Source organism: Molothrus aeneus, chromosome 2 (genome assembly GCF_037042795.1).
Source record: "Molothrus aeneus isolate 106 chromosome 2, BPBGC_Maene_1.0, whole genome shotgun sequence".
NCBI classification, from domain to species: Eukaryota; Metazoa; Chordata; class Aves; order Passeriformes; family Icteridae; genus Molothrus; species Molothrus aeneus.
In genome coordinates, this window is record NC_089647.1 from 40,487,797 (window position 1) to 40,559,428 (window position 71,632).

The 71,632-nt window shown below is 40.4% G+C and overlaps 3 protein-coding genes across 3 annotated transcripts; 1 reads left to right on the forward strand and 2 right to left on the reverse strand.

Moving 5' to 3' along the window:
- Positions 1-3,469: 3,469 nt before the first annotated feature.
- LOC136553317 (inhibitor of apoptosis protein-like) lies at positions 3,470-13,556 on the forward strand. Its single transcript, XM_066544739.1, has 9 exons — positions 3,470-3,577; positions 4,901-6,981; positions 7,092-7,191; positions 8,407-8,485; positions 9,039-9,087; positions 10,030-10,272; positions 11,382-11,636; positions 11,790-11,831; positions 12,658-13,556. Exons 2-9 carry the CDS (start codon positions 6,108-6,110, stop codon positions 12,849-12,851), a joined length of 1,836 nt encoding a protein of 611 aa, XP_066400836.1. The 5' UTR covers positions 3,470-3,577; positions 4,901-6,107; the 3' UTR covers positions 12,852-13,556.
- A 3,289-nt stretch (positions 13,557-16,845) lies between these two features.
- Positions 16,846-33,360, reverse strand: TMEM123 (transmembrane protein 123). The gene is made up of 6 exons (XM_066570732.1): positions 33,253-33,360; positions 28,299-28,367; positions 26,196-26,258; positions 21,327-21,521; positions 19,772-19,925; positions 16,846-18,683 (listed from the first exon to the last, which is right to left on the reverse strand). The coding sequence occupies exons 1-6, from the start codon at positions 33,314-33,316 to the stop codon at positions 18,659-18,661; spliced, it is 570 nt and encodes a 189-aa protein (XP_066426829.1). The 5' UTR covers positions 33,317-33,360; the 3' UTR covers positions 16,846-18,658.
- Positions 33,361-45,245: 11,885 nt separating this feature from the next.
- MMP7 (matrix metallopeptidase 7) lies at positions 45,246-49,787 on the reverse strand. The gene is made up of 6 exons (XM_066570745.1): positions 49,680-49,787; positions 48,930-49,153; positions 48,675-48,823; positions 46,884-47,009; positions 45,805-45,966; positions 45,246-45,268 (listed from the first exon to the last, which is right to left on the reverse strand). Exons 1-6 carry the CDS (start codon positions 49,785-49,787, stop codon positions 45,246-45,248), a joined length of 792 nt encoding a protein of 263 aa, XP_066426842.1.
- Positions 49,788-71,632: the final 21,845 nt, after the last annotated feature.

The window sequence follows — 71,632 nt, forward strand, 5'->3', positions numbered from 1 at the left end:
TCCTCATTCTTTGGTTCTCTCATCGATCTGTTCCCAGACCAGGTATCTCCAGCTACACCAGCGGTAATGTTCCTCAGTGTTCTCTTATCTCCTGTGCATCTTCTGGCTACTCCCAGTCTGTGGATGTTAAACTCATCAGGTCTCTCAGCTGAAGAGAGGTTTTGAGGAGAAACTTCAATTCCCCTCTCCCTGGGCAAAGGCGAACAAACCTGTGACTAAAGTAAAAAAACAAAAAAAAAGGTTGCTGTGTTTAGTCAAAACAAAGTGGGCAGCTGGACCCACATAGACTATCATAACATAGTTTATCTGATCTCATGTTTACAGGATGTTAGAGCTACTCTGCTCTTGGCTTCATTTGTAAATTGAATAGATAATGCAACTTTATCTACAGCTAGTATTTTTTGCCTCAAGTCGGCTTTCCCAAAGTTTTCCTTAATATATATTTTTTTCTTATTTCTCTCATCATTATCTTCCCCTCACATCCTGAAGGAGTTGAAGAATTCCTTCTAAAATTTTTATGGAACCCTAATCACCATCTTAGGTCAGTTTATAAGAGGAAACCTACTCCTTACTGCTGGAATAAGGGTTGATGGCTGCAGTGAAGCCAACACTACGGAGTTCAGAATAAGCAGGTCATGTCCCATGGTGGTATTTGATACCTTTGTAAAGCTGAAAAATGTGGGCACTACCCAGTGATAACTGGTTTTACTTTTTAATACAGGTTCTACAGGGGGTTTTAGATTTTTGGGAGAGTGGACACAGGAGTCAGTAGCAAGGGAAAGGAAAATAACAATGTGTGTTTTCTCCATCTCTCCTCTTCATAGATGTTTAGAGGTGTGTTACAGAGGCATCATTAAAGCCAGACATTTTAATGTTGTGGAAGATGACAAACTGGAGAATGCATCAGAGAAGGATGACAGCATGGGGAGACTGACACTCAGCAGGACTTTGAGAGAAGACTTCTGGACTCGCAGCAGCATCAGGTACTTCAAGGGCTGGCTGTGCTACTTGGTGTGATAATGCACTCATGCTGCCAGGTCACTGCCTTCCACCTGCAGAAATTTGCTCTCTCACTTTTGCTACTTCAGTCAACACGACCATGAGGTTTATTTTCATAAATCCTGGTAGTGTGGCAGCAGCATTTTTACTAGCACTTTGACCTCTGTGGTTTCCTTTGGTTGAGGACAGCTTTATCTGAACGATGCCTTCTTCCCCCCTCTCCAGAGCTAAGTCTGCAAAGCTGAGGGTCTTGTTTCACCCACCCACTCACTGTTTTTCAGGTCAAGACTGATCTTGGAAGGTTGCTGCAGTTGGTGAAAGGGCTGGAATAAAGAATGGTCCTAGTCATATGCCAGAGCCTGAGAGCCAAAGCCCAAATTTAGCTTGGGCAGGGCTTAAGCATCACTGCTGTCTTCTTACTCTGCCTCTGGAGAGTTACCCTGGCCCCAGGCTGAAGCCAGACACAGAACGCTAACACGATAATGCACTGTTCCCAGGACTTTCAGTCCTAAGAAGAACCCTTTGGTTACATTCTTACTTCATATCCTTTGGTAAAGGACAGTCCATCATTGCAGCTAAGTGGGGGAAGAGTTCCCTCTTAACTTCATTCTCTGAAAAGCAAAGGAATTACTGAAATTGGGGGGCTGCTACTGTACTGAATGAGGCAAAGCAAGCAGAAAGCATCTGACAGCTCAGGACAGCTGCACCTCTTTTTCTCCTATCACAAGAATTTTAGCCTTTTATTTAGCCTTTAGCTTTTTATTTTATCCCCCTCCCTTCCTCCATTGCGACATGAGGCTGCCAAGCACAAAGGGAGAACCTGAAACCGCTCCCTCAAGCCTGGGAGGGGAGGAAATAGCAGTTTCTATTGCCAGATTAGCAGGAGGCCAAGGGTACAGAGGGGCAAGGGCAGATAGTGGCTGGGTGTGGAGCAGCACAAGGGAGAGAGGGAGGAGAGTTAAGGAGGAGCACTGGGTTAACTAGTTTTGCAGAATGTACAGTAAAACGTTATAATATCTGTTATAATAGATCAGTATAACTTCATCTGGGTAGTCCTGCTTGAAGCTCCGAAACTGGGGATAATCAAAGTAAATCTTTAAGCACTTGCAATTAAAACCACACAAAAGTACAGAGCTCAGCTCCTTTTGTGACACTGAACAGTTCCCAATGTCAAACAAAACCACACCTCTGCACTCTTCACAGAAGCTATTTGATCAGCTGGCTCCATTTTTGAACCTTCTCTTCCCTGTGTCAGCAGCTTCCTTAAAACAATGTGTCAGGGATCTGACAACCATTTTAATCTTTAAAAGAAAGTTTTTAATGTTCTTTTTCTCTGCAACTGCTGCAAAGCAAATGTTTTTGTCTATGATTATATGATATTAAAGTAGGGTTACAGTAGAAGCTGTGCTGTACTAGATGTCACTGCCACCATTCAAATTTGACAGCATTGCTATATATGATAAATGTCATCACATATGGCAGGAATTTTGAAAGAGTTTTCGAAAATATATGAATGAGTTTCTTGCAAACTCATGTTACTGGAACTCTGATACAGAGAATGACCCACCAGTGTCATAATGCTGTTACACTTCCTTGTTTTAACTCTTCAGTTCTCAGTTGTGTAAACACCCTACTACCAATCTCTCATCACAAAACGGGGCTTTTTAAAATCTCTTATCTGCTGTTTGTTCATAGGAAATGCCAGATCATGACTGTGCTGGGACATTTTGAGCTTTTGGTCAGCGTTCTGAAAGGTGCTGTGGAAACTTTTCAGATTTCGATATGCAGAGATACGGTCTTAAACACCTCCAGTGGAAATTTATGGTCTTATTTTGTCTTCCTCTTGTTCTTCCCCAGTGCTTTCAAGTGACCGGTCATGTTGTTTCCCCTCTTACATGCAGCAGAGCTGCCTATATTAGGAAATGCGGCCGAGGCAGCTGTGATGTACGGCGGTGTCAGGGAGCAGGGGTGAAACCGCGGGGCTTGCGGCGAGCCAGGCCCCGGCCGCCCGCCCGGGGAGCGGCGCTGCGTGTGCGGCCCGTGCCGTGGGAGCCGCCGGCACCGACGGGCCCGTGCAGCGGGAGCCGCCGGCACCCACAGGCCCGCATGCCCCAGCACGGGCTCCGCGGGCCCGGGCCGCCGCCGCCACCGGCGCTGCCCCCCCGTTCCCGGTTGCTCGCCAGGCCCGCGCCCCTGGCCTGGAAATCCCCGTCCGGGAAGCACACTCGGGTTTCCCCCGCCTGGGAAGCACATTCGGGTTTTCCCCGCCTGAGGAAGAGGGCCGAGGAAAGTACCGAAGCTTCCCGCTGACGGCAGGGCCATCCTCCCCCGCCTAGGCGGAGCCCCGGTGCCCGGCCCCCGAGCCCTCCTGCCGCCCCATGACGGCGCCCGCGAGCCCGGGGAGAGGGCGGTGCTGTGCCCGCCCCGCCAGGCGGTGCCTGCGCCCGGGCGAGCCCCGAGGCGGAGTTTCGGGGGAGGGCGGTGCCGGCGGGGCTGGCTCCTCTCCCCCGCGCCCTGCCAGGCCCCGCATATAGGCTGGGCCTTGCTGGGGCCCGCTGTGGGGGCTTGTTCGGAGGCTGTGAGTACCGGGCGGGGGTGCTGTGGGTACGACCGGGCTGGGGCGCGGCTGCCGGGGCGGGTGGGGCACCTGTGCTCCGGGCCTGTGCCCGGTCTGGCGTCGCCGGCGGGGGCTGAGGGAGCTGTGGGGCCCCGGGCTGTGACCCCGGCGCTGGTTGGGAGCGCGGCTGCCCCCTGGAACCCACTCGGGGAGCGTGGGAGGAGAGGGAGCGGAGAGCGAGGCCCGGGAACCGGGGCGGGACGTGGAACGCGGGGCTGCCGCTGCCGGGGCTGGGGCCGCACTCAGGCCCCGCCGTGCGGGGTCTGGTGCTCAGATCTGGTGCCTTAGCGCAGGGGGATATTTCTGCAGTGCTGTGTCATCATGACTGAGTCTTTCCTGGAAAAACTGTTTGAAAACCGATCGACCAGACTGCTAAATATCTAATTTTATATTTATTCATAGCTACGTATATAAAAACCCTTTGAACTTTGTGCTTGCCCTTCCTTGAATTTTTGGGGAAGTTCAGTTTTGCCAATGTCCTCACTTCAAATATAATTGGATTTACCTAAATACGAAAATCTAGTACTCTTTACGTCAGTGTTTTAAAACTGTGTCTTCATTGTTTGGGAATCTACAAGCTTAAACCAATTTAAATGGATACAACTTCTTTAGTATGGGATCTTACCTTTAGTAATACAGCTTGTGATTAAGTAGCCTGATTAATCCATCTGCCAAAAAATTCTGCTTGTGAGTTAAACAGTTTTGCATATGCGTCAATAATAGGGAAATGAAGTGTGTGAAATCACTCCGTGTCACAGCGTGTGAAGGTGACTCCCTGAAACTTTCTAGCTGACGTTAGACTGGCAGAGGAACTTGAGGCTGTTCAGCATGGAGAAGAGAAGGTTGCATGGAGACCTCACAGCAACCTGCCAGTGTCTGAAGGTCTGCCGGGAAGCCGGAGAGGGGCTCTTGGTCAGGAACTGTAGTGACAGGATAAGCAGTAATGGGTACAAACTGAAAGAGAGGAAATTGATGCTAGATATTAGGAAGGAATTCTTTACTGTGAGAGTCATGAGACACTGGAACAGGTTGCCCAGAGAGGTTGTGGACACCCCAATAGTGGCAAAGTTCATGGCCGGGTTGGATGTGGCTCTGAGCAGCCTGGTCTACTAGAAGATGTCCCTGCCCATGGCAAGAGGGTTGGGACTAGATGATCTTTAAGCCATTAACATTCTATAATTGCAAAAAGCTTGTGCTGTTTCAGTTTGTGTAGTTGTTGTTTGCATAGACATTGCATGCACCTCATCATTGTGTATTTTAAAACACTCTTTTTTTTCCTTACAGGTCTTGTTCTGCCACAAAAATTTGAATGATTTAAACTACAGATAATTACAATTTCTTCTTGAGGACAGTCAGTACCAATATGGAGGCGTAGGCACCTTAGAAGGGACTTCAGTCTTACCTCTGGGAGGTAGTTCTGTGCAGAAATAAAGAAACTAAGGCATCAAATACTTTTTTTTTTTTAATCTGAGAGTTCTGTTTGCTTCTGTATGTCATAAACATGGCATACAGGCCAAACTTAACTCAACAGTATAAAGCATCAGAATGTCTCAACACAAGGCAATTAATTAATGTTAAATTTGATAACTCTGTTCTTGTAACTAAGGCACCAGGTTAAAACTGAAGTGCTCTGTTAATTCGGTGCTGACTTGTAGACAAACCTGTCCCAGGTTTGTTAATAAAGAGAGTTCATCCTTGTCTGAGACAGTGTGTAGGATTTGTTTCTCTAATACCTGAATATTCTATACGTGTGAAGTTGAGTATAAACTAACTTCTTTAGTCTTAAGACCTTGTTACAACAATATACAGAACTTAAGAGGTGTTTTTTTTGGAGTTCAGTAGTAGAAAATCTACTAAGATCAGTTTAGTACCATCAGTTCAGGGTCTCTATTTTTTGTGTGCCCTTTGAACTTGATAAACCCTTCTTTTCAGCCTCCCAGTGAGGTTTTACAAACTAAAATCTTTGTGTGTGTGTATAAGCTACATATTTATCAGCTGTCTAGGGTGAAGTCTTGTCCTTAAATCACCTAACATATGTTCTGGATGAGAACACTGTTCTTTTAATTGCCCCCCAATTTAGTTTCTTTATTGACAAAGGATTTTGATAAACCCACTTGTGTTTTTTCCTCTTTTGATCTGACCTCCACGACCCTGACAAATTGTTACTGGTCTCCCAGATATACAGAAGAAGTAAAGGATGTGATGCTTATATTAGTCAATGGAAATTTCTTTTCAACATGCTTTCTTCAATTGTTAAAATGGATGGGAAAGCTTTTGCACTGAAAGCAGTTGCTAAACTAAGGTACAAGAACTTGCCAAATGTTTATAGGCTGCTAAATCATGAGGTCAGTTCTATTCATATGCACATTTGAAGTTACACTTTAAAGTATTTATTGCTTTTGTACACGTGGGGGTTGTTCCAAATTGCCTTTAATGCACACAACTACCTCCCAGAGGAAGACTTGTCCCATTTTTCCCAAAACAGTCCATTATGAACATAGTGGAAGATAGCCCTTTCTTGGCTAGCATCATGAGGCAGAGTGCTCCTTGTGATGAACTGAAGTATGACCTGTCCTGTGAGCTCTACAGAATGTCAACCTTCTCCACCTTCCCCATGAACACGCCGGTGTCTGAGCGCAGCCTTGCCCGGGCTGGGTTTTATTACATGGGCGTGCAAGATAAAGTTAAGTGCTTCAGTTGTGGCTTAACACTGGATAACTGGCAGCCAGGAGATAATGCTATGGAAAAACATAAGCAGCTGTATCCTAGCTGCCCTTTTGTTCAAAGAATGCTTTCAGTTAACAATGTTGGACTGTCATCTCGTTCTGCCTTTCCACACTCAGTTGCAAACAGTCTCCCACCGTCTCTACGTTCCATAGCACTTTCTCCAAGTCTAGAACAGGTTGGGTATTTCAGTGGCTCATTTTCCAGTTTTCCTCAAGACCCAATAACTACTAGGGCAGCTGAAGACCTTCCATTCTTGAGCCCTAAGCTTCACAATCATTCTATGAGGACAGAAGATGCTAGGCTACGCACCTTTCAGTCATGGCCACTGACGTTTCTCTCACCCACTGATCTGGCAAAGGCTGGACTTTATTACCTGGGGACAGCAGACAAAGTTGCTTGTTTTACCTGTGGTGGTCAGCTGTGTAATTGGGAACCAAAAGATAATGCTGTGTCAGAGCATCGGAGACACTATCCCAACTGCCCTTTTGTGGAAAACCTTATCCGAGACCAGCAGAGTTTCAATGTTTCAAATGTGAGCATGCAGACCCATGAAGCACGTGTTAAAACATTCATAAATTGGCCAACCAGAATTCCAGTTCAGCCTGAACAGCTTGCAGATGCTGGCTTTTACTACGTAGGTAAGAAACCCAGACTTCTCCGGTTTTATTCATACTGCTATGTCAGCATTTACTTTCAAGTAAGTTGTGTCAAGGTTTGCTAGATATTTTGCCTTGTTTTTTTTTTTAAGGTCGCAATGATGATGTGAAGTGTTTTTGCTGTGATGGTGGGTTAAGGTGCTGGGAATCTGGAGATGATCCATGGATTGAGCATGCAAAGTGGTTTCCAAGGTAACTTGCAAAATCTTTATCATAATTTGTTTATATCCCTAAATGTTTTAATTTTGGCAGATATGTACTGCACTTAATAGTTTTGTTTAACTTTATTTGATGTACAGATTCACTCTTTCATTTGGATGTGTGTATTGCATGTATGTCTAAAAGCTCTGAAGTGTGTAGGTGGGTGTAATTAAAACATTTCTTCATTAACCATGGCATATAATGCTTTCCCCTTCATTATTAAAAACTGTCTGCATCCCCAGATCACTAACAGAAAGTGAGACTGCATTGTTAATGAGCACACTTTTCTCTGTAAGAGAAGCAGTCAGTAAGCTGATTGAGGGGAGCAAAGGCTGCTGAGGAATGAAGAAGAAGGAATGTTTAATTCATTGGTTCTGGTTTTGTGCCTATGCTGAATACTCTTGAACCAGTTTTTCTGCTTGTGCAGTTTCGTTTCCTACATGTGGAAGAGCTTGTGAAGAAAGTTTCAGTGGCTCTTTAGTATGTCTCTACTGGAAAAAGGACAGAAATAACTTTTTAATGTCACCTATAATTAAATGGCAATTTCATACCTAATTGCTATCTATGCCCATGGAAATCACCACCTCCATTACAGAAATAGCTGCACTTAATTTCAGGAAAGCTAATAATAGGTCTTCTCATTGTAGATCTCCAGCTAGGCTTTCATGAGCAATTTATCAGCTACTGCTGGACTATATGATGTACGTAGGGCTAAATGTCACTGTTGTTCCTTACTGTGTTAAGCCTGTCAGTAAATGTACATAAGAGATAAACCTGTGTTAGTGAAGTAGATCTGGCTTTGATAATGGTGTTATATTTTGCTAAATTCTTTCTTTTGAATGATTTCAGTAGGAGATAAGAATGGTGAGATGCAAGATAGAAACAGTTTATCACTGCACTTTGTAGTGATTCTGACACAGTGTCGCTTCTCATGACTTGCCATTTTGATCACAAGTGGCAGCAGAATGTAAAGCTGCTGCATTTATATACATAAGCCTACTGACAGCTGGATGTCATGGAAAAACTTTATCTAAGTGTCATTGGACACTAGGCTGCACCAAGCTTCCAATTAAGAGTATTCTTTCTCTTCTGAAGGAGGAGAAATGTATTTAACTAACACTGGATTTAAACTTGTTCGTTCTTCTATATTTTTTTTCCTTTGGCAGATAGGAAATATGATTTGATTCACTTTTGTCAATGTTTCAGGTGTGAGTATCTGCTTCGTGTAAAAGGAAGAGAGTTTGTAGATCAAATTCAGGCCAGATTCCCCCATCTCCTTGAACAGGTAAACTTTTACTGTCCTGTAACTTTGGTTTTCCTTTGTTGAACAGTGCTATGCTCTTTCCTTGAGTTCATTCTTGTGCCTTATTCCTGTGTATGTTTCTCCTGGGTTTCTAACTTCATAAAAGCTCTTCATGGCCACATAAAAGAAGCTAGTGCTGAACCATGGCTAATCTTGGACTTGTAGAGTTTAACCTCTACGGATTACTTATGGAGAGTCCTATGAGGCAGTGAGCTCCTTTGTGTTAGCAGAGGGAAATTCTGATTATACACTGAATAGTGCAGATCAGTAGTTGTTATTTCAGAAATCAGGCATAGACAATGTGAATTGTTTCTATTTGTAATTCTTATGGCAAGAGTAGCCAGACTCCATGGAAGTGGTCAGCACTAGCTTTGTGTTGATTATACAGTTGCACAGATTTGCACTTGTGCAACTGCAGGTGAAATATCTAATGGGTAGGAAGCTTAGCAGGATTGGTGACAAACAATATGTTAGAGAGGTACATAGAGGGAAGAGCAATACTTCAGTACCAACATACTTCTCTTGTGTTCTACAGCTCTTGTCAACTTCTGATCCGCCTGTAGATGAAAACCTTGATCCTCCAAGTATGTATATTAAAGCATGTTTTTAAACTCCCTCAGCATTTTGCAAACTTAATGATTGCTAAGTGAGTTAGCTTTGCATAGCCAATTCTTAGATTTGTTTCCTAAAAGTTTAATAATTTTGATGTTGTGTTGACAAGCTCCAAGGAAACACCTCTAAGAGATCTTGTTTTTCATTTTCCTTATTGTCATACTAGCAGCTCATATTGAAATTTTTGGGTTTGCACACTTGGTTGCTGTTTTTTTTCATTTCAGGGTTGGGTTAAGCAAAGCGAATGTTTGAGCTTGGTGGGACAGTTGCTAGAGGGTGTCATGGCTATGCAGTTATGCAATTCTGTCTCTAGGCACATAAATAGGTAAATGCTCTGAGCTGAGCAGCAGATGTTAAGGAAGAAGGTAGGACACGCTGATACAGTGAAGTCTTTCTAGGCTGGACTCTAGTTATGGTGGAAAAACCCACTCAGCCTTTGGGGGTTTATGCTGTCCTAGTCCCTGCTGACTGAGAACAATGACTCAGAATCCCATGTGTCTGGTGTTTACTAAATTGAATGCAAATTACTGATCAGGAGTTGGAATAGAGCGATTGTTTGTACTATAAACTCTGACTTCCCTCCCCCACCCCTGGCACACCCTCAGGCCATTTTTCAAGGCTGAAGTTAGAAATAACTAAATATAAAAAAAGCTGCTAGGACACAATGGAATTCTTAGTGGTTTCTCTGGATTAACATAGGTTTTAACAAAGGCCCGACATGGATTGATGTTTATCTTGGATTCAATCCATGGCTTTCATTTTTAAAACTACTTAAAAAAAATTCTTCTTAAACACTTGAAACTTTTTACTGCTCAGTGTTCATGTGTGTAGGTAATGTTGATGTGTCTGACTTCTGGGGTTGTATGGATAATTTATTCTTTATATTATACATGAGGATTTTCCTTCTTGATTAGTTATTCGTTTTGAACCTGGAGAGAGCCATTCAGAAGATGCAATCATGATGAACACACCTGTGGTTAAAGCTGCCTTGGAGATGGGATTCAGTAGAAGGCTAATTAAGCAAACAGTGCAAAGTAAAATCTTGGCCACTGGAGAAAACTACAAGACTGTTAATGATCTTGTGTCTGATCTACTCACGGCTGAAGATGAGAAGATTGAAGAAGAGAAAGAAAAGCAATTGGAAGAAGTGGCATCAGGTAGTCATCAGGCATAAATGAAAGTGAAATCTGAAGCAGTTAGTAATATATATAGTTTTTATACTTGTTTTTATGCACTAAGTGATTTAATTTAATTGCTGCTAGGATCAACTTCTCTAAAAGCATTGGTCAGGATATCTGTATGGAACCAGCAGTCTGAGAATTGTTTCATTCCCTTTTAGGAGAATGGTTCGTACCAGAAGCCTAGGGTTCAGAATCGTCTCTTCTTTCCAATGCCATTTTTTTTTCATTTGTGTGCCTTTATATTGCTGTTAATGAAACACTTGGTACACTACTATTTTTTATCCAAATTTGCCTGCTCTTTAAACTGCTAAGGATAGGCCATAAAGTTTATAAATTCAGATTTTGTAAGATGGCCAAAGATCTGCTTTTCTGTCTGACTCAGCCCATGTATGTCAGCAGTTTGTTTATTTGATGTGTCTTTAACATTTCCTGTTGTTTCAATGCCACGTAAGTTTTGAAGCCTGAAGAAATCGTTCTGATTTTGAGTCTGTGAAGCATAATGAAACTTCTCAATTATAAATGGAATTAAGGATGCTTCTTTCCTAGTTGTATTTCTCTCAAAAAAACATAGATGGATTCAGAATTATAATCCTACTGGAAATTTTCTTGTTCTTGTTTGTGGTAGAGGATTAAAATAGTCTCCAGAGTCTGGTTGTGCTATACTTCTGGTTTTCTTGTACGTAATTGTGTTGGACACTTCACAGAAGAGCTTTCTTTTATTTACAGCCTAGCACGGACAAAAGTCAACCTCTGGCATGTCAATGGGTTAGCGTTGCTGTTAGTTTTTTCTTTGCAATCGTCCAGCGAGTGTAAATCTCACTAATACAGAGTTACACAAGATCCTCTCTGATCATTTAACCTAGAGATGGGAGCAGGAAGTGGCTCAGAAGCTGCTTGTATGTGGTTTCCTTAAGCCTGTTCATTACGTGAATACCACTAAAACTTGCTGAGTGTTTTATTAATGATGTGTAACAAGCAAACATTGCAAGTCGAGTTTAAAGAATGTATCAATTATTGTTAAACAGAAGTGCAACTTGGAGTAGTGTATTTCTAATTCTCTTATCTAATTCCCCCTTATGTTCCAGATGATTTGTACTTGATCCAGAAGAATCGAATGGCTTTATTCCAGCGTTTAACATGTGTACTCCCGATCCTTGGCAGTTTACTATCAGCTAAAGTGATAACAGAACTTGAGCATGATGTTATTAAGCAGAAGACTCAGATACCATTGCAGGCAAGAGAACTGATAGATACAATTTTAGTTAAAGGAAATGAAGCAGCCAGCATCTTCAGGAACTGTCTACGAGATTGTGACCCTGTGCTTTACAAGGATTTATTTGGTATGTCTCTCTGGTTTCCTTTTGTTTTTAAAGGATATCCTTTTATAAAAGTCTTACCAGTGCTCTCACAACAGTCTAAAGAAAAAGAAACAAACAGATGCTGTTTGAACATAGATTAGTTAAATGATAAGGATTTTTTTTCTTTTATTCTAGTGGAGAAGACCATCAAGTATGTTCCCACAGAAGATGTTTCAGGTACCTTAAATTCTACCTTCTTATCTTAGACTGTTGTAGAACAAACAGCTAACATAAAAAAGAAAATTACTTTGGTTAAGAAGAAGGTTTGGTGCTTCACCCTCTTTCTAATTCTACTTTAGTAATATAGACTGAAAAAGTTAACCAAAAGTTAAGTGCATGTGCATACTTGCAAGTAAGTCTATCAGCTCTAAGCTGTATCCTGTGCCTTGCTCATGCTTTTGCACATCACAGGATGTAGAGCTTTCTGGAGCTCAACAATTCTAGAAGCACGTGCTGGACTTGGTCCTGATGGAAGCATTCAGGCATTTGGTAAAGACTGGAGAATGAATAGTTGGTTAGCATTTCAGAACAGGTATCATCTTTGCTTTTCCAGAGTGGGTATAGGTGTCCTGAGATCTAGCTTGACCAACAGGTGTGTAGATAAAAACTTGTCAGACATGAGATTGAGTTTGCTGTGGTCCTGCAGTTTAATCTGTTAATAAGCTGCAGAAAAGTATACAAGCCTGGATAGAGCCTACTTCCACCAGTCAGGCTGTGTTTGTGTCTCTGATATCCAACCAAAAAAAGTATAACATTTGCTAAAATGCAAACACTGGTTGGCCTCCAACCCCTGGGCTGTCCATCATCTCACAGAACTGGCAAGTACAGATTAGTTCTTTGCATGCCACTTTCTGAGCTCTAAAAATGCTCACTGCCATCTATATTTAGTCAATACAGGTAGGGAAATAAAAGGTGAAAAGGGGCATGGTTACACTCTAAATAAATTCACTTTGATCTATTCATATATATTCAGGCTGACAAAAATTTAACTATTTTTTTCCAGGTTTACCTATGGAAGAACAATTAAGAAGATTGCAAGAGGAAAGAACATGTAAAGTTTGCATGGACAAAGAAGTTTCTATTGTTTTTATTCCATGTGGTCACTTAGTGGTGTGCAAAGAATGTGCACCATCCCTTAGGAAATGCCCTATTTGCAGGGGGACAATAAAAGGCACAGTCCGGACATTTCTTTCGTAAAGAGGGAAATTTGCAAAGTCTTTGTTCTGTCATACTCCAGCTGTTGAAGCTTAACACAGCAGTATCTTAAGAATGGAAAATTGTGGTACAGAAGAGGATTAATCAACTACCTAGCAAAGTTTTGTGATAGTAAAGTGTATCCTCATTATGATGTGTGTATGATTATATATATAGTAGGCCTTCGGTGCCAAAGATTCATAGTTCATAAAACTAACTCAATATTAGGGTGAGGTTTTTGTGGCATTCCTTTCTGAGTAGGGAAAGTAGTTTCACTAGTGTCACTTTTATTCAAAGAAGTTTTTGGTTAAGTTCCTATAATGGAGCTTTGCATAACACTTGAGTTTCCTCCATGTGGATGCGAGGAAATGTACTAAAATTTCTATTATTAATAGTTAATGTTAATTAACTTCAGCTACTTCTGGTTTGGCTTTCTTCTCGACTTAAGGAGAAAAGAGGATAACTGTTGCAGGAACAGCAGGAGTTCTAAAAGTTTTTTCATGTCTTGATACTTGTGTAGTAACGTATATTACTAATAATTTTTATGAAGACTGAATTAAAATATTTCTATTTCTCAAACTTGTGTTTGTTTACTCTGTTGCCATTGTTAACTTTTCTCTTTAGACTGTGATGATTAGAATGCTGTCTTTTCCTGACAAAAGTTTGGGGTTGTTTGCCTGTAAAAGTACAATAAAACTTAATTCCATTTGTCTTTCTTTCATTTTTGAACAGAGAAGTGAACTTCTCTGATGTTTAGTGATTTCCTCTTTATTTAAAAACAAATAGTTGCCCCCCAAAACTGCAACAGCATCTGGTACTTCCTTCTGACTTGATTTTTCAAATGACAGAAATCCTGGTCCTCATGACCTTACGGAAGAGATCAAGAGTAGCTATACAGTCTGTGCTAGGGATTAAATGTAAAAGCTACTTTTCTGTGTTTGGAACTGTATAGGGATTGTGCAGTTAAATAATAGGATCTCCCAGGCACCTCTGAAGTCTTGGATTTTGTTTTGTAAGCTGATACTTTGGGAGCTCCTATTCCCTTACTGGTTGACTCATTACCTTTTTCAGCTTTTTATCCCTCAACTTGCATGGTGGATACCTCCAAAGAGAGGTGTTCATAAATAGTTTGCAAGGATTCATGTCAGTCACTGGAAGAATGCTGCCAGGTTAATGGCAACAGGTCCTGCAGTGGTGGAGTCAGGGTGTCTGGCTCTCATTTAAAGTCAGTCATCTTCAGTCCACAGTTGCCCACACTTAGAGCCTGACTGTGGATAACAGTGTTTGGGGATAATAAGAGTCTTCAGTCCAGACCTGGATTCTTTACCTGTAGATTGGCTTGCTGTAATTCTTTCAAATGCAGACTTTAGTTCAGCTTTATTACATGTACATATCTTCCACTTATTTTTATTACTAAAAAAGTAATTTAATGTTTCAAACCTAGCATGGAGTTTTAAACAGCTTTGATTCATGCGCTTTTCCTTTTCTAGTTTTGAAATGCCTCTAAAAGCTCTTGTCTTGTGCAACAAGTTTTCACAACCTTTGACGTTTTAAGTAAGAAAGCTCAGGATTTGAAATTTCATTAATTTTTTCCAGGTGAGAAATTAGTATTATTAGAACCAAGTCTACTTTCGACAGATTAAGATGAACCTGCAAGGGGAGCTGGGGAGGTCAGGCTCACCTGAAGAGTGTGGAGTTGCTAGAAGGCACACCTTGTTTCTGAGCAGGGAAGAGGATAGGAATAAACATACTGGCAGGCAGACTTTTTAAGCAATGCATTATTCTTTAGAACTGTGCAGGGTGAAAGTTTTTCAGACACTGCAATTAACTACATATAAATCAGATGAGAGGATATTCAGGGCTTTAAAAAGTGCTGTGTCATTTGTGATGCCTTTGTGTATCTATCTCCCTCAGGTCCTGCAACACAGCCCAATACTGAATGTTTGAATATCCATTCAAATAGCAGCTTCAAACAGCACCGGCTTCCTGCACTAGGCACCTGAATATATTTGAGAAGTGGAAGAACTTGATCTAGAAACTAATGGGTAAAACTCTGTGACCTAGTTTTGGCAGGAAGGCTGATGTAGGTTATGACTCTGCCATGCCCCGCTGTAATGACTGGGTGCCCTGATTGATAATGCTGTGCATGTGAGCACTTACGCTCTCCTTAGGACTAGTCCAAGAAAGCTCTAGCTAGGCTTCTCTGTAGCACATGGCAAACAACCCTGGCAAAAGGTTAAACCATGGGTAACAGCCTAGTGTTTCACTGGGAGAGGGTCAAGTGACTTCTGTCACTTGTGAACCAGCTGACCATGCTCGCACTTCATTCTGCATCAACTTCCTTCTTTTAAAGCTTTTTCCAGAGCTCTGTCTGGGTTAAACAATAAAAAAGCCCCTACCCCCAGCATCCTGTGCAGCTCTGCTGACTGAGCAGCTCAGGTTCTTGGACATCAGTGTTTCAGCCCCATGGCTTGTCATGAGGTGACAGCATGGGTTGCAAGGCTTAGAGGGTGTGGAGGATGTGCATTTCAGGATCGTTGGAGTTTAGTGGTCAGTCTTGCTGTGGGATACAGATAGAAGGAATATTGCATACATCCTGTGTCTGGAGCACAGCAGTATTCCCAGCTGGAGCACAACACTTTTGGAAATAACACAGCAGCTGTGAGGACCACCAGCTGGGACTCCTTCAGTGCTGTCTAGAAAATGCATTTACTTTCTCCACAGGTCCATTCTCATTCCCTCTGCTTCCATATCACAGCTAAATTCTTAACCTCTTGAGTTCTCTAGGCAATTTCCAGTCTCTGATGCCTTCCACTTCGCTTTTGGCAATACTGTCACATTGTTGTTTACATCTTTTTCAACAAAGCCTGTTAAGAATGCTACGTAACTTTTCAGGGCAAAAATGGAGTGGCATGAGTAGGTAAGAGCTCTGAACAAAGAAGAAAGGTATGAAATATTTACAAAAGGATAATGTTCAAGTTACTGAATATTATCACAGCAACATGATCTTGCTTTAACAGCATGGGCTTTTTTTTTTTTAATAAAAACACAAGTATAGCACTACATTTCCAGATTGCCTTGAAGCCTTTGATGCAGAGCCCCATTAAACCAATTAAGCTGGAAGTGCTATGATTTGGTACTGGAATACAGGCTAAAGGAGAGCTGCATGAAAAGGAAAGACCTGTGGGATGAAGGCAGAATGCTGCAGCCCTGAGATGTGATTGTAAGGTTGACCTTGATGTGTTTGAAGGGCAAAAGCAACATTTATGAAAGCTAACCTAAACTGGCCATGTTCTGTAGTCAGTGAGTGACTCCCCCAGCCTGTAGTATTAAATAAAAACACTTTAACACGAAGCATAAACCCATGAATATGAGGGGTAAAATATTTGCATAGGGGTTGTGTGAAAGAGCTGCAATAACGAATCAAATGCCGGCTTAAAACGTGATCCTGTAAATGCAATTCCTTGCTGTGTCAGCAGAGGGGCTCCTAAGGCAGTCAGAATTAGGAACTGCATTGCTCGGCCACCAGCACTGAAAGAAAACACACGCACAGTGGATGGACTAGAAACGATTGAATCATCTTTACAAGTATTAGTAAACTCAGTTAAGGAAGGGCTGAATGACCATAGCATCAGCTCCCTTTATAAATCAGTAAAAAAACTGGGATTTCACTTCCTGTTGGAAAGCAAAGATAAAGTAAAATTCATCAATTGCACTGCCCTTTGTCTAGATTCCAAACACCTGAAAGGAGGTCTGGTTTTATGTTTGCACTGACACTTCTGAAGTCTTAAGCAAATACTTTTGCTTTACTAACAGTAATAATTAGATTACAGAATAAATTAAAAATTATTGAACTAGGCAAAAATGAACTAGGTCTGGTATTCTAGCATTTAAAAGTATATATAGTGGATGCTCTTATGAAATGGTTATGACTCTGGAAAGGACTGAGGGAATTATAAAACCAGCTAATAAATTAAAAATTCAACTGAAATTAATGTTGTAACTCCAAAGATTTAATTTTATTTGTCTGTACAGCAGAGGTGAGACATCCCAGTAACTGAGTTGCACTTAACTACCTTAACTTCTACAAAGTAAGGAATTACAGTTCTATGAAAGAATTGTTTCCATAACTCTTCAAGTCAAATCCAGTAATATTCCACCAAACAATACAATTAAGAAAAAATACAAAAGTTGCTTCAAATCATTCTCTCTCCCCCAACCCTCAAACGCAGTAAAAAAATGAAACAGCCCTGTTACCCCCTTTTAGGTGAGTAGCTACTAAGATGACTCACTAGCCATGGTTTGCTAGAGTTGGCTGTGCCTTAGAAACAGTTTTACTTATTCCATGTGAAAAAGGAAAAACCCCCATATAACCACTTTAACACTGCATCTCAGAATAAACTATTGCTTAAGAAAATAATCTGTTCCAGAGTAGTTACATTTTCCCTGATGAGTTGTTCCCCAGCCCCCAACAGGCCTGTGTGCAGTTCCCACTGTGACTTTCCTCACCTGTCACCATCTCCCCTGTGCCCAGCATGAGGGACTGGTGGCAGCAGTAACCAGGACAGTCAAAACTTACATACCAACCCTCTTCAACAGGGATGGGTCTAAAGTGAAGCCTGAGCACGACTGAACAATCATTCAGTGGCTTAAAGAGATGCAGGCCTGTGTTTCCTGATCCTTGTTCTAGTTTTTCTTACAGCAGTGGAAGTCAGGAGCCTATCTGCTGAAGTCAGCAGGTTTACCTGAGTGGTGACAGATTTACCTGCAGAAGTGACATGGGAACAGCACCAGCCATCCTGCACGGGACCCCCGGATCATTTGAGCCTTCAGCGAAAGGTATGCTCAGAGATGCCCCAGTGCCTTCAGCTGGGCTTTTGACCAGACCTCTGTTCATCTGTGCAGCAGGACCAAGTTCTGAAAACAGCTGTAAAAATGCAGTTTATAGTCTGCTAAAATGCTGTCTTATAGGTTTTCCCTTCTTTATATAACTTTGAATTATTATCAAATGCTGCTAAAACACTGCAGACAGCTTCATAACAATAAAAACCAAGAGCCAAGTGATTGCTACCTTCAACTTAAAAGCCAATTTTAGAATTTTTTTATATTTATAATTGCAAAATTACTTTTCTCCATTTGCATTAAATCTTCAATTGTGCAAGCTTCATTAGGACATGCTAGAAAAAAAGAAGCTTTTAGAGAAAAGGGTTATGGATGGATACTTCCACTCTGTCCATGTTTCCTGTGGCTACTCTCCTTATACAGCCTATTAAGGAAAGTGTCTGCAGCTCACTGGCGAGCTAATGACTGACATTTAGGAGTAATCATTATCATCTTCTATACAGTTATCTAACCACACCTCCTTTGAAGCCTATTAAAAAATTAAGTGAGTTGTTCAAAACCTGAAATTTCTAAACTAACATTCACATCAAACTTCAAAATAAATACAATTTAATACAAAATTTTAGAAAAAAACCCCTGAACTTAGAATCACATGGATGCAATTGCCTGTGCTAGTAATTAGCTATTTCAGAGAGCTCTGTGTGTACCTTAAAATGACTCAATATGTGATTTTCTCTAAATCCGGTTACAAGTACTGGAAAAAGAAAATACTGTCTCTACAAAGTGCTGAGTTCCTCTTACAAGAGCCAATGTAAAAATCAGGATGTTTAAAAGCTTCTCAACATTTTGCAGGATAACACCCAAGACAGGTTTAGAGACTGTGATAATCTTCATGAAAGAAACTCTTTCAGTAGTCAGAACAGCTGTGACAGGATGGGTTTCCAACACTGTCTTCTCTGAAGTCTCCTTTAAATGATGGCATCGTGTTCATCACTGTAACAGAAACACAGTAATAAACGTTCTGCACTACAAGCAACAGTCCACATGAGAAAGAGCCACCCAGATGCTGCTGAGAAGGTTATTTTGTGAGCACAGGATGCCTTGCTAGGAAGGAGTAAGGACACACTGATCTGGGAGTTACAGTCCTCTCTGAGCCAAGCCTGAATTTAGCTGAACAGTTTTGTTTTGTCAACACTCCTCCAGCTTCACTGGCCTCATTAACACCTTGTCTTTCACATGTCATTCATGCATTCTTACATCAGCTGTTGCTCAGGCCTGTTTATCCTATCTGTCTTACCTATACCAGTAGTAAAGTTAATCAAAGCTACTGCACAAGCTCAGCAGCAGGTTCCCTTTGTTTTAAAGATGCTGTTGACGTGAATTTTACAATACCCATTCATGAACACCACTTTGGGTAAAGGTGCAGCAGGGACTGGCTTCATTCCATGACCAGTAAGGAGGAGTTAAGATGGAGTGAAAAAAAGGCCTGAACACCAGTATCCCAACACTGTAACAACATCACCTCACTTAGAACAAGCTTCTTGACTGAGATGGATGACACTGAAGAGGAGAAGTAAAGCAACCTAGTTCTTATACTAAATCTGGGTGAGTCCTGAAGCCTGGAGTAGAGCCGAACATAAATAATAGCAAGTGAGATGGTAAGATAAGAAATTGGTAAGGATAAGAAACTTTGATTAGAATTCACTATACATTAATGGCAAGGGGGACAAAACCACCAAAGAATGAATAGACAGAGTCCAGGAGAAAGAAGAAATCTTGCAAACTGCAGGAAGTTTCAGTGAAATGTTAATTATTCATGGACTAGCTAAAAGACAAGGATCCTTCTAAAAAGAATAGAATTATTTTATATAATAGATGAGAGAAAAGAAAAACACACAGAATACAGGCATATGAAGAATGGCAAAAGTGGTGAAAGACAAAACATCAGAGTTAAATCTCTTAATGATACTAATATAATGTACATTAAACAAATGTAACAGACTTCATTCTACCCATTTGGTTTTTCTTTTCCCCCTCAAGAAAGTAATAAATGGCCAAGGGACAACCCCTGGGGAACTTACATGGTTCTGTACTGAATACCTCTTCTGGAGTGGTAAGTTTTGCATCCGATGTAGAGAATGACTAGGACTCCAAGAGTCAGCACAATGCCACCTACAAAACTGCCCACATCAAATCTGGAGGTTTTGACTATGACAGCCTCTGATTTTGATGTGGCTGAAAAGAAGAAAACAAAAGGCACATTTTACAGAGCTTGCAAAATTGTGTTTGGAGGGACTACTCTACATCCTGCCCTCACCATTGATTTATCACCTAAAGACCCACTTAGACAAATTTAACCAAGATCAACTGACAAGACACAAGCCAAGCACACACACGTAGGGCTCTGGTTTTAAGTGCCATCTTCTGGTGACATGGGCACAGCTAATCCAGCTGCTTGCCGTCTCTGCAAGACCAACTGCTCCTTCTCTCCACCTCCCTTCTTCCCCCTGCCTTTTCTCTCCCCCACTCTCCCCTCCTTCTACACATGGAGCTCCTGCTCTTCTTAGGCGAGTTCTAGTGTTTTTCATACCCTCCATGAGCCAATTTAACTCACTAAGGTGGCCTGAGATGAACCCAAGCATAAAAGGAAGCTGCTTTCATTCAGATGAACATAACTGAGTCATCCTGCAAGAGGGGGTCCAACAGCCTCCAAGTCAGTCAGCACAGTGGGAGCAGAACACTTGGTGGCAATGAGCTGTTGGGATTGCTTTACCTTGTCTCATGGAATTGTACCTTCACAGTCCCAAGTGAGATCAGCCCTGCAGCCCAACACAAATATTGACACAGACAACATGGCCTCAGATAAGCCACAGCTAGAATTGGTTACATCTGCTACAAACTCGCACCAGTCTGTGCCTGGTTCTATTTGTACTTGCTACATACAGAGAGAGTTACATGATCAACCTCAAGTTCTTCTGGTGACACCTTCACTCACCCAATGACGCTTCACTGATATGTGAGCACTCCTGATGTGTTCAGAAGTGCAAGCATGAAGTGATGGGAACACAGCCAAGTGCAAGGTAATACTGAATTCTGCACTCACTGCTTTTGTATTACCAGGTACAGTTAAACTGTATTTGACAACTTTTACATACTGGGTGACCCATGCACAGTCATGCTTTATTCTCGGTTAGGGTAACTTTCATTACATTGCTAACAGAACTCAGTATTTTTACCAAGCCAGTAGACAAATTCTGAGATACAGGTCAGCTGCGAAAAAGGAAGTATTAAGAGATGAGTTCAAATAAACTGCAGAAAGGAGAGCTGACCAAACAGAAGCTGTATTCAAAATTGAGGCTTTCTCCTTTGCATTGCTGATCTCCTTGCTGGTGGCTGCTGGATAAGACCACTTGCACTTTTTTTTCTTTTCCCTAAATCTGTCAAGTCTCTCAGTAAGCGGAGTACTCAGAGCAACGTTTTCCAGGTTAGTAATGAATTCCCACTTTACTCTTGCTTTTTAGCATGGAAATGCCTTCTTTCTTCTTTTATTTTTTACACTGCTGTAGAATGAACTGTTCTACAACCCATGTGAATGTGCATCCAAGCCTTTATGAGCTTGCTGAAATGCGAACTCACCTGTTACAGAAGTGGAGGAAGTCTTAGAAGTGGTCACCACTGTAATGTTGCCTTGTGGCGATGTGACTGGCGAGGCTGTGGTGGGTGTCACTGTCTGGCTGGTTCTGGTGGGCTGAGTTGTCAGGACCACAGATGTGGGGGTGGTGGTGTTGGGCTGACTGCTACTGGTCACGTGAGTAGTACTGCTGGACACTCCTGGAAATTTTTGTGATACCACGCAGAAAAATTAATCAAAATAAACAACTGTACACTCATTGAGTAAGACCACATTTATCATGGCCAAAGAGAACGACAGAGTAACAATGAAAATGCCACTGCATGGTGTCCAGGCTTGCATACAGACTCTCCTTTGGGAAGATCTGATTTCTGGGCCTCAAGGTCAAGAATTATTTAAAGGAAAGGCTATAAAGAAAACCTGGATAATATGGATAATATATGATGGGTTTTAGGTGAGTCAGCTTTTTTTTTTTTGGTAACACCAAGTTCCATAGAATCATGACTAACTTACAAGATGTTAAAATGCAATAAAATTCAAGAGTTACTTTTGATTTGAAGTGCCTACATTTTCAACAAAGCTTTTCTGGTAAGAACAGGGTTTGCACAAAAACACTACCCCCCAATTTCAGTAATGATTTAATCTTTCATTTGCTTTTGAATGAAACACTAGCATTACTAGGGTTCCATATACATTAAAATATACCACAGAGAATTCTGAATTTATGTGGTAGGGATAAAACATGATAAAATTTCTATTAAAGTAAATGTACTGCTTAAGTAATTTATTTAGTCTTGCCAAGGTTAAAACAAAGGTGGGAATGCTTTTTCTCAAGTTTCATTGACGCAGTGTCTTTTACTTTACTTCTGCCTTACACTTCCCCTTCCCTCCTCAAAAAACACTAATGAACTGTTCAGAATAAAAATACCATTATACAAAACTCAAGAATAATAGAAATTGCTATTTATAGCAAAATCCTTAGAACTTTCATGGAAGGCAGCCAAACAGAATGATTGTAAGACAATTACTTATTTTTCTAAGAAGGAACTAACAAGAAACATGAGTCTGTTATGCAACTAAACATTTCTCTAGGCAGAGAGTAGTATGCAAATAGCTTTTATGTATGAAAGAATTCTAGAGAGAAACAGCTCCTTCGCAGCTGTCTACTGTTGTAGATACTGTCTATTGTTTCTATAGCTCCACACAAGCTGGGCTCATTTTACACCCCTTGAAAACTTTTCAACATGGAATTTCAAATATCTAATCATATATAATTATCGATTACCTAATCTATTCTATTATCTATCTAGATCTATTATCTAATTATATCCATGTTTTCTTGAAATTGTCTAAAAATAGAAAAATTGGAGGATAGTTTCATCTCAATTGTAGAGTAACCGTGATGCTCGATTTCTGCCTTTTTTTTATACAGCATTTAAAATGCTTCTGTAGAATAAAATTCTTGTTTGTGTAAAACATGAAGAACTACATACAAAACTGTCTTTGCTAAAATTTAAGTATCACAGCTTCCAGTGCTGATATGAGTATCAAAAACTTAAAAAACTCATCAATATAACAATGTAAACATGCAGCAAGTAACTAGCCTACACAATGCTTCTGAGACATTTAGCATTAAAACTACTGAAATACCAAAATAGAGACTCCTTTGTAAATGTTATTTGTTTTCCTGTTCTTTAATGTTATAACTGTATAGTGCCATAAACCCAGAAAACCCTCTGAAATAAGTATCCATTGAGGTGGAACAACTGGAACACTATATTAATTTGCTTACCTTGTTACCATTATGAAAATTCAGTTCCTCTGTGAAGCATGCATAAAATACATCAGATATAAAATTCAGGGCACGTTTTAATACTGACAGGTAAAACTCCCCAAAGGCACAATGATCCATAAATATCAAATGGTTCCTCATTGCAGGCAGCAAGCAAGGAAATGTCTACGTGGAAACCAGACCTGGTATGTACATGACACCACACCTGGTATGTACATGACATGAAACCACACCTGGTATGTACATTCCTAACATAAGAGATACCAAAAAAAGGGCAATCTGGATGCAAGTGTCAAGCAGTTTTCTCTGGGTTGTTTTTGAGCCGAGATTTCTGAGTGTCAAAGAGCCTTCTGTTTCTGAGCAATACAACGGCTAACTGTTAGATGTGTAACATTATAAAATGATGTTGCACCAAGCTGGTACTCATTCCATGGGTACTAAATTACCCTACGGAACACCTGAGCCATGATGAAAAAAATCCAAACATCTATGAGGGATTTCAGCACATTTGCACATTACTTTTCCCCCCTCTCTTTTCTAGTAGCAAGCCTTCTTTTTTTTTACTTAATCAAGATTACAGCCCTTGGTGATGTAACTTTAACAGTAAAATCTGTCTAATCTCTAGACCTATCTTTCATAATGCATTTAGCATCAATCATTTCAAAACATCATTGGGAGGCCATCTGAGGCAGCTGGAGAATTTGGGAAGCTGACATGAATCAGGCACGAATCTGTTCTTCTCTATCTTTGAAAAATCTTACCTGTACTATTTTACAAACAGAGTGAAGATGAAAGAATATTTGCTAGCAAGATCTGTCCTTTTATCCTTTATTTCCCTAATTACTTTTCCCCCAAAAGATCAGCTGGGCATCATAAAACACTGCACTAAACAAACCCTGACTGCCTGAGTTGGATGCATGCCAGTAATATAGTTCAGGTTTATGATGCTTTGTTTTTAAGTGACAAGTATTTTACATAGTTTGCTACCTGTGTTTAAGTATTAAACAGCTATGTTATAATCATCAACTTAAAAAAAATATATACATAGCATATAGATTAGAATCCTTAGAGCACTAAAGGAGTCGCAGCATGTGCTGCTAACTCAACAAGAATGAGCACAAAACTTAAATTGTGTAAGCACTGTGCTAACATGCAAGATTATTATGGAATGCCCTTCCTAACATAAATACTTTCTCTTGCATGGAAAATGACTGAATGAAACAGACTTTTGCTTCCTTCATGAAGAGCTTCCTTCCTCCCCCCCTGAAAAAATAACAGCAGAGACTTTAAACAAAATTAAGTACATATACCCACTAGTCTTTATTCTGAAGAGGTTGAGACAGATAACCAAAATACATGAATACTGCATTAAAATCTACTACATTTCTAATGAGGGAAAAAAAGACAGAAGAAGGGGAATCACAAAACCTTGCAAAGCAAGGCACAGCTGTTAGGTTTATCCTGTCTAGCAGTAAAGGGCTCAGGCTTCTTTTTAGTGTTGTTATCCAAAACTAGTAAAACTCAGAGCTCTCCAAGAAACCTGCAAGGGCTGGAGCAGAAGTCAGAAGGAGCACAGGGTGGCTGAAACACTGTGGCTTCACACACTTAGGGGATGGCCATAAGGCAACAAGGAGATTACAGAAATCCCTGGACTTTCCAAGTCAGACATGCTTGAACTGCTACACTGCAGGCAATGGAATGAGACACTGTACCACTTGCTTCCTATTAAAAGGAAGGTCTTTGCAAAGACCTTTGTAAAGACCTTTGGGGTTTTTTTATTTCCAGTGACTATTTTATACTTAAATGAAAAAAACAAGCATCTTCTGAGTGTGCTAGCTCAGAGCTTATCTGGAAATTACAGAAACAAAATATAAGAGTTGAACTAGAAATGAAATTACATACCTGGGCCTTTAGGATCAGCATAAAACTCCACAAATACACAAAGCATCTTAAGCAGACAAAACATTTCTGTCCTGCTTTCACATGGCTCAGCACAAAGGAGCCCCAGATTCTAGCTTCTCTCAGATGCAATATTCTATCTGTGCACCACAGCCTGAACAACTGCATGACATTAACTTATATCCAGTCCTTACTAATGCAGTGAAATCTCTCTGTGCAAGTTCTTCCAGGAGATGAATGTTTTAACTCCCTTTTTTAACTTACTTACAGTTATTTTGGCAGGTTGTGAAGGAAATACAGTAGTGCTAGAACAATGAAAACACACTCATGACAAATTGTTCCACTTGACTGATACTGGCTTAAATGTCGCTATTTTGTGCTATGAGCTCTCTCTAAGGATTATTTTCTGAGGTATATTAGGTGCCCTGAGGTTGTAGTGAGGTGAGCATCGGTCTCTTCAACCATGTATCAAATGAAAGGACAAGAGGAAATGACTTCAAGTTGTGCCAGGGGATATTAGAAAAAAAAAATCACTGAAAGAATGGTTAGGCATTGGAATAAGTTGCCTTATGGGAGCTGGTGGAGTCACCATCTCTGGAAGTGTCCAAGAGAAGCCTGGATGTGGCACATGGGGATATGGTTTAGGAGTGATTATGGCAGTGCATAACTGATGGCTGGACAGATGATCTTGAAGCTCTCCTCCAACCTTGATGATCCTATGATTCTGTGAGTCTTATGTTAAAGGAAATGGAGTCCTACTCTTGAAACTCAAGCTCCCAGGATTTCATTATACCCTAAATCTGTTTATTGTGAAATAACATTAAACAGATATGCACTGTTTGCATAACAACCTATTCATCTTCATGAAAATGGAAGAAGCTTGCTTAAAGATGAAGAATAAACATTTAAAAAACCCAACTTCTCGCAATTCTTCCTCAAAGTTAAATTTTGATTCCTGTGTTTAAATGGCAACAGAAATATAATTATTAACGAAGTATGGTACCTAAATTTGAGAAACAATATAGCTTCTTTTCAGAGTTGTTTTACATGTTGCTTCCCAGCCTTAAAATGGTAACACCTATCTCAAATACCCACTTTTGATGGCCTGTTCTTTAGAATTTGGTATGATCAGGGTTAGGTTTGGAACTAACTTCTAGGTTCACAGTAATGAACAGATACATACCTCCTGTAGATGTTGCTGTAGTTTGTGTGGATGATGCAGTGGCATTGGGTGAACTGCTATTGTCTTCAAGGAAAAAAAAGGCAACAAGAAAATCAGTATCATTCATTTTAATTTTAACATACTATATTTAAGGTACCCACAACACAATACTGTCCTCAGGGTATCTGTGCTTGGAGACTACAGTTGGGAATACAGCAGAGAGTAGCCCATCCCAAAGCAGATGGTTTTTATCCCTCTGCAAAATGCTTCCAGATCTCAGTGCAGCAAGAACAGAGTATGCACAGCAGTGCCCAAATGGCTTGCATCTGATTCTTTACACATCCTCTGTTTGTTGTCTTTCACTTCTATGTCATGTTTTATTCTGTTTCCTGCAAAATAGCCATACTGTCACTAATTTTCTTAACCTACTTATGCACTATGAGGGAAGACAGCTTTTTATTTTTATTCCTCTATTTCAGTTCCATTTTCCGTCTCTTGATCTTTTCTTTCATTTTGTTGCATCTCTGCTGCAAACTGGGATGATACTGGGAATATACTGCAGTCAAGTAGGGGCAGACAGATACTCAGAGAAACATCTTACTGCATACCTAAGTTCCCTACACAAAAAAGTCCCAAGAATGTACCAGTTTCCACTGGTAAAATGCAACCCAGTCCTAGTGGGTTTGCCTTTCTCTCCTTTGTTTCACTTCTCCTTTTCCTGTTCTCTTTTTCTTGTCCCTCCTTCCTCCTTATAGTCCTCCTTCCTGCTTCTAGGCTTCTCAGGCACCCCCCCCCACTCATTTCTCTCCACATTGCTGCATCTCTCTTCAGAGATTAAGTGTCCCTTCCTCCTGGCAAAGATCTACTGGGCTGTTCCTGGGAGTGTCACTGCCCATACCTTCCTCCCTTCATTCTGCACTGTTGTGAATGCCAATTCAGTGACCATTCTTTCCTCTGAAGTAAGTCATCTTTTACAGCACCCTCCAACACTGGCAGGGCTATGTGCCTTGCAACAGCTCTGCTGCTTTTCAGCATGGCTGAAGAACAAAGTATAACCTCAGAGATTAAGAGGAGAGCAACAGAGTTACTGCAATCAAGAAGTAGACCTACACCTATTTCCTCTGAATGGATCTGCGGTTCTTACCACTGGAAAAGTCTAGTCTAAAATTCTACATTATAAGCAAGGTCAGGTGAAGAATAAATGCACCAAATTTACATCTTCATACCAAAAAATGGTAGGAGGGGTGGAAATTACAGAGGGCATTATTTTGCTTTTTGTTTGGTATAATCACAGCCAAGTAGCCCCCCACACTGTGTACTGCACAATCAACCCTTACACTGACATAACTGGGACATTAAGTTGCAGATTTAACTGCCTTTGAGAAAGGGTCTATGATTGTACAATTACAAGCACATTCTTTCTTGCATATGTTGACTTTTATTCCAGCATAAGCCATGGATATGCCTGGGGTTAAATTTTTTCCACACAGGCCCAACACTGTAACCAGAACACATCTTTCAGTTTTCCCCAGGTTCTAAGTGCTTACTTTGACAACCCTGCGACAGCTCTGGATGGGGACTGCATGTTCATACAGGTAAAAAGGAGCCACATCTACTGCCTGGAATTTGGGTGTGAGTCAGTATTGCAATTGACACCAGAGTGCGTTAATGAGCAGAGTATTGTTGGCCAACAGCAAATGAGATGACTGAAGTAATACTGGGCAAAAATTACTCAAATGAAAAAATGCCTTGCCTTTACATGAAGATCACTGAATTCTAATCTAGCACAATTCTTGGTTCTCCTTTTAACTGTAAATTCACGTTGCCAGGTGTTTCTAGTTCTATACACAATATTTTCCCATTTTACTTCTCCTCTCTCCGTTGCTCTGGGGTACCCAAGGATATGAGAATTGAATTGGGTTTTACCGTTCCCCTTAAATATCTTTAATTGTGCCAGAATAGATGTGGCAATCAGAGTACCTCCCTTCTGCCCTACAGCTGCTCACAATTCAGTAAAATAAAATAAAGGGCAAATTATTACAAGACAGTTTAAAGAACATAACAATGCATATTGCTTTTCTTGATGCTACTGAGGAGCAGCAACAGAAATGTCAAAAGTATTACCTGGCAACCTATTGCCTGGAATTGGAGTAGTGCTGTTCGCATCTTTAGTGCTGTTTGTCTCTTCATTACCTACATTAAAAAACACAGGAATAATAAGATTGTTTTAGGTGGAAGAAGAAAAATAGGTATAGCATCTGCCACTTGCTTTGGGCATATAAATGACTAATTTACCATGGACAGGAGCCAGTCATAATGATGATATAGAAGCATGTTAGCACAACAGCCTGCTCTGAGTGCATTAAAAGTGACATCATTTATACTACCCAACCACCAAATTAAACTCCTCCTATCCTTTATCTTCTCCATCATCCCCATCCCAAGTTTTCATCTTCCTTAAGATGAAATGAGACCAAAAGAGGAAAAAATCAGGCACATTCCTTCAGTAATAGCATCTGACCTAAATCACCTACAGCAGAAGAGAAAGAATTTCTCACTTCTATCTTTTCCTGTGAAGCTTGCCAGGCCTTTTCAGGCAGATAGGTGCTTCTCTGGCCCTAAACGGACAACATGATAACACAATGAGCTCCACTAAGAAGTTACGTTATTCAGTTTGGGACTAAGGGCATGTTAATGCATCCACTGAGCATTTGGCAGGTGGGAAATGGGACTGAGAATGATCACACCTCCAAAGAAGTGAAATTTAAAGATAAACCACAGAGAATGAATAGATTGACACTATCACACATGCAAGAGGATCAGTCGTGGATTCTGCCTTCGACAACCAGTTTAGTTCTGATCACCTAATATCGTGTAAAAGACAAGCAAATAACCTGAACTGAGTATCACAGAAATAGGGCATTTTCTCCATGCTTACAAAACCTTAGTCAAGGTCTCAAAATGGTGAAGTTTGCAAATACAAATGGCAAAATAACTCATTGTATCTCATCCCTACAATATCAAGACCAAGGGCAGCACTGCCAAGTATGTAACACTGTTTAATTAGGGAGATTAGGGGAAACAAACAAACAAAGGATGGGACACTGCTAAACTAAGCTTCCCCAGAGAGGACCAAATCCTGCAAAAACTGTTCTATATCCCCACATTAAACAATGATCTGATTGGGAAAGCTAAGCCACCACAAAACTGACACTACATCCTTCTTTAACAGCACACAATGTTTTTTTCTGCAGAGAAATTTTTTAACCAGTAGAAAGGGCTCAGTATATTACTGGTTGAAAGAGACAGGCAGGGAATAGAGATGGAAGTAAAGGCAGGTCTGTCTCAGGTTAGTTCAGATCAGCTTGGACTGCACATGTTGAAATATGTCAAGGACCTTATCCAGTTTAAAAGATGATTATTTTTTTCCTTCTTAAACAAACCAAAACACTGGTAAGTTTCTTAGTTTGAATAACATGCACTAGCTCCAGAATATAAATACTCCTTAAATGGGGTTTTGCATAAGCATATTCCACATTGGAACACATCGCAGTGAATGGGACAAGGGAGATAAAAGAACACCTTAAAATGATACTATTCCCAAAGTGTTCTCTAGCCTGAGACTGTACCCTTGAATTTGAAGCTGCATGAATCACTGCAGTGGCAAGTAGGAGACTTCAACGGAGGCAGAAGGGACTCCTGGGTTAAGCAAAGCAAAAAGCACCACAGCTTTTATGCAGTGTTGGCTCTGACAAGTAGAACCTCTCATCCCAGACCACAGGCTTCACAGTTCAACTGTCCCAAAGCAAAACAGGGAGGGGTTCTCCAGGAAGGGCCTTCTCCAGGAAGCAGAAGTGCAGGGGTTAAAAATCCACACTGGCCCAGGTGTAGACACACATGGGCTTGCACAGGAAGGAAGGGGAGAGAGCCAGCAGCCAGCTGCAGCATCCTGTGCATGAGCAGAAGCAGAGCTCTTAGGGCCACAGCATCAGCTGCAACATGAATCTTAAGCTTATGAATCTTAAGCAGAGAAACTCTGTGCTGAGGTTTACTCTCCCTGTGACCCAGAAGAGAGAGGACAGAAAGAAAGGATCTCCTGCTTTCATTTTTCACAACTAAAAAGAACCAACACAAGGATATACCAAACTGAGAACTGGATCAGAGCACCACATACCGGAAAAGGACAGAGATGAGGGATCAACATGATTTTTGTCCAACAACCCTGTTTTGCTCTGTTTAAGGTCAGCACAGATACAGCTAAAAAAAACACAGAACTGAGGCTGGCTGGGGTGTATCTGAAGGCAAGTGTGCTTCCTGTGAAAGCCCCTGTCAGAGTCTGGCATTTCAAGTGCTTTCAGGGCCTCTTGTGGTTTTGTTGCTCTAGTGCGTCAGAAGTCATGAAGCGGAGACAATTTGGATATGCAAACTTTCAAAAGGGCAAAAATCAGCCCAGTTATTCCAGTTTCATAGCTGGAATTGGGATTTTTGAAGTGGCAGAGACTGAAGATTTGTTCTTGTATGTTAAACAAATACATACAGGGTGAGTGATAGGGATAGCTCCGATACCTGCTAAAAATGAAAAGGACAGGATGTTAAATGGATTTGATTTTGCCAGGTCCTGCAAAAATCAACACAGTGGATAACAGTCATTTGGAATCTGTAGTCTCCATCTTAGCCACATAGCAAATTACTATGGCTGATCCCTGGTAGAAGGAACCTACACAAATGAAAGCTGATAGTCAGTCAACTACCTGCATGTGACAAAGGTCAATTTGTTCACTCCAACCGTTACATAAAAGACAAACTCATTTCTAAGGACTCACACACTTTATGTCTAGTGTAGCTAAACTTTATGCTGCAGAAAATGTTGGTATATGAACTCCCAATTTTACTAAGCAGAGCTTTACATACTCATTTTGGGGACATACTCATTTTGGGGACATGGCAAAAGTCATATTTAAAACTCTCTCTGGGCATTTTCTCTTTTCAAGATTAATGCATAACAGGCACAGAGGGGAGTTTTATGCCCAAGTCATTCTGCTGTTGTTGGTTTAAAACCCCAAAAGCAGAAGCACTGATAATGTGCAGTCCATCAGAAAGGTCACCCACTTGCTCAGTAATCTCTAAGAAATCCAAATGAGGAAGAGCTGAGGTACTGGAATGGTTAAAGCACGTACCTTAGAGCAATATGAATATAAACTCTTCTACACTAAAATCTACACTTCTACCACTCCTCTACACTTCTTCTACACTAAAATCAAAATATCATGCCTGTTTTCAGGCCTGAAGGCTGCTGCTGCTGATGATTTTTTTACTGTGAGTAGCTTTGTACACGAGTAAGCTCTTGGAAGATGTCACTAGCTATCTTTTCTCAACACAACAGGAAGGGGGTGGGGGCCACTTCCTGCCTGGGAGAGGGGATTTTCCTTACTCAGGTACCAGGAAGCCAGATGGATTTTACATAACAGTGGGAAGGATTTTTTCTAAACCATATTATTTTGGTTAAATAACATTTTTTTCCACTGGCTTGACTGACACATAAAAATAAAACTGTCCAGCAGAGTAAAAGAGCAGCATTATATTGAAATAACCAGTCCGCACAAAAATATTAACTGGAGTGAGACACATCTGCCACTTTCACTTTTTGCATATTGGAGTATTTGATGAGGTTCACACTTCCTCCTGTAGTGTTGATTAGATAATCACAAATGTCTGCTGAAATCAACACAATCTCAATAGTACTTTCTGGAAGTTTCTAAGTGAACAAAGGGAAAAAAAAAAGCTATTTCAACAGATACATTAAACTGAGCCTTAAAAGGGCACAATTTCTTTCAACATATCACAACTGAGCTCCAGAGGAAGCTCACATACAGAGGAAGGACTACAACTGAGTTTGAGGAGTTACGCGAGAGCACCCCTGCCCCAGGAGACTGCAGTGACTGTATTTTGAGTTAAATCACCACATGCACTCAGGAAACTCAGGAAGCAGCATGACAGAAGACAGATCAGTGCAATCTTATATCACATGAAATGACGGGCTATTGTTGTTAAATGGAGGCCATAAGATCTTAGCAAAGCAATAAACAAGTTACTTGCTAGCTCCTTTTAAAAAGAACTTACCCTTCTTTTTAGAAGGGTAATTATAAAGCTGTTTACATTCCTCATTCTATTTTCTAAAAATCAATTTATATTACAACTTCACCAGATTAAACAACAGCATATTAACGCTGCTGGACTGAGATTTCTCGGCAGTATTTACAGCAGGTTAATTCCAGTACCCATCATCTTTTGGCTTCTTTACTTTGGAAAATTGTGTGGCACCGTATGGAACACTTCAGTCTTCTGAAAAGGCAACTCCGGCAGCTCAGACCTCTACGTTTCTCGGTTTATTTCATGCCTGTCAAGGCTGATCCCCTGACTGCGATGTTCTGAGCCCGGGCACAAGGCTGTGCATTTGCTAGAACCGGCCACTACAACGGGGCACTGCTGCGAGCCCCTGCCAGGAGCGCGACAAAGCGCGGCGGCTGTGCCATCCGCACCGCCACTTGAGCCCGCAGCCCCTCGCCCCAAGCACAGCCCCAGAGACGGCAGGGATCGGCCCTTCCCGGCCCTGCCCCGGCCGGACTCTGCCGGGACGCTCCGGCTCCCGGGGGCGGAGCCGCGCCCGCGCATCCCTGCGGGCTCCCTGCGCTCCCCCAGCCCAAAGGCTGCTCGGGGGATCTTCTACCGTTGTTGTTTCTACTTAACAAACACCCCGAATGCTTCCAGCTCCTCCCCGTTTCTGTCACAGCTCCCGGCACGCCGGCTGGGCCCCCTCGGCTCCCGCTCGGGAGCAGAGCGCCAGTGACCGCCGGCCCGTCCCGTCCCATCCCGCTGCCGCGCCCCGGGGCGCTCGGGGGCAGCCAGGGCGCAGCCCCAGCCCCGGCCCCGCTCCGGCCACCTGCGGCGGGACGAGGCCTGAGTGGGCCCAGCGGAGTTGTGGCAGCAGCCGCCAGGCAGAGCGGCTGCGAGGGGCGCAGGGCCAGCCCGTCCGCCCGCCCGGCTCGGCCCGGCCCGTCCCCCCGCGGGCGCTACTCACAGGAGCCGCGGGCGAGCAGCAGCAGCGCCCACAGGGCGCAGGAGGCGCCGCCGAGGAGCCACATGGCCGCGGAGGGGCCGCCGGAGCTCGCCGGGCGCGGTCTGCGCCGTGCCGGGTGAGGGGCGGGCCGGGGCGGGACCGCGGGGCGGGGGCCGGGCTGGGCATGGGCGCGGCGAGGGGGACTCCTCTCTCTTTTCTCCCAGTATTTTCCGGCAGGCTGAGTGGCCGTAAGGGGAGGGTAGCAAGCGGAGAGATGTGTGCCTCACCAGGTGCTACAAAGGTGACACCCGAGTGGCGCTCTGGCGGTCTGTGAGCACCTGTGGAAGCAGGGCCGAGCTCCAGGAGCGCCGCCTGCGAACAGCGCTCACGGCTGGTGATGTCGGGCTGTTTTCCAAATACCATTCAACATCTGCCAGCAGAGCCTCAACTCCGTGGATTTATCTTCCTTGTTAATCATATCCACCTAACCAACACCTGGATTCACTGCACACGCCTTCCCGAGGTGCCTGAAATTTCTCGATATGCTTGGAAAATTGTGAAACAGACTACAAAGGCGATGGGGAAAAGTGAAAGGGAACAATCGTGTTGTTCAGTTCTTTCAAATTTTTCCTGAGAACTTCTAACATAAACGTGGTGATGGGAATTTATTTTTCAAAGGGAATTTGTCGCTAGGTTCTTAAGAGTGAAAACAACTTGAAAAAGTATTTATCAGAGGAAAGACCTATTTTTAATGTGGATAATTAAGGATCAACAGCAAAGCCACAGTAGAATATTTTGCATGTACTACTACACTTATATTCGCTGCAGCACAACGGTGTTCCCATGTTTAGCCACCATTCTGAGCCAGAGAGGGTGAAGTGTCTCACTGAGAGCTCACAGGCAGGTTGTGAAGCTGTACTCGGGTACTGTGTGAAACGTAGCTCACTTCCCTGCAGGCAGATGTGTATTTACACTGTAAGTCTCACCAAGAAAGGGGTGAATAGATATTTTATTCCTTTTTAATTCTAGCCTATTTAGGCCCCTCAGTCTGCATTCAGAGAAAATAGCTGCATGCATTATACTTCCAGCATTCTCTTATGCCTTTGTTCTGCAGAGCTTCCTGTGTGCTTTTCATGATTAAGGTACCCAAGGATCAAGATGCACCTTTTTACTGTGGATTTTCTGAGATGATCCTCCAAAGCTTTTCTTTATGATGGCTGTAGGACTAGTATCTCCAGCTAGCCTAATTCCAGAAAAGCTTAGAAATACTAGTAATCCATATGTTACTAAGTATAAGGGCTTATGGTTACAGAGGCAAAACTTACAGTGAGAAAAACAATAGTAATTTATTAAACTAACTTACATTTAGAGGATATATCTCTCCATATAAGATATATCCGTATCTTTAACATATCTAGATCTTTCAGCTCTTGCACAACTCCAGTGACCACCAGGCTTAACCAGACTGGGAACAATTTATTTGGGAGCATCCTAATTAACATTGCTTAATTTAACTGCAGGAAAAGAGCAGTTAAGATAGATGGAACAAAGAGCAGTCATGGGATTGTGGGAGATAGGAGTGTAGCTAACCTAGAAGTGATGAGTTAGCGGGCACTGAGGCACAGTTGCACAATTGCACAGAATCTTTGCTGTGTAAAGGCAGAAGTGCTGGAAGTTCTTGTGTTGATTGCTTTGCGTAGTCTTGTTTCATTTTGGTGTTTGCTGTTCTGTGGGAGGTGAATTTCAAAGTGTTGGGGTAGCTGGGAGTTTTTCCTACACTGTGAAGGAAGCATTGTGAGAAAACTTAGGAGGAGTAATCGTACACTTTTGGTACATGGTGTAAATAATGATTTCCCATACAGATTCCCACATGAAGATACAAATGGTGAGAGGACTCTTTCCCGCCCAGTTTTGTATGATATCCAATGGCAGGGAGCAGTGAGAATGAGTGCTGAGGGTAACCACAGGAGCTCACCTGGTGCACTTCCACAGGAGCTAAGCAGTGCAGGATGGTGATAGTGACAGGGTCCAACAGTAGCCCCAGTTGAGCTGATGAGCCTGATCCTGGGAGTCCAGTTGGGAAGGAACTGCAGGAGAGGGTTTAGAAACAAGGCTGTGTCATAAATCTAATGTCATTCCAAGGGACACGATATAAGGCTACCACTTTTGTCAGTCTGGAGTCCTTTTAGCAAAATCAGGACAGTTGGGGACAGGCACAGCTGTGCTGCAGCTCAGGCATGGGCTGAAGGCTCAGGCAAGAGCTGAAATAGACCTGCTGGGAGAATGATCATAAACATGTGCATGGAGGTCACAGGTGAGGTTGATCAGGGCTTGTTATGACCAGTTTAGGCTTGCCAGAGCACTCAGAGCCCTGACAGGAACTGCCTGAAGGCAGTTATTTCAGAGGTACAATCTGACCTCTTAGAGGAATGTCCTTGATTGGTGAGAGTTGTTCTTGTGTTGTTGAGGTAGATATGTAACTCTTAGGACATTCACACAAGGATTATAAATTAAAGCCTCACAACAGAATTATCAAAAACCTAAACATCTTAAACATAAACATCTCAGATCCATTTTATTCATGAGATGATAAAATGGCTTTGGAGAGATGGCGAAGGTGAAACAAAACAGGCCCAGCAGAGGGTTAACTCACTAGGATGATCAGTGAAAAACCAGAAAAACTCAGCTTGAAGAAGGAAAGCTTTTTATTCACATGGTGAAACTTGGTCCTCAGGAAAGACCTACAAAGGCAAACCTGGGAACCTAAGATACCAGTTCCAGTCAGTATTCAAAACTGTGGCCTCAGTATTTGATCAGTAAAAGTTTTATGAGCACTGTAGTTTTCTGTACATCCCATCAGCTAGTAACCATTGTTGTGCCGTGGAAGTTCACTTCTGTAATCTCTCATCTCTCGTAGCTGACATACTTGATGAGCTGTCTTGTTCTCTTAAGGAATGTTAATTTAAGTTACAACCAGAGCAGTCACTCCCAGGCTGTACTTGGCTTGGTGTCTGCTCTGTACAGATCCCACTTTTAAATTAGTTTTTATTCTCCACCCCTAAATGCCTTATTCCAAACATAATAGATGACACCTTGCTTCACATCCCATGTAATATTTATATTCTTAGATGTTGGAGTTAGAGCAATACTGCTAGCTTACAGCAAAGTAATTCAATCAGGAAAAGACAGAAACATGCAACATGTTTTGCTGAAATACTAGCAAGGGCAGCTTTAATCCTTGCTTCTTTGCAACGCAGATTTAACACTCGAGCTTTGTAGGAGAGATAACAACATAGGCTGATCAAGGTGTCAATCTCCTTAATCAAAACCGTTAGCAAATCTGGGTTTCTTCATGCAATTTTTTTTTAAGTAAGGAATTAAGTTCTAAATTATATTGACACAAACATGATTAGCCATATTTTTTAAGAAGCAGTGGCCACATGAAGCATCAGCAACTTACAGTGTTCATTGCTAAAACTATCCTGATTTTCTTACCGATCTGTTGGTTTGCCTTTGCATTGTTACAATTTCATCAGCTCAAAAGAGCCTGAGCCCTAATTCTGGCCTTTGCAGGTCATGCATGACTGCTGCTGTTGCAAGGAGTATTTAGCTCTCTTGTATTTTTACTGGAGCCGAGGCTGGCTTGTGCTCACTGATTTTTTAAATTTTTGGTTTCTTCTTTTGTGTTTGGGAAGGAGTAGGATCCTACTGCTCTCCTGGTTTCCATTACTCATTCATCCATACCTGTTAGGAACATATTGCTGTGTTAATTTTTGTGAAAAAAATGTTCCACACACTGATCTGGCCTCATTACAAACCTACTAGAAAATTAATGACATCAAGGCCATTTACTGAGAAAAAAAATAAAATCAAAAATTAGACAGAAAGTGGTTTCAAATAGGGACTAGAAGAGTCTGCAGAAGACAAGTCAATAAAAATTTTGCTTCCTTTATATTTCTGTTTCTAGTATATTCTGGACAATAATACTTGTCCTTTTTTCCCCAGCTGAATATTGTGTTGATATTGGGGAGGATTTCTACTTTTCATTTCTTGAGCAAGCACACAGATTGAGGGGACAGTAGATAGAATAAGAAAACTTATTAGTTTGTATTATAAGAACTAATAACAAAGTAATATTAAATTATGTTATTTAAAAAGAAGTGGGGCAAGCAGCTTTTGCTGATCTTGTCAGAGTCGAGAGGAGCTGGATAATGCAAATGGGTACACTGCACTGACAGGGTGGCCAGGTAAACTCTTAGCTTTTGGATGGATGCTCTTAGTGGAATAAGATGAAGAAGCTACTGCTTCTGGCCTCTATTTTCACTGATCCTGATAATGAAAGTCCTGAATCCAGACTGATTAGGTGTGGTGCAATTGTTAAGCTTACTAGGAGCTGGAGTACATGTCATCTCACAGATTGGCATGCCTTTGCAACAAAAAAGGTAAAAAGCAATTACAGAGTGTGGTTTGGAAACATGACTAATATTTATCTGACAGATCTTTTTGCAATAGTCCTTCTATGTTTTATCTCTTTTCTCAACACTTTGAGTGACATGAGGGTGTCACAAGTGGCTTTGAAAAACATGATTTTTATGCAGTTTTTTTTCTATGCAGTGACATTTCTGGGAGAGGTGTGCCTTGAAAAATCATAGCAGAGGGCAAGGAAAGAAAACAACAGATGGTTACATTCCCAGTGTAAGTCTGTAAGTCTCCTTTAGACAGTATTCTCTTTCTTTGCATTACTTGCATTGTATTATCTGATTAGCAGTCTCTTTTATTCAAATATTTCTGTTATTCTTTTTATTCAAATAAAAATTAAAATAATCATAGAAAGATGGCAAATAATATTCGACTAAGCAGGAATTAAAAGAGTGCTGTGCCAGTTCTCATGACATAATCTACTGCAGAGACACCTGAATCATAAAAAATTGTCTTACATGCCATGTCAAAACTTAGATTGTACCATGACTTTGGGAAGTTACCAATATATTTTTATAAAATACCAGTATTGTCTTGTTGACATTGACTTAGATTAATTAGTTTCTGAGAATTCTAGGGGGTTAAAATAGATATAATGAAATATTAAAGAAAAACTATTTAACTGTTGAAAAAAGTCTGCCCTGGATTTCGTGCACTATATGGTAATGTTGCAATTGATAAATCCAGAATAGCAGCCATATGCATCTTCAGATGAATCTATAGGGAATTCCATGCCCAGTAGGTGTTTTCTAGGAGAAAAAATGTAAGGCAGTGAAATGTTTTCCTTTAACAGCCTTAGGTGAAATCCTACAGAGACAGAGAAGAAAACATCCCAGCTGTGGGCTTGAAATGAAGTGACCCTGTACTGAGGTCTGCATGGAGCCCATGTGCCACAGGTTGAACTCTGCCTCCTGCTTTATCCCATTGACCCAAAGACATGGCTCATGGCCCTTACCAACATTCTGCCCACTGTGACCCAGCCACCTCAGCACTGGGGGAGCCAGGGCTGATGGAAGGCCCAGAAAATTACAAAATTTCTTTTAAAAAACAGCTACATTAAACTCCACAGTTAAAGCACTCAAAAATTCCCAAGATGAGGTTTTCTCTGCCAAGCCTGGCTTATTCTATCTAATCTTCACTACCATCCCAGTCTCTAACATTCAGACTTCTCGTTTTCTATTTGAAAAAAATCATTATATAATTTTACTACCAATACATTGTTCACAGTCTTATCTAATAAGCTTCCTTTGCAGTCCTTTTGCTTCCTTTAAAAGTGTCTGCTGATGTAATTGTAAAAGATGTAATTGTTTTTATTTTTAAATAGCTAAGCTTTCTAGATCAGCTGCAAAGAATTCTCAACTTCAGACTATATTAATTCAGAGCCTAGCACTCTGTGACAGTGTATTGCAAGGAAAGCAGCATTGAGCAGTCTACTTCAACTACAGGGCTGCCAAGTTTTTCCTTTTTTTCCTAATTTTTTAATTTTAATGTTATTGAATATCCTGAAATAAGATGAAATTTCTATATATATGTTCTTGTTTGTTCTTATTTCTGTTGAGGAAAACAGTTGAGAAAATTAATCAGTCTTGGTGTATAAAGCACAGACCAAACTCTTTCTGAAAGCAAGAGTTTGTGATTTAGCAGCTGAAAAAATCTGTAAATTATGTCTGTCATAGAATTCCTTGTTTTCATAGTGGGAACTATGGTACTCTCAGAATGGATGAGTAGATTGCGCTGCAATATATTTAATTCAAATAGATGTAGTGGCAAAATTTTACATGTGAAGTGCAGAAGCTACAGGTGCTTGGAGTTGACAAAAATACTCTAGACATAGGATCCTTTTTAAAAGCAGGTTCCTTGCTTTCAGAATTGATAGTCTTAAAATGCTTTCATCCACATTAACTGATCCTTTTTTCCAGATAGTAATTATGACTGATATTTAAGCAAGGACTGCAGATATGTCTGTTGTTGCTATGAAAATGCAAGTGAACTAGGTCATTCCTGCAATATGCCGCAACATGAGTCTTCATTTTGTAAATGTTTTAGATTCCAGAGGATTTACTTCTGTTTCTGCTCAAATCTACCATAAAAGTAAGACGAAATATTTATACTGGAGTTAGTTTGGTTAGACCATCATTTTGTTTGCAGATTGGGTCACCTTTAGGGGAATTAACAGTTTATGAGCTGCAAACTTGTTTGGGGTTTTGATACACTGCTCATTGAGTACCAGGATACTGGCACACATGGGCTAATGCTGTAGCAATGACACAATGTAGCTGGAAAGCACATTCTCCTCAACCAGCCAGGGTGAAGTATCAGACTTTGGTCCTGAACTGAAAAAATGTGCTGCAGGACTCAAGAAGGCAAAAACCAGTATCACAAGAAAATGTTTTCCATCAGTAACTCTTGGTGCTTTGAGACAGCTTTTCCAAATATCTGAACTTCTCACTGTGGTTGCCTGTACATCCAGCAGAACATATCTCAAAGCATCTATGGTAGTGATTGTGGAAGGGATTGTGGCCAATGCTGAAGCAGGTACACTTTGAAACATCTGTGGCTGTGGATGGTGCACATCAGCTTGTGAATGCACAGTTTATATCATCTGATACCTGAAATTAAATTTGAAGTAATTACAAAGATGGTACTTTTTCCTGTGCTTTATAGACATAACCTAGAAATGAAGTGCCAACAGGCAATAATGTAACTTTCACAGTTTGAATTTCTCTGGTAGCACAAATTACCAGGTGATGCTTCTTTTTCAACTCTTTAAATTACTGCTTAAAATAAATAATGCATTTAGGCACTTAAGGCTTGATTTGTAAAACTTCTGGTTACTTTCATGTGGGTTCAGTGCATTGTTTGCTTGGTAAAATAGAACTTTATCTCATGAGTAATAAATGGGATTGAAGATGTGAAAAAACTGTGATATTCTCAGAACGGATGAGTAGATTGCACTGCAATATATTTTATTCAGAGGTGTAGTGGCAATATTTTACATGTGAAGTGCAGAAGCTACAGGTGCCTGGAGGAATGTCAATCAGGTTGACAAAAATACTCTGGACAGAGGATCCTTTTAAGATCAATGTGTTTGTGTTAGGCACTTCTGGGGTATTCACACTGATATTCTTGCTAGGTGATTTTTTAAATTGTTAAATAAACTAGTGCCAAGGTACTACTTCTAGCATGTAATTAATTTGTGGGAAAGGGGTGAATATTATTTTTTATTGCTTCCTCTTGTGTAATAACAAGGAGGCCAAACAAACAGAACAGAGGGCAAATCATTTTAGGTACCATATAAACATGATGAAAGCACAGCTAACAACTGAAAGATTTACAACAGAAATTAGAACTAAGAGATAGCAGGGTAATAAAAATTTCAGGATAACAGTGTGCAAAGGTTAGGATTAGTCCATTTAGTGATAGGTATGCTGGATTCCTAAGCACCTTTTTATTGAAACCCAGTGTTAAACCAGAATATGAAGATGGGCAGTGTAATGGGGGGTGGAATTTGCATGGGCTTTCCTAAAGGTTGTATGAGAGAACATGGAGAAATTATTGAGCTGATCTGGCAAGCAGCTTAGATCTGCACAGCTGGCAGACACTTCCAAATAGGTGATCTTAATCCTCATTTTATATACAGGGTGTGTGTATAGACCATCCCACATCCACATTTCTGTACTGTAGACATCATATTGTGGGAGCTCACTGGAAGATACTGACCATTAATTATCCATCCTCTTTTGATGATGGTTTGCAATGTGTATGAACTCTGAGGTGTTGGAACTATGGAAGTAGCCTGATAGTGATATGATACAAACATTCTGCTTCATAGCCATAGCAAACATGAATAAGAAAAGTGATTTTTTCCTTGATCATATTTCTTATTATCAGAAAGTATTCTATTCACTGCTAAATTTAAATTATATATTTTTGAATAAGGACTGGATGATCACCTAATGTTTTGGAAAATTATCTCAATTATCTCTTAGTGGTTTTGTTTTATTTACAAAGTTAAGGCACACTTAAAAGAATATTGTGCCAATATTAGAGTAGTGCCAGCATTTTGACTTCTTCTCAAATTATTACCTAATTTTTTGCTCCCAGGGGGTAAAAGTCTTAATATTTTTATGCAAAGAATCAATCCTCATTCCTATTTCTGGCAATGAAGGTAGGAATGAAGAAAATAACACAACCAGAGAGAAAAAGTTAAATTCAGCTCATTATAATTCTTTCCCACCTCTTCTACTGTTCTTTCCATCCATATTTGGAACCCCTAGAAAATATTGCAAGAACTTTGAGGCAAAAATGTCTCTGCTAAGCCAAATTACCAACAACAGCACCATTATTATATACTTTTCTACTTCAAAGCAATGTCAGTTCATACTGCATATGCCCCCAAATATTCAAAATTAGAGCAACATTGGAAGCATTAAAGTAACACTAGGAAATCTTTTAGTGTATTTTGCAATACTTTTCCCTTTCATCCTTAACTGCTGTGAGTTGTAACCATCCTGAGAAAGAAAGGCTCTGTTAGGCATAAATACTATGATTATAATAAGACTGATTCCCTTTAAGGAAAGATGAGACAGTACTGATTCAGGCTGTTCCTGATCCTATGTCCAGTCACAAATGACAAGAACATTATTCTTGATCTTTTACAAATCTAATTTTTGTAATGCACAAATTGATTTTTAATTGGGGAACCATTTATTTCAGAGTACTGGTTGAACTTGGAATGAATTAATTGTCTAAAGCAGTCTGCATTCACGAGCACTACCATGCTGTCCAGTAATTGAAAATAAAAGATATTTAACATTAGAGATTCAATTTTACCTTCAGGATTTTTGCTCAGCATTAATGGAAAGGCATTCCCATGCTCTTGGCATTCCTGTGAGTATGCTTACTCATACTGTATTCTGTAACTCATGCCTGAGCTGTGTCTATTGGTGTTGAATGCAAACTGCTTTTTTGGCACCACCTTACTTAGCTCCTGGATATCTCTACTTTGAGGCAAGAATTCATCTAGAGAAAGCCCACAGTAGTACCACAGATCCCTTTCAGCCTCATTATGGCCTTTAGAACAGGGTGGTGTGCCTTGCTGTTGGGACAGTGGTTCTGTCCCAAGTGATTTCCAAGAAAAGAACTTGAAATCTTGGTACATAAGTAGATCCATGTGATCTTCTAATGTGAGACAGTCACTGAAATGTTCGATGCACTCCTTAACCAGCCTTTGTAGACAAGGTGCTTCCTTTTCCCTGTAGAAAGACTTGCAATGTTAGCACAACTGGGTCAATTTAGATGGATCCTACCTTTGTTATTCAGCAAAACAGTGAGACTCTACTTCCCACCATCCCCTCATGCTTAGTAGCTGTTATGCTACAAAAAATGTATCTAAACCTTCCAAATTCCATTTATGAATTTGGGTCACCACTGTCATTGAATACTCTGTGTTAATGAATTCCATAACTGAATTGCTTGCTGTGTAAAAATGTACCTCCTTCTTTTAAAATCTTCCATAGCATTTAATTGGGAGTGTGTTGCTTTTTGAGATTCAAGAAATAGTGACTCTCTCACTGCCCACAGTACAGCAGCTCTGTCAGATCATTTCATGTGGCCAAGTAGAAGACCTCTAATGTTTTCTCTTTTCCTGATATGGATAGACTTCCATATTTTTCTATATACCTGAGCAGCCTGCTGCTTCTCTCTATAATTTTTGTTTTATTGTCTGTACACTTCAGGGCTGACAGAAAACAGTAACAATTTTCACCCCTTAATAATTTTCCTCAGCCTTGTCCAACGAAGAGTGATTACCTGTAGCTCTCTGGCTTGTGGTGGCTCCTGGTGTAAAAATAGCCAAACCAGATAATATTTTCTTTAGTGCTTTGCTAACATTTTTACTCTAATAGATGAATCCCAAATAATTCCATTGATGTCAATGGTGCTACTTCATGGCAGCATTTTTGAGACTGAAAACATCATAATGATGCCATGAAGAGCATCCTGTCTAAGGCAGATTTTGTTGAAGATGTAATTTTATAAAAAGCAAAAAATAAAAATATATATTAATATGCTTTAAATTTGATGATTAAAGATTTGGGATTACATTTTCAGTTAACACTGTGAAGAAAAATTCAAGAGGACATCACTGGGGCAGGGCATACTTACACTTTTTGTCGCTCCTCTGGTCTTTCCCATCACGTATCTGTGAACATTTATGTGTTCTTAATATGCATTAATATGCGTTAATATGTGTTCTTAATATGCATTGCTAAGGCTGCTGATATAATTAATTTTATTTTTCTGAGCTCTTATTCCCTTCTTCATATTCTTTCTTCATTCTTCCTCTTGTGTCTGTTGTTTCTTGTTATTTCTGCTTCGTTTTCTGTCTTATTGAATTGCCTTTGTCTCCACCCCTTTATTTTACCTTTTTTTCAGCATTTATCTCCCCATCCCACTGAGGGGTGCATAGTGAGTGTGATGTTTGGTTACCTGTTGGGTTGAACACTGTCAGTCCTTTTTGGCAACTACAGGAGGCAGAGATAGCAGCAGATCTGACCAGAGCATGTTAAACCAAGTTTGTTATAAGTATCCACAGTATTAGTTAAATAGTCACTGGTCAGAGTGTTGATCTATTTGCTCTCCGAGTTGCGCTGTGTAAGCACCACGTTCCCTGCTGTGCTGTGTCACCTCTGGGGGCTGGCTTAAGGTCGTTCCTTGTACTGGGTAACACTGGTTTAGGAGACAGGGAAGATGCTGGCAGTGACACTGATCTGGTGTTTGTGCTCCTCATGTCTGTGCACAGGGAGCCATCTGTCGGAAACTATTAATAAATACATCTTCTACCTTGCGTATTTGGAAGATTTTGAATGTCCTTGGGAGAATCCCTGTGGTGTTTATTCCTTGTTTCTTTTTTTTTTTTTTTTAATAAATTTAAAAATACCCAAGGGAGCTTGACTATCACAGAGGACAATGGGAATCCCAGTCCACTGCTTCTCTGGAAAGCCAGGGAGGACATGATAATGAAAAACTATTCCCTTTGAGAAAATGTCCCAGGCCAGACTGAAGGAAGCACTGTGGAGACCTCCTCTATGTGTGAGCTGTATGGGAAGCACACTGATTCTGAGGAGTCAATACTGTGAAGTGGCAGGACATGCATGGGAATTTAAAGCAAGGCACTGATGTAAGAACGAACCCTGTTCTGTTCTGACATCAGTTGACGCACACGGGCCCCTTAGGTGCCTATAACCCTATTAACGAAGATATTGTATGACTGTCCGTCATGCATGCAGGAGTAACTTAATGCCTCAGTGAAATGCCAGAAGAAAAAAGAAAACCCTAGAAAACAGAGTATACATTTTTTAATTATTATTTTTGTTAGGTGAAATAGTGTAAAGTGCAAATAAATCAACATAAAAATTCAGGGAGAGAAAGTGCAGCCCAGGAGTTTACCATCTTAATTAACCGGAGGATTAAAAGTGTTTTGGAAGACCAAAACAACGAGATGTGAATTCTTTGCTCTTCGTTAAGCACTTTCTTCAAGAGTTTGATGGCTTTTTCCCTGTGGAAAAGAAGCAAAAAGCATAGAGACCTACTGAAAATTGTCAATGCAGACAACTGTTTTCTTCCTAGTGTTCCTTTAGCATGCCCTGAGAAAGGGTGGTGCCTAAAGAAAAGCAAACCTGACAAATTCTGTCCTGTGGGGTCAATTCTAGTTATGTTCCCCTGTTGCTGAGGAGTTTCTGCCTTTACTGAACTTGGTGAGTGGCACAGTACTTCTCCTTTCCTGCCAGGAGCACCACTCACTAGAGGAGCTCATTTGCAGAGCAAAGGCCATAGGAATGCTTGGCAGAACGCAGGAGTGTGGGAGGACAGAGCAGCAGGCCATGCACTGCTGCTTTGTCACCTCTGGGTTGCAGTGGGAGCAGGCTACAGAGGCAACATAGTGAGTGGACAGAGTAAGCAGGAGTTGATTTTTCCCAAGTCTGTTCACTTTCTTTCTTTTTGGTAACATGATGAGGCCCTTGCAATCAGGGGGAGTGAAGGCTGTACCCCAGTAGGTTTTTGTCTTGAAAATCAAATTTCATCATGGTTTACCATATAACTTCTGAATTCCTCTCCTGTCATCTGCTGGAAGTCTGAAGGTTTGTGGGTTCTGATATGAGTAGAGAGGGTACATCAGAGCTCCACGGACATTGGAGTGAGCAAGTCCCAAAGAATGGCCAAATTCATGAGCAGCAACGAGGAACAAATTGACATCTGCAAAATAGAAGCGCATAAATGGATATTAAAGGTATGGCATTTCTTTTTGAAATTCAATTAATTGAAAGTGTAGGAGAATTTGTATCTTTCGATCCATCTTGAAATGAAACCCCAGGCTTCTGATCCATTATTGCTGAGCTTCCTTTTATTACTGTAATATTTTATAAAAAATCTACTGATTCCTTGCATATGCATCTAGAGACACCGAGGCTCTTTTGGACGCTGCTTTTGGTCGACCGCATTCCTAGAAGCAAGTCAATTTACCTGTTCACAATTTATGTAGGAAATAAGGGCTCACAGTCCTTGTTTAGCCTGCAAAAAGTGCTTTAAATGATGGACAGAACAGGCATTATGTAGGTGCTCATGGTAACAAAGCCCTAGTAGTTATAATGGTAGTTGAAAAGGATAGAAATGTTAGTACTGAAGTAGCACTCAAGGATGAAGAGGAATGGAAAGAGTTCCTGTGATGGTGTTTGCAGGCGTCTTAGGATGAGGGAAGAGACGAGAATGTTGACTCCATGTTTCAGAAGGCTTGATTTATTATTTTATGATATATATTATATTAAAGCTATACTAAAAGACTAGAAGAAAGGATTTCATCAGAAGGCTAGCTAAGAATAGAAAAGGAATGATAACAAAGGTTTGTGAACTGAGACAATCCAGACAGCTGGACTGTGATTGGCCATTAATTAGAAACAACCACATGAGACCAATCACAGATCCACCTGTTGCATTCCACAGCAGCAGATAACCATTGTTTACATTTTGTTCCTGAGGCCTCTCAGCTTCTCAGGAGAAAAAATCCTAAGGAAAGGATTTTTCATAAAACATGTCTGTGACAAGTTCCTGTGGCTGTGTTCTTCCAACATGTACAATATTTGCCTTTCCCTTTCATCTACACATGTGAGATTTACCTTGATTGACATCTGACCATTTTTCATCATCATCAAAATGAGCATCTCCACCAATCCCATCTCCAGGTGCGAATGCATGGGCCAGTGTGCCACCTCTTCCATCAAAAGGAGATCCATCACCATGCTCTGCATTTGAAATAAATCAATGTCATCAGATGAGATCAGTTGTCATATTTAACTTCAGCAAGTAGAAGCATGCTGTTGGTTTGTGGTAGTTTTGCTGGCTGACAATCCTTAAAAACATCTTACAATGGCAGCAAGGTTGTGAAAATGAGAAGTGAGGCTTAGGGAAACACTCTCCAAATTCCTGACTTAAGTTCAAATCTTGTATTTGATAGTTTGGTCTGCTGCATGTTTCAGGAAGAGCTGAATATTTTTTCCCTGAGTTTTTGTCAGAAGTGTGATCCTGAGGCTGCAATCAGGGATGATTTCAGACTAAATACTTAATGCTTGACAACACTGTTATTAATATCTAAATGTGTTTCATATTGAAAAGTGCTGGACAATATTAGCTGTAGACATTCTCACTTGCACTGATTTTAGTGTGGATGGTGATTTTGTATAGTTAACCATGTTTCTGTAGAGATAAAGTAATTTATTCCCAGCCTTGAGGTCTGGTCTGTTATCTACTTCTGTCATAGTGCAGGTGGAATATTGCTGTTTCCTACCTCAAGTGCAAGAGCTGGATCAGAGTTGAACCAACTGGGAAAATTTCCCTCTCCCTCCTAGTGAGTCTCTGAATTTACTGAGGAGTAGTTGGGAAATGAGATGCCATCCTGTGTCCTTTCTCCCAGACCATGTGGATGGCCCTTAGTGCATGACTAACACAGGCAGTAGAGACTTAATCCTAGTGTGTGACATGGAATTAAAACCCATTCCAGCTTGAAGTATCAGTTCTGCCTTTGACTGGGACATGAGGTCACCTATTTATGGCACCCTAATGTTCTTGCCATCAGCGACACACAGGCTTTGGACATTTCTGTGCTCATCTGCTTGCAGGCCACGTGCTGATCTGCACTACCAGTCAATGGAGCTTTAGTGAATATTGTCAATGGATCTAGAGAGCAAGCCAGACAATCTTAAAGTAGGCATTTAGTTAGTCTAAGCTGTCAGTTTACATGCCAGGCACATGTTCAAGGCAGAGCTACGTCCATAGACTACTCCAGATCACAGATGGATTTCTGAAGTGACTTCTGTTCACCCCACTTACCATGATTTGGCTGCTGCACCTTGGTGCAATCTTGGGGTGCAACATGGTAATTCCTTCTGGAAACAAATCAACCAGAAGAGACCTTCTATGGCCAAAAAAAAATGCACCCCAGCTGCCAAAGGGTACTTATTCTAGGAGCCAGGCTAGGTCTAGGCCTAAGTAAACCTGCCTTAAGCTGCTTGAATGCAGCCTATGGAGGCTGGATCTTCAGAACCCTTTGATTTGCTCTACAGAGCTCTTCTTAGTATTTTGCACATTTTATCAAGGCAAAAACACCTTGAACCTCTACGTTTACATGTCTCATTCTGGGGCCAGATTCTCCCTTCATTTCACAGCTGTGACTCTGAAAGGATTTTTCTAACTCTCTTATAGGAGTAAAATTGAAGAATGGCATAGAAAGTTGGTGGCATGATATAAAGTAGATAAAATTTGTGGAGACTGATTTAATTCCCAACTCTTTGTTCTTTCTTAAAGCTATGGCTATAAAAATACATGCTTTCAGTAACATATGGAGCATTGTATGTTAAAAAGGACAGTTCAGAAACATGGCATTGTATGTTAAAAAGGACAGGTATTCTCACCACGACGTGCAAATTTAATCTCAATGTCTGCTGTGCCCTTGTCAGCTCTTTGGAATTGCAGTGGAGTCACATCACTCCATACCATCAAGGCCCTTCTAATTGCATCATCCACTTTCCGTTTGGGTAGGTCCTGGGTATAACTGAGAATCCTGTCAGGAAAGAAAAACAGGTTAATTTCATTCAGGCTGTGAAGGAAACCCACCTAGTCAAATACAGAGCAATCCCCTTCCCCAGAAAACCTGAGATATCACTTACTTGTAAGTTAAATGTGTCTTTTTCCATCTTGGAGTTCCAGGAAATGTTTGGTATTCTGCTACATCAGGCATACCACATCTGGGCATTGTCATTATTCCTTCTGTTTCTTTGTCTAGTTTGCCAGTTACAGTCAGGTGGAAAAACTTCTGCATTTCTTTAATCCTTTCTTCTATGCTTAGGTTTTGTGTTTTTGACAAAATTGGAAAGAATTTATCAAGATATCTCTGGAAGAAGAGAGGGAAAATAAAGATTAATACATATATCTGTGATATTTTGGTAATTGCATTTTACATTTGTTTGAATTGTTTCATCATTCTGCATCATCCATTTCTAATTTTATTTGTGTCTTTCCATTTCAATTTACCAAATTCTACTCTCTCAGTAGTAGAGATCAGCATATATAAAAAGAATTGTAACAGCAATGAGACACTGTAAGTAAGAAATCCTGTCAAGTTACCACAATTTACTGAGCATTCAAATCTACAGCCTTCTAAAACAGTACACATAAAATTTTGGACTTATTTGTAAAATGCTCCCCTTTATTTACCAGTTGTAACTTGGTCTCTTTTTAAAGTGAGCCTTAAGAGGTTTAAGCTAGTCAGCAAGTTTAAACTGTTTTATATCACGTCTGCAAAAACCGTTGTTGTAATGTAAGACAAGGATAATACAGACAGGTAGGAAAGGAATGTAGAAATTGAATCAAAATCAGATTATTCATAATGTAGTTTTGTTTCCCCCAATGTAACATACCTTTACTTTCTCAAGGTCTATGATGCTCCATGGTTCTGGTCTTGGTTGCAGTGGAAAAGCAGGAGTCTCAGGCAGGAAGATGAGAGCACAAAGCAGGAGGTAGTGCATGGTGCCCATCTTGATGAGGAGCCTTGCTGCAGCAGAAAGAGTTTGACTTTCTGTCTCCAAAGACCAGAGCTAAAACCCTTATATAGATCCTGATAGCTCCAAGCAGCAATTACACATGTGACTCACTTTTTGGTTCTGTTAGTGTAATGTCATCAATGCTTTAAGAAGTAAATGAAATCACCTTAAACAAATCTTTCCTGTAACTTCCCTGTTGATGTCACGTCACAGCTAGCAGCCAGCTTTGTCTCTCTCTTTTCATATTATTCCAGTAGTGAAACCACAGGGTCATAGGGAAATTCACTTTCTGTAACTTTATCGGTACAGTTACTGTGTAATCACTTCAGACTGCTTTTCCCATGTTCCTTATACACAAAGGCATTTTGCAAGAGCCTTTTGGCTGACTGCCTGTATCAGTCTTTGTAGAGGCAGAGAGGAGATGGGTGCAAGCAGTGTCTCACTGAAACCACTGACATTACAGCACTGCCCACTTAAGTAAACTTGCAGAGGCTCCTGCAGTTCAGGAGACAGCTCTTTAAAAGCACCCTATAGAACTAGGAGAACATCAGGTGCCTTTGTCCCTTTCCTTCGAAATGGGATGCCCTATCAGAAGAATCTCTTCACATTTGAGAACTTCTTAGAGAATACAGCTTGCAAGAGTAGGTGAAACCTCTCAGGGGTAAGAGAGGAGCTTTCCCTAAGAAATATGGAGCTATATTAGACCTCCTGCTGTACCAGTGCAACCTGAGAAAGCTGCATGAAGCACTGACAGAGCAGGGCAGCTGTAACCTCCCTAGCCCTCTGATACCAACACTGGTCCCAGCTTCACTCTGCTAAATTCCACTGGATAGCTTTGGGGCCTGGAAACACCAGTCCACAGACTGATTTATGATTTTTATCTCAGGGTGTGCAGTTTTGTGACCATATTACCTCTAATCTGAAAGGAAATGTGCATAAATAGGAAAATAAGGTTGATATTTCTCATACTCTGAGAGCTCTTTATGGCTATAGCTTAATGTGTATGGAAGTGTTTGTGGGTTATTAGCTTGTATCCAATGTACTTCTGACTGATGACCAGAAAGAATTTCATTTCAGAGAAAGATGATCTATACCTCACACAGCTGAATTATGCAGGAGAGGACTGCAGTACACAGTAATGTCTGAAACAGCTGCTAAAGGAATGACGCTGTCACCTATTATTGAAAACAGCCTAGTTACTGACGTGATCATTTCTGTGTGTTTTTGTACCTTACAGAAAATCAATCCATGTCCAAATGTTTAGGCTTGATTAAAAAAATCTAAACATTTTATTGCTAGGAGTAGGTTCACCTCCTTCTTCCTCAACAGCTCCCTTTATGTATGACTGTGTTAATAAAGTTGGATCTGGACCAGGTCCTGGGTTGCAGGAGATGAGGATGTGTTTAAAACACTTTGAACTCCATGACTCCAGTGTGTGGGACTGATTATTTCCTCACAGACACAAGAGGAATCTGAGGGCTTGGGAGCTGATGGACTGTTGAGCAACTTACATATATCTTTGACTGGGCTATGGGCAAAACTAAAAAGGAGAGTTTAAACACAAAAGCCTGATGAAAAAGGACAAGCTCTATGCTGTATTTAATTTTCTGCTGGAAGTTTGCCATCTCTAGTATTTTTTTTCTCAAAAAAGTGAGAAGATTTTGAAGAACTTTAGGCTTCAATGGAAATGGAAATTCAAAATGAAAATCAAAAAAGAACAGATTCTGTTTCTTTAGATTTAGCTGTGTGAATTTTGCAGACTTTATTGCTTTGTCTTGGTCTTGAATAATAAAAAATATTATGGGTCAGGAAAAATAATTTCCTGCACAAACATCATAGTCGTGTGACTTGTATTCAGCAGAGAACCTGTCTGTGTTGGAGTGTATGACCTGTGTAAACAAAGGTCAAGGAGATCCAAAGTAATACTGTAGAGATATTTAATAATAGAAATTGCTGTAAATTCCATTAAGAAGACTTACAACATTGCCATGGAAAAGTTTATACTTTTTTTTGAGTCACATTTTTGAGGATAGTAACCCTGCTGTGATCAAGAATGCTGCATAAAACTTTGTCCTATGTGGAACTCATTGATAGACACCAGATCTTTTGAGTTATAGAGAAAAATACTTCAGTATAAAGTTATACCAGAGTCTCCTTTGAGCATGATTAGGATGAAAAAGTGAAGTAGAAATGAATGATTCAGTAGTGAATGATCACTGTCTTGGTCATTTGACTTGGGCAGAAGGCACAGCTGAATTCTGCCCAATCTGAATGCAGACAAGAGTTCATAGAAGTCAAGAAGTGTTCAAAAATCTTTATTGGTGTTATGGATCTATCTGGGATAGATTAAATTTATTAATAGCAGCATGTATAGTGCTCTACCCCCATGCTCTGGGTATTGGTGAAGGGTGTTCCCACAATGTGATGACTTTCTCTGCTCACACTTAGCTCTCACACTGTATGGAAGAGGCTGGGTGGAAAAGTGGCTGGGAAGGGGCACATCAAGGACAATTCACCTGAGTTCTCCAAAGGAATATTCCATATGATATAATGTCATGTTCATCAATAAAACTGAGCTAGCATAAGAAGGAGGTGGAGTGAGGGTTGTCTTCCAAGGTGGTTATTGCCTGGAGGCTGGTTGGACATCAATCTGTTTGCAGCAGGTGCTGAGCCTGTGCAGCACTTCCCTCCACTGCCACCTCATCCTTTCATTTATTAAACTATCTGCACTTCCTAATCCCTCCCGCTGTGCATGGGGAGCAAGCAAGTGGCTGCATGGGTGATTAGATGTTGGCTGGTTTCTACCCCTATAGTGAATATCAAGCAAAAAAGTATTGCCAAAAATTCCTGAGAAATGTTTCGTTTGGTTCACTTGTGAATTATGCAATATTGTATTTAAAGTCCTACCAAACAGGATAGACCTGTTTTCTTAGGATCTGCAGGACACATGATTGGTTTTGTTCTGTTATCTGGTTATTCGATTTGACTAACTAAAAATAAAATTCAAACATGGCAAATATCTTTGCAGAGCAAAAATGTTTTGTTTTCTGCATTGCAATTTCTGAAGCTAAGTCCTGCGAGGCGCAATCTGATTCAGAATCTTCCTAGCTTCTGCAGTCCGTTTCCATAGATTTTACCCAAGGTGTCTCTCTGCAAAGGAGTACCTTGGCACCTGTGATACAGGGCTGTGTATCATTTTTTCATGCTGTTTGATGGTAAAACCCTCCAGTCATTCCTGCCTGAGCACCAAGGTCAAGCCAGGGCCCCTCGGCGTTGCGTCAGCTCATCTCAGGAGAAAGACAAACCAGTTCTTCTCTCCTGTTTGGCTGGATCAAGCATCATTGAGATATTTCTCAGCAAGATCCCACTGCTTTAGGGAAGGAAAGGCCTGAGGAAGGGATTAGATGTTCAGATTCAGCACAAACAATGTGATGACAACTAGCACATCTATGTCACTAATAGTTAAGCAATCAAACTTAACACATCTCAACTTGTGGATTTACCATCTTCTCACAGTGTCTAGAATTGCTTTGCTTTGTTTCTCTAATTACTTTGTATTTACAACAATTTAATTGGGACATCTGGTGGGAAAAGATGCAAGTATAGAGATAAGTCTTTACAATAATAATCTTGAGCAACAAACCACAATGGAAATAGCTTTCCTGTAAGTGTAACCTACCTGTGTGACCTTCAGGCACCCTCAATTCTTTGATTTGTTTTATCCTTTGGTCAATGATAAGGAGTCTCTTTCCTCCAGCTAACAGACATGTGGATCTCTCAAAAATGTCTACATAATAATTGAATTTACTCCATTTAAGTAGAAGTCATAACCTTTAGCTGTATGCAGTCATTCTGTCTTCCAGAAGTAATGCACAGGACATGGGGAAGGGAAGAGGGCCAGAAGTCAGCCAGCTGCACTTCACTGCAGCGTGATTTGAAACCTTCCTGGGTAGGAAATGTTACATAACCTCCCGTAGTCATCTTTCATTCATGAATTCACTTTTTGTAGTTGGCTAGCCCCATCCATTTGTATGTCTGTCTCAATACTTTCAATAACTGAAACAAGATGTAAACTAGAACACTGTCTACATCTTGGCTTGACAAAACCATATTACTTTGTGTAGGAACCCCCTAACTTAACATTTCCACTAAGGCAACCTCAGACTGCCTGTAATCCTGCAGCAGAACCCTGTGAATGAGCTGCAGAGTCCCACCTAAAACAGACTGAGCTTGTAGTGGTCTTCTCTGTCTGCAAGGACAGGCAGAGAAGCTGTGGCAGCATGGGAGGCATGCTGGGCTCGACCTGTCCACACTGACTGTAACCCAAACTGAGGAGCAGCCGATGTCCGCAGCTCCTCCTGACTCATCCTGATGATCTGCAAGGGTCTGTACGTGCTGGGACAGCATGGTGAGTTTGGGCTTTGGTGATTGTGGAGAACAGGGTTTGAGAGACAGGATAGACACTGCAGAACTTGACATGTGCTGAGCCTCATAGACTTGTATAAGTCTTTGGAAAATGTACTGGGAGTATAGATGACATCAACCAAAATTTTGCTTTTAGTCTGATTTGAAAAATCTTACTTCTATACAAAAATTCAATGGCCCTGAAATACCAAAGAGTTGATACAAGATTTCATTGCAAATTGACATGCAGTAAAGCAATTCCAGAGGAATTACAGGCTTACCTCCGTGGTGTTATACTCTGGTATAGAAGATTGAATTAGAGATTGAATTTGATGTAGTCAATATAAGATCAGTGCAGAAGTTTGATTTATCTCATGTGTATTGGAACTGAGATTCAGCCATGAGAATTGCAAAAGACCACAACCAGATGTATGTGAACACAAGTGAAAAAATTTGTACACCATTTCCCTGGAAGTTTTCAGGTTTCATCATGCTATTGTCACTATTCAAATGATTCCTGATTCCCAGCACTGATTCATGTCTGGAAGCTGTTTGCTGCTCACCACTTCAGGTGTGGGACGGGTCCTTTTCTGTTGCCCTGTCTAGTTTCCAGTAACTGAGTAAAAAGACAATAACATCACTTTATTGGTAAAACTGGTTATATCACTGAGGTTCTCTTCCACCAAAAATTTCCTTCCTTGCACAGACTTGCAGCCTCTGTGTCCCACAAATCACGTTACATTGAGTTTTCCAACATGGTGGATTTTGACTTTGGCACCATTAAAAAGCAATCCAACCGTTAAAAAGTGCACAACCAAATAAGGACTGTTAGCACTGGGATGGTGAGGAGTGAGTCACAAAGAAGCCTTGCTGATTTTAGAAAACTTTTTCGTGCAGCTGCTCAGTAGTCTGAGTGATTGCCTAACCAAACCCCATTTGAGTAAACCAAAGTCTCTGTCTGTTCCAAGGAGTTAAATGGCTGTAGAGGGTGAAACAGCGAGTGCTGAGGCCTGGGTGCCTGTGTGGGAGGGGAATGTCCCAGACCAGCTCAGGTCTGGTCCAGCAGGCTGAGCATCCCCAGTGGATTGCTCAGCACCATCCCAGGGATGCAGTTGGCTCATGCCCAGCTGATCCTGGTGTGAGCCCAAGTGCAACAAGTGCAGATGGTTACACGGCTGGAAACACACACCTGGTCCGGTGTGGAACACTCCTGGAGGCACACCCAGCACCCTGGCCCTTTAAAATCTAACTGACATCATTACATTTTCTCCAGAAGCAATTTTCACTGCCAGGTGACTATGGCTGATCACAGGTCAGGAACAATAGGCTTTTGTGTATGTTAATCCTTAATTATCCATTACATTAATGTGTAACAACAGGAGATTGCACCTTGCAAGAGGACTCACTCCAGTCCTCATTCTATGTCCCAGAAATTTACTGTAAATCAAGTTTGCATTTTTACATAATGCAAGTTTAAATTTTTATGAAAGGAGGAAACTAGCCTACTCGCCTATGTTTTTGGGGGGGTGTGTGTGTGTTAGTTTATTCGGTTTTGGTTTATTTTCTTTTTTTCTTCCTACAAATGAGCAGCACCTTTGCAGGCAGAATTAATTTGCCCCAGCCTGCTGCCTTGCTCTGGAGGTTGTTGTCAATTACTGTTCTGCAGAGGGTGGAAGGAGTTTGACTCCATCACACTAATAAGAGATCCATGGCTGTACCATGACAAGGAGGGGGGGAAAAAGCAAATCCAGGATGCTTTACACAGTTGCAATAGGGCTGGTTTTCTGTAGTTTAGAGTTAGTTGAAGTTCGTCTCTTGTGTACAGCGAAACCAGCAGTGTTGCCCTAGGGATGTGCTCTCTGTCCAGGTCAGAGCAGGACACTAGACTGTATAGGCTGTTCTACCTGTTGTGCTGTGGATTCTGACAGCTTCCCAATTCCTGAGAAGAAATATATAATAATTTCAAAAATGTGAATGTTTTTGGCAAGCAAGGGTGACTTTTCTCCCACTTAATATAGACAAAAGTGACAGATCTTTAAAGAGCAATTGCATCATGTGCTTGGTGATACCAGTATTTGTAGAATTAATAGACTTAATTTCTTGCCTTATTATCATTGTTCCTTGTGAAGAGATAAAAATTTTTACTGTTCTGATTTCACTCAGGACATCTGACCTAAAACACTGAGGGCAGTTACATTAATTGCAAGAGAGAAGTGGGCTTCTGGAGAGCTCTGCCATGGTTTGCAGCACCTGCCCCCAGGCTTCAAAAAGCCCCTAAACCATATGTGCCAATCAAAACCTGCAGCTGATAATAAAACAGCTCTAGAGATGCCTAACAAGCCAAAGCTGTGAGCATGGTTGCATGAAAACAAAGTTCATATGTTTGTACCAGAGTCTTCAGGATGTAAATTTGGTTTAATGTTTGAGCAACTGTTTTTATGGTTATTGACAGCTTTTTCTGTTGGACCTGATATATAGCTGGCCTGTTCTCTGGCTGATAGTGCCTTCTTTACCTCTACAAAATTTGGCTCTGTTGCAGTCAAATATTTCTCATTATTCTTAGTTTCTACATAATATTTTTATGAATTTATGTGTGCCTTATTTCTTTGCAACTTTGTCTTGTAATAAGAGCTTGAACTGGGGAGAAACGTGAAATTAGAAGATATGGTTATTTACTTATTTTTTATATAGTGCATATATGGTAGCAGGCTGTTTACACCATGTAATTCTATAGTGGCACAACCCTATCTTGCAAGCCAAGTGCAAGAGAAGAATACAGAAAGAGGTTCTGTCATTAAGGACTCTATACATAAGTGCAAATCAAATGAGTAGATTTTAATGCTATGAATGGAAGAAAGTGTGTCATGAGTATACATCAGGATTGCAATCCACTTTTCATATGGTGAACAAGCAGGAAATGAATACACTGAGCAGCTAAGGGGATATTATGCTACTTGAATGATGAGATTTTATGGTTGGAGATACACAGGAGGAGAAATTGGTTGGAGAGAAAAGACCTGAATGTGCTTATACCTAATGAGAAAAATTTTGTGAATTGTGAAAAGGAAAATTTCTGTAATGATGAAGCTAGTTGAAACATGTTTCTGCCAGCTTCCACTATAGGGTTGCAACCTCATGCAACTTTACTGACTTACCAATTGAACTGTGTGAATGCTTCACTTGTTAAACTATCATGGGATGTAAAGCACCCTTGCAGAGGTCAGGAAGTTATCCACACTTCCTCAGTGAGCTAGGAAGGCAACCCACTTGAACATGAGTGTGTATCCTCTTCAGCAGCTTTCTAGCCACCATCAGACAAAGCCATTGCAGTGCAATTTCTTGAGGGGGGAGGAGTGGTTTACTTGCTTCATCTGTACTAGACAAGTGTACACTCCTGCCACTGGCATCTTTTGAACTTTACCTAAGAGAATAAAATACAGCTTTTGTTTCACTGTCATGAGTGGGAGAACTTCTAGACTGAGGTTGGTGACTAGATATCAGATGCATGTTTCAGGCAGTTAAAGGTGATCTCAAATGTATGAACGAGATGACTTGGTAATTAGAAAAAGTCTGTGGATTTGTAGAAGCAGAATCTGAGAGACCTCAAAAGCACGAATCTGCTCTAGTTTTACAGGGTGCACAGCTGCAGGCTGGTGGTAAAGAGAAAAACAGGTGTGTTTTTCTAGGACTCTTAGCAGTTTGTTTGGGTTTTTTCTAATACAACAATCTGAATATTTATACTATTTATTCTCAAATTATGTTTACCTTATAAACAGAGCAAGGTTATACCGTGCTTACTATGCTGCAGTGTGAGTGAGGATGGACAAGCAATTCAGCTGGACTAGATAGGCAAGAGCTACACTGATGTACTTAGAAGTGGTCTGGTGTGAACTAGGACTTTAATCAGCTGCCTCAAAGATTCCAGCATCTTCCCAACAGCTTCATTAGCTTTTAATGATTATAGAATATATTTATACCTGTGGGACTGAAGGAAGAGAATCCTACAGTAGTAGATAGCTGGTGTGAAGTCACTGTAACAGAAAATAAGACAATCATAAGTTGTCAAGTTCTGAATCATAATCAAGTAGAGAATTTTTAAATGAATAATGAATTTTTAAATGAATAATTTCATGTGAAGTACAAATATCGTAGTTAGAAACAGTGGAGACTTGAAGAATCTGCCGTTGCACTTTAAATCAGATTCACATTTTAGTTGAAAACCTATCCTTTGACCTCCAAGATCCAGCCAAACAGTGCCGTTTTGAAAGGAATTAGAATCATGTGCTTTGATTGTGGTTAAATATTGTACATCACCAGGCATAATGAGTAACTGGTTAATAGTTGATCACAAGTTGAGTGGGAATAAAAAGAGTGTTTTGCTCTTTTAAAAAAGGCAAACATTATTCCAGAAGTGAAACAAATGAAGTCATTGTTCTGCCCCAAGAGGTGCTGGTACATCTCTGAGCAGAGTTTCACACACAGTTATGTGCACCAAATATCTAGAAAGGTGGGAACCAGCTGAAGGGGGCAGAGACCTGAGCCACAGGAATGTTATTTTAAACATAACTTCCATGGAACTGATGAAGACAATGGGTTTGCTAGGTCTAGAGAAGAAAGGGTTGAAGAAAGACATGATTATCATCCCACAGCTACATGGATGATACTGGTAAAGGGGAAGGAAGTGAATAGATTCAGCTTAGCAGGTAGGGCAAATGCTCTAACACCAAGATAGTTGAGATTGCAGCAGATTGCTTGATAAGGCTTCTTGTAAGAAATGTGGGTAAAAGACACCATTCATTTGTCTACCACTCTCTCTGGAGAACTGGAATTTCATTCCTAAGGGACAGTTGGGTTTAAGGCCAACAGAAGCAAGATAACCAGAACTACATTGTCTGAATTTTAGATCTGTTGTACAAAAGAAAATGAGTGATATTTTCAGGTACTATCTTTCTTGACCAAATGTACTTTGCATGCTTCATTTTCTTGCAGTACAAGAGGTGATAGTATCCTGAAAGAACTTGTGCAAACTACGCAAGTGCTCAAAGTTGCATACATGTAAAGGGATGCTCTATATTCATATCAATATCTGCATTTGATGTCCATTTGATGCCTCTGGATGCTAAAATCCAGGCAAAACTTTTTCCTATTTGTAATTGTATGTATGTTCACGAGAGTTGGGAATAAAAAAAGTGAAATCTAGAAAAATCCCTGACCAAACCTTAATTGATTTTTACTTGCTCATAATTCCTATGAATTATGTAGACTATGAACACTGTTGAGGTTAAGGAAATAAAGTGTGCTGGACCACGGCCAGCATTGATTTTCTGGACCACAAACCATCATGATGTCAATGTAAATGGCTACGGAACATCTGCTTTTCCTTCCCTGTGTTCTGCTGTCCTTCCCTGTGAAGCAATGATTGTTGCAGCATGTTAGTGACCTTTTGTAGTTTTAAGACTCTACAGCCATCATAGAACAACCATGGTTTTGTTCCAAGCACAATGGAAGTAATTTACAGGGGTTAATGACAGCTGACTGATGGAGCCAGTTGGTTTATTCTGCAAAGTGAAATAAATGTAAAAAAACCTGCTACGCTTACACCTTTTCTCTCAACATTACATTTGCCAACCATCTCCTCTTTGAAAGCCTGAATTTTCTGCTAATCCCAGAGAAAACTTACTATATTTCTTTGAAGTATTTTGTGAATTTCATCAGAACAATGAAATGTCTACATCTAGTTTTGCTTGAGAGAACTGGATCAAAACCTCATGGAAAAAGCTGATTCTGGAAATAAGCAGTCTGTAACTATTCCCATGGTATTTCTTACTAGCAAATCATTCAAGGGATCTTCACATCATTTGTATCCTTTATTCACATATTACTGGAAGCATTCCTGCAGTGTTAGAGAGAGTCAAGAAGTGCTGGGGGCTTGTTGAGAGTGTTGGTTCACAAATGACCTGAAGAGTGAGGGCCCAGAGGTGTGAAAAACTTTGAAACAACGATGACAACACACTGAAAAAACACTGATTTGCCTTAAAAATAAAAAAGAATAGGCCAGAGCTCATACATCTTTTCTAAGCCTAAGACATTTTTACCAAATGCAGAATATGAATTTATTATTTTGGATCCAGCTTGTAGAGGTGGCACATTACTTGTCAACAGTTTATTGAATTATCCCTTCCCAACAAAATATAGTAAATATTCTCACCTAAAGGGGAGGTAGAAGAAACAGAAGAAAATAATACTGTGAAGAGGAATGTGAACTTAATCTAAAGGTTTTCAGTTAGGTCACTGTGCAAGTAGTTGTAACAGCAGGTTTTTTTTTTCTTGCTGGAGCAAAAATAACTGTATATAAATTATTCATTATTCTGCATTCTGGATTTTTGTTCAATCTGTTATATATGTATCAAAATACTTAGATTTCTTCCAGAATGTTATGCAGTGAAAGGTACTCTTGAGCTAATTTTCCAGAGGACATGTAAGTTCTCACTAGGCAAGCTGACTCTTACTATTTTTTTTTCTTAAATGAGGACTAATATTCTTAAAGGACATTCACATATTCCATTAACCTATAATTATTATATTACCTCCAGACCTTGGCAAATTATTCATCCATATGTAGATTAGAATAAATGCTAATATACTAAGATGTGTTTGAGGGGAAGAGAAGTTTAGCCCTACACATGGGGAGCATTTCAGTTCAACTTGCCATACAAGACATGTATTTGGCCCAAGGGGCACAACAGAAAGGGTAGAATTTCCTCCCTGCTGAAAAAATTTTATATTGCGGACATGACCAAGGAAATGGTCAAATTCATATGTTGTTTTAGCCCAGTGATTCTTTTGAACTGATTGCTCTTCAACCCTTTGGCATATATTGCAGTAGAAGACCTGTGGTGGAAAACCCCCAGTTTTGACTGAAGGTCAGTGTGGACCTACCTGCTGAGTGACAGGTTTGTTACCTGCTGAAGACAAGTGGCTTTGGATTTTCACACTTCCTGGTTTGCCACTTCATTGTTCTGGACAGGATCCAGAGCTCATGGAAATCATCAGGAAGGTTTTACTGGTAGGAGGTAGATGACAGAGCTTGTAGGACATAGTCTGTTGTCCAAAGTTCGTCTTCATCTCAGTAAGTACAGTCTTCTGTTTCCTCTCCTTCACATCCTTATGCATGTGCTAGCACAACAGGACATCCATCAGATGGAAAGAAAAATTCTCTTGTTGCTGTAGCAAAATGCATATTGGATTTTAGCTGGCAGTTCTTGTCCTCAGTTCAACCAGAAACAAGTGTAATTTGAACCTAAAGGATAATAATCCTTGTATATTTCTTCCTCATTAGCTTTACTTACTTTCAAATCCCCTGTATGTGCTAAGACCAAAATAAGTTGTCCTTCCTCAGCAGTGCTTGCATGAGAAGGTGACACTGATGCCTTGAGGGGGTACCTAGAACAGAGGCTAGAGACAGTTAAAGGAATGAAGTAGGTATTTATTAAAAAGGCCTTCAAAGGATACATCTTGGGCAGTACAAGAGCCCAGCTGAGGCTACTCAAGTTGGGCGCTGAATCATGAATTTTCACACTTTTATAAGTTTTTCTCTATTTATATATTGGGGTTAATTGTCCAATTAAAGCTTCAGGTTTTGCAGTCCCAGATTGCTTCCAGATTGCTCTCCTCAATTCACTGTCATTTATACTTTCTTGGGCTTGAAGCAGCAATGGTGTCCTTGGTTCTCAGGCTGGAAAAGGATTGTTTTGTCTAACTGAACTGTGAGGAGAACTTGCTAGCACTCTCTTTAAAGTTCAGAGTTATCTACTAATGCAGTACAGAATATGGAAAATATGAAAGCTAAAACTTAAGGCATCAACATAGCAGGAAGATTCTCATCACTTCTCTAAGAAGAAAACCTTCTCTTTGAAAGCTGATACACAAAAAAACCCCAACAAAACAAAACCAAAACCTAAGAACCAAAAAACAAAAACAAACCACCAACACAGAGAAATCAAATACCTTTAGCAACTGCTCTTTTGATATTGGTGTCCTCACTTTGCAGTTATAAGGAGTTTAGAGGCGTCATAACCCTTGAGTCCCTTAGAGTTCTTTTCAACTCTCTCTTTGTCACCTCTTCCTGATGCATCTGTATCATTGAATTTGTACATTCTATCATTGTATTTGTATTATTGAAAGTTAAAAAATATTCATATTGATATAGAAATATTTTATTATCCAGTCTAGGAAGTTCTGCTTTGTTTAAAGCCGCATATAAATAGCACTAAGTACATCCAAAGCTGTTGACATTGCAATTTCCCTTTGTGTGGGGAAGAACGTCTGCTGATATAAGGGAGTCACACGTGCTTGTCACATCCTGAAGAGTTACTGTAATGTACCTTTAGGTATTGTTTAAGAGAATGACACAAAATGTGTCCTCTTATATATATTACATATTACATGTGTCTTCTTATAATATTTACATTTATTTTAATATGCATTTATTATTCTGAAGGTAGTGCTGCATTCCAATCTAAAATCAAGGTGACAAAGATATAGAGTACTGCTCAAAGCCTACGCCTATCATAAAGGAAAGGTTGCAATCTGGTAATAGGCTAAAAAAAATTGGCTTTTGGCCTCATGCTTTGAAATCCTGTGTCTGTTCCATAGTGACCATAAAATGGAGTGTTCTAAAACAGCATTGCCTTATGGTCTAATTTCTCAATCCAATGAAGGCTGACCCAGAATGAATTTTGGCTGACTGTGGCTTCAGGAAGCAGATTTTAAAAAAAAGCCAGAAGCTTTTTTTCCCCTAAAAATCCTCAGCATCTCTATGTTTTACTATCCTTTCTGTCAAAACAAAATTCTTAGTCAGATTTTTTTCAAATATTTATTTTGGATTATAATAACAGCATTACCCTAGCTAGCAGAGCAAAAGGGTTCTTGCTTTTGAATTATATGCAGTGGTATTTTATTGTTGACAATTCTGGGAAAATGTCTATATCACTTTATGGATGCTTGGGGTATTGTCATCATCTTATGCTTTCAGAATAACAAAGTAAATAGAGATGTTGCTAGAGTGTCACCATCTCTCTTCTGACCAGCCCTTTTGAGAGTCAAAACATATATTCAAATATTAAATGCTAATAGGAACATGTTCTTTTGCAATGCAGGACCAGGAAGTGATGCTCAGGTTGACTCCCAAGAAAATAGTTCAGGGAGAAGGGAATGTGCTGGGGAATGAGAATGGTCCAAGCAGAGAGTTCCCATGGGTATAGCAACACAGCGATGGCATCACATCATGAAACTGCTGACAGACACACTGCATAGTGTTCAGCTGGACACCATGGTTATTCTTTCCTTCCTCACTTGCATTATTTAATGTGCATGTATGTTTTGACCATGTATTAGTTGATGTTTCTTTGAAATTTCAAAAGATGTGAGGTTATGTGAGTATGACTATGGCAATCACACTGAGTGCAGAAGGCAGATCATATTCAATATGTTGAATAGATTTTTTTGTTTCTAAAGTTTTTACTCAATTAAAATTTCATCAGTGTGAAGCATTCCAGGTATTACCAAAAGAGGACACCTTTCTACTGTGTTACAATTCTACAACTCTAGAGCAACACAGCCAGTATTAGCTCTGCAGCCAGTGTGTAAGGATGACAAAGAGCAAACTGTCACATTCATATGAAACCAAGAAGAGGGAGAAAACTGGTATGTCTCCACATCAGGAATTCCACATTGACATATTTATCTTTGTTTATCTTTGTGACTTTCTGAGCATCCAACTTTCCAGGGATATGAAACTGAAAGTTTGCATTAATTTGGTCATATTGCTCTCAGCTCTCCCTGAAGAACTATCTATAAACCTGTGGCAGATGTTGCTGTTTGAAAACAGCAGGTTCAGAGGTTGTTTATGGTAGGAACTAGATAGACAAAACAAGAGTCAATATGTCTAGCCTCTGAAAGAAAACCTAAGAATGATGATATTTTAGGCAAAAATTCAGATGCAAATTCAGAAGCAAATATATAGATTTTGTAATTTCTATTTTCCATTAACACTGACTGAGTAGTGGTGAGTAAGGAAGGCAGCATGAGTGAAACTGCTATCAACACAGGCTGGGGAACAGAGGAAACCTCATGCTCAGACCACACATTTGCTACTCTAACCCACATCTCAGGCTGTCCTGTTGAAAGACATGAAGCCATTTCTGGATGTGAATTGTTGTTCAGAATGAGCATTGGAGGGACCTGAAGGACACTGCAAATACAGCAAGGAACTGACAGGAGCCAGTCTGCCTGAAAGTAGCCACATGTTGGGGTCAGAGGACACAGAAGTCAGCCATTAAGAGAAAATCCTACCTCACCTACTTATAGAATCCTAGAGTGGTTGGGGTTGGAAGAGACCTTGAAGATCATCTCGTTCCAGCTCACCTTGCCAAGGCCAGGGACATCTTCCATCCAACCAGGATGCTCAGAGCCCCATCCAACCTGGTCTTGAATACTTCCAGGGATGGGACATCCACTACTTTGAGTAACCTCTTCCATTGTTTCACTTCCCTCATAGCAAAGAATTTTTTCCTTATATCTAATCAAAACCTCCTCCCTTTCAGTTTAAAGCCATTCCTCAATGTCCTATCACTATGTGGCCTTGCAGGTAGTCCCCTTCCACCTCTCTTGTAGCCCCCTGTAGGTACTTGACAGTGTCTCTAAGGTCTCCCCAGAGCCTTTTCCTCCCCAGGTTGAACAGCCCCAACTCTCTCAGCCTGCTCCAGCCATCTGACCATTCTCATGTCTGTCTTCTGGACTCACTCCATCAGGTCTACATCCTTCTCCAGGTGGCTTTTTATGAGAGCAGTGGGGAATGGGAGAATCATGTCCCTTGTCCTGCTGGCTACTCTGCTTTTAATGCAGCTGAGGATACTATACTATCTAAGGTTGTTCTTGAAAATAAAATTACATAGTGTTTATCCATGGTTATTCCAAAATCAAACATCCAAAAGGACAATCAGAAATACTGTGGTACTACAGTCTGGCGGTGACGCACATGTTGTTCTGCTTTTTCATGTCTGTAACATAACCACAGACTTTGATTTATGAGGGCCTCAGCTGTCTTGTGAATCAACCTAAGGTAACCCTTTGGAGTCAAATCAATTCCTGGGAGCAAATTCAGTGCCCTTCATCTACTGTAGGCCTATTCACCTTCTGTCTGTAAAGAGATGGTCTGCCTGAGTAAGGAACACAGCACTGCATCATAGATATCATCAATTCTTGTTGATAGCAAATAACTTCTTTCTCTGCCTTTTTCTGCTAGCTTGGCTAGGGCTGTTTGCTGTCCTGCAGCTTAGCCAGGGCAATGAGATCAGGACCTGGCCCACAAAGACTGCAGCAGCCCTTAGAACCTCATATAGCACTTGGGGGACTCAAAGTCCTGCCTTCTTTATTTTGGTGCCTTCCAGGCTGTGAAAGAGTTTACATCTCCTTTTCCTGAGGAAAAATCATATTAAGTTAGTTCTTCAGGTTTCTGTTGCAAGGTTAATCAAAACTAGAGTCCAGAGTTTGACAAAATGAGGAAAACTGAACTACTCTATTTTATCTTCTGACAGAAATTCCTTCTCACAACCAGTTTCCCCCACTGTCTTTCTCTGGCTCTGTGGATGTGATTCAATCTTTCTGTCAGTGATTTATGTCTACTTATATTTTGTGTAAGCTGGAGTCCACTTCTGAGCCCAAGACTATTATAGAGATGGCAGTATAACAATAGATGGATCAAATATTTTAGGAAAAAAGTTGTTGTGAGTATACTCAAAGACTAAAGAAAAATGCACTTCTACATAACTGGTGATAACTAACTCCAAACAAAGGTTCTGTCCAGTCAAATTTACACTTTATCTTTTGTCACTAACAACTGGTGATGTGTGGATACACCTTGTGCAAATGCACCTGCAGTGCAGAAACAGAGGAGGGTGCATTTTCCTAATATATTTCAAATCGCAGCAGGAACAGAATGGACTGAACTCTTCCAGAGAAATGAGCCATCTGTTAAAACAATGCATTTTCATGTTGCATAGAACAGTTTCTGACCTCAGCCCCAATTCATTAAATAATTTCAGTCCTTCCCAAATATTTGGCTATTTTGCATCTTTGAAATAAAATAGTTTTATGCTACTCATGATATTTCGAAGCTACAGTATCTAAAATTTTAAAAGAAGCAAATATAATATTTCAGGTCAAACAAAATATTTAGTCTGACTAAATCACCAGCAGACCTACAAAAGTGTTTTTTTGAGTATTAACACAAACCAGTTTGTCTGTAATCTGATGTCCAAGTGCAAATGCCTGTTAATGAGGGACTTAAGGTGAGATATATTGGTCCAAACATTTAGTGTTGATCCTCCTATCTGGTAATCTTACTACTAATGCAGCTACCCTGACTGTAAATATTTGTAGGATTTGATTCCTGGACATTTGAATATTTTTGTTGGAATAAAGATGTACCTTCAATATGTTCTTTAGGCTTGGAAAAGGAAGGTACACAATTTTTCTAAAGGGATCTGATTGGGACAACAGGTATTTTGACTGGAAAATGAGGTTTATATAACCAGTTCCTTGTCTTTGAAATGAGATGAGGTGAATGTCAAAACTTCAGGAGGCTATGTCAAAACATGGCTTGAATGCTTAACTCGTGATCTTATAGAGTCATCCCTGTGCATTGACAGGATGTACCTCTGGCATTGTCTTAAACCATTAGGAAGGATAGTTAATGTAAGACTAACACCACACAAAAGGGCAATTTTTGGACAGTCAGCCTTAACTTGTACCCTCTGCAGTTTGGTGTATTGGATGCACTGACACCAACATCTTTTCTCTTCTGTAGCAATGTCTTTTGCAGTATTTGCATTTACCATTTGTACTAGATGTACATAATGTGGCTCAGTGTGTTTCATGACAAACAAGTGTTTTTGTTTGTGTTCCTCTACTCAGCAGACCCAGAACAATCTTCTTTCCTACTTTCTGGGTTGTTGCCAGGAGAATGTAATCTACAGAAATTGGGACACATCAATTTAGTGGGTTTAAATTGAAATTTAGTGGATGAGTAACAATTCTTTCATCTTCTACTCTTCCTAAAAGCCCAGCTAGGAGGAAACAAAAATAATTATATGGCAAAGAGTTGTTCATTAAAATCCAGTCCAGAAAATTCAATAGATGTGCAGCTATGTGTGTTATATGAAACAGTGAAGCAAGCATTTCCTCCAATTAGGACCTAATCATGCAAAACCCTGTTCCCTCCTGAGAAGTCCTAGGACTACTTAAGTTAACCAGCATTTGGTGAGGATGTCAGCCTTCTGTAGTTGAAATGATAGATTTCTGGGTTGCATTTCCCACTGTGAATCTCTTCACATTCTCAAATCAAATTTTCCAGCCCAGTTCCTCAACTCTAGATTTGACAAAGGTTGCACAAACAGGAGGCTAGGGAGTTCTAAATGACCTTGTTGTGGAAATGATCTCTATACAAACCTGCAGTGTACTTACGCTCAACGCTCAACCATTAGATTGCTAATGAATGCATTCATTCTTCACAGCTTGTTGAAGACTAGGTTGCAAACTATGTTTGCTTCAAAACTGTTTACTTTGACTAATCTGAGTTTGTCAAGTGTGATTTGTCTCACCCTCACAGTGCATGAGCTGTGCTTCCTGGCTTGGCAGTGAAACTTTTGCATAACACAGGGATCCAATTATGCTGAGTTTTGTGTTCTAAGATGCAGAAGCTTAATTATGTGGAGTGTCTGCTGAACTCAAAGGCAATGAAGACAGACACTTTTGTGTTCTCTGATTCACCATTAAAAATAACATTATTTTACTTTTCAGGTGTGCACCCTTGTTTGTGTGGGGTGAACATTTGCGTAATGGACAGCAATTAGTCCTTGAGCACTTACTGGAAGGAAGGATCAAGTAACTAATCAGAAATGCTAATTACAGTGAAAACCTATACCTTTTGACAAATTTATAACAATGAACCGGAGATCACCAGTTTCTCTCTAGACCCATAGTTTCTCCTTTTTGGCAAATTACCATGACCCCATCTCAGATCTACAGGGCCACTGATCTTCACATTCTCTGTCTTGTCAAATCTACTTACAAAACAACATGGAAATGGTATTATTTCCATTCTTTATACTATTCAGTGAAATGAACCACAGAGTGTTGCCCTTAGTCCTGTGTGGTTTATGCCACATCTCTATTCCTAGCAGCTCATCTTCACTCTCTTCTCCTGGAACTTTGATTCAGTGGTTCATGGGCAGTGTCTGAGATCCCTACAAGACACAAACTCAGAAATTTCTAGAATGTTAAAGTTTTCCCAGTGGTCTCTCTGAATTATTTAGTATTCCTCCCTATTTGTGCTTCAAAATACATTTTTATTCTTCTCTACATTCTCCACCAGGCATTCAGCTTTATGCCAGGAAAATGTGCATACCTCCATGGGTTTGTTTGTGTGTGGTTTTTTGTTTTGTCTTTTTTGTTTGTTTTTGTTTGGGGTTTTGTTTATTTGGGTTTTTGTTGTGTATTTTGTTTTGTTTTATGGGGGTTTTTTTCTTTTTTTTTTTTCTTCTTTTTTTTTTCTTTTGTGTATGCATTGGAGGATGTGTGGGCAGATGAGTATGAATCAGTTGGCTGGGAAATTTCTCCCTGTCTGATTGCTACATCAGTGTCTACAAGCTGATGAGCAAGGTAGCCCTCTAATATTAGCCAGTCACATGTGCTTTCTCTATTGAAAAGAATGACAAACAAGCATGACTAGGAAATTATTTATCCTGTCCTAAAATAGGTGATAGAAAATGCTTCAGTCAGCTGAAACAAACTGTAGAAAATATTAAGTCCTAGGTCCTTCCTTCTTCTGTAATGGGGATTACATAATCTATTTTTGATCCTTAGTTCAGAAACTTTTCCAAGATTGTGACAGCTTCTACTTTCAGCTTCTACTACTGAAGTCACACTTTGGCAGAGCAAAGTATTTAATAACTACATTAATTTTTTAAAAGAAAAATGTTGCTTATTTTCAAGGGACTTCCTTGTCTATTTAGGATCATTTAGGTTGGAAAATATCATAAAGTACAACTGTGAACCCAGCACCGCTCTGTTCACCACTAAATCATGACTCCAAGGACCATGTCCATATCTCTTTTAAATACCTCCAGGCCTGGTGACTCCACCACTTCCCTGGGCAGACCGTTCCAATGATTCACAATCATTTCTGTGAAAAAAAATCTTCCCAATATCCAGGCCTTCCCTGGTGCAACTTAAGGCCATTTCCTCCCAGGCTTGTAGCCTGGGAGAAGAGAGCAACCCCAGCCTCTCTACAGGCAGCTGCAGAGAGTGATGAGGTCCCCCTGAGCCTCCTTTTCTCCAGGCTGAACACCCCCAGCTCCTTCAGCTGCTCCTCACAGCACTTGTGCTCCAGAGCCTTCCCCAGCTCCGTTGCCCTTCCCTGGACACGCTCCAGCCCCTCAATGTCTCTCTTGCACTGAGGGGCCCAGAACTGAGCACAGCATTGGAGCTGTGGCCTCAGCAGTGCTGGCTACAGGGGGACGGTCACTGCCCTGCTCCTGCTGGCCACACCTGGCTGATCCAGGCCAGGACGCCATCGGCCTTCTTGGCCACCTGGGCACACCCTGGCTCATACAAGCTGCTGTTGACCAATACCAGTTCCTTTTCTGCCTGGCAACTTCCCAGTCACTCTTACCCAAGTCTCTAACTTGGGGAAGCTTGAGACTTACTCATCTGGTGGTTTTGATTCCATTCCCCTTCACGAGAAACTACTGCCAGATGATATTTCACCAACCTTAATCCGTCTCACATCAACCTCTTCCATTTTAAAGCTTACCATCCATTCCTTCTCCCTTTCTCATCCTACAAGTTCTTTAGCAATTGCCACACTAGCCAGAGGCTCCTTAAACAGATATATGTTCTCCTCAAGTTTCCCATCCTCTTTATCTGCCTCTTCTGATTGCCTAAATATTGACATTGTTAATGGGCAATGAAGTAAATGAGAAGACATGTCTTCAGATGCAACATTCTGTTGTAGTTAAAACATTTCTCCATGGAAATGAAAATTAACAATGGTAGTCAAAATGTTAAACTGACCTAGCACTTGAATTTTTAGTTTTGATTCTTTGCTAGTAGTGGAGGAAAACACACATGAAATACTTAAATGACATATTTTACTTAAATCACTTTTTTTTCCCTTTAACAGGGCACTTTGGAAACTTTTGCATTTCTTGATAATTTCTGTTCTACAAGTATTAGAAAAGGTGAGGCAGAACCCTTGTACTAAAAAATGTACTTTAATATGTTACATGTTCTGTAAGTTTCTCAATATAGCATGCTGAAGGTCATTCTTAACAGATAGCTGTTTACGATTCAAACAATAGACAGATTATATCTGTTTATTTAAAGTCTCAAGTAAGAAGAAATAAAGCTACATCCTTTTCCTTTTGTCTGTTTTGGACACAGACGAATATGAAAAGCTTTAGTGTCTGATGAAAGTCATAGAACTTTATGAAGATCAGATAAATTTCTTAAAAGTATTCATCAGATACAAATGCACATAACTTAGCATTGAAGAGGTATCCTGGAGCCTTCTCTTGGGTGTAGGATTCTGTGTTCAGGGGAAAGTTCAAAGCAGGAGAAGAAAATTACTTCTCCCATAAAGCATGCTCAGCTAGAGATTGCCTTTTCTTCCTTGTTACAGGTACAAATGAATCAGAATGTCCTGTTTCTGTTGGAATTAAAAAAATTTTCTTTCTGCTTTCCAGAATGAATGGTATAATATTTACTACATCCATTTTTGAAGAATGCAACACTTTTCTCCCGCACTACTAACAGGATCAAGGTTAGTTTTACCTGAGGACTTGAACTGATCATCTCTAAGTGATGCAAAATAAATGAAATCTTGAACATATTTTTCCAAACACTAAAGTTATTTGCCAGGACAGGGCCTATTGTTTACATGTTTTTCCTGGTACTTTCCAGTGCCTGTTGCTGGCTGTCACAGAGATCTTGAATCACATCAACTAAGGTATTGTCATTTGTATCTTAAAGTCAGTGTCAGTTTCACTGGAGATTTTCAGTAGGGCCTGGGTTTCAATGCAAGAAAGATTTGATTTCTTATGAGATCTATTAAGAAAGAAGAAAAATATTTCTTGAAGACACATTTCTTGTTGATTTAGCACAGCAGTCAGAAGGGTAGGGGGTGTCTGTTATGCTAATGTTAAATAAATTGTGTTATGTTTGCACGCTGAGGTGTTGTACAGAGGATCTGTGATGCACAGAATCTTGAGAGGAAACTATCTATTGTATTTGATATTTGTGTCCATTGTTCTTATGGTGGATTTTATTCTTTTGGTCCCTTTCACCTGTTTTATTTTAACTCCAGA

What these genes read in the sequence shown, in the direction of transcription:
- LOC136553317 (XM_066544739.1), top strand. Translation starts at nt 6,108, where the DNA reads ATGAACATAGTGGAAGATAGCCCTTTCTTGGCTAGCATCATGAGGCAG. An exon ending in ATTGGAAGAAGTGGCATCAG is followed by an intron (nt 10,273 to 11,381) that starts GTAGTCATCAGG and finishes CTTATGTTCCAG; the next exon opens with ATGATTTGTACTTGATCCAG. An exon ending in GCTTTACAAGGATTTATTTG is followed by an intron (nt 11,637 to 11,789) that starts GTATGTCTCTCT and finishes CTTTTATTCTAG; the next exon opens with TGGAGAAGACCATCAAGTAT.
- TMEM123 (XM_066570732.1), bottom strand. Translation starts at nt 33,316, where the DNA reads ATGTGGCTCCTCGGCGGCGCCTCCTGCGCCCTGTGGGCGCTGCTGCTG. An exon ending in GCTGCTCGCCCGCGGCTCCT is followed by an intron (nt 28,368 to 33,252) that starts GTGAGTAGCGCC and finishes TTTTTAATGTAG; the next exon opens with GTAATGAAGAGACAAACAGC. An exon ending in TACAGCAACATCTACAGGAG is followed by an intron (nt 21,522 to 26,195) that starts GTATGTATCTGT and finishes AAAAATTTCCAG; the next exon opens with GAGTGTCCAGCAGTACTACT.
- MMP7 (XM_066570745.1), bottom strand. Translation starts at nt 49,787, where the DNA reads ATGCACTACCTCCTGCTTTGTGCTCTCATCTTCCTGCCTGAGACTCCT. An exon ending in TAGACCTTGAGAAAGTAAAG is followed by an intron (nt 49,154 to 49,679) that starts GTATGTTACATT and finishes CTCTTCTTCCAG; the next exon opens with AGATATCTTGATAAATTCTT. An exon ending in AGGAATTCAGAAGTTATATG is followed by an intron (nt 45,269 to 45,804) that starts GTAAACCATGAT and finishes TCTTTTCCACAG; the next exon opens with GGAAAAAGCCATCAAACTCT.